Genomic DNA, 71,752 nt, shown 5'->3' with positions numbered 1-71,752 from the left:
GACTAGCTGTGGGGAGGCACACCTGTGCTTGTATGAGGAAGTCGAGGTTAACGGGGGACGATTTCACAGGTTCCCGAGCAGCCTTTCACAAACGACGGCTCAAACTCTGCACCACCGGAGAGTGCGTAAAAAGCACAGCTTTGGTGTTCTTCAGACCCAAGCCTGGGTGCTCGCTGGCTGGGTGACATTGGGTAGGTGACGTGACTTCTCTGACTCTCAGACTGTTCATTCTGCTATCAGTATTGCCGTGAAGATTAAGTGAGAGGATGGGTGAGGAAACCCTCAGGTAATCCTGGCACACAGGAAGGGTTTGCAAAATGGCAGCCGTGGCCACTGCCAATGGTATGAATGTCGGTGCCATTGTGCAGAAACTTGGGACGTGGAAAACGCCCCTCCAGGCTTCATTGCAGGGATTAAGTCCTGTGATTTAATGCCCTCAGTGAACAGGATTGAACAGTAGAGTGTAGCAGAGGTAGCTTAAGCAACTGCCCTTCACCTTGAAGGATGGTTGGGCTTGTTCAAGTAGATTAATCAGAGGAAGTCGACTCTGAAATTCAGTTGTAAACAACACGGTCAATCCTATCAACCAATGTGTGGAAACAAATGGCACAATGCGTATTTAAGGACTTAATGAAGACATTTGGAAATACAAGATAACGACGACTTCCAAGCTTTGTGGTACATCAACAGCATGGCGGCTCTCAGGAGAAAAAAGATCAAGTATTTGCCCTTAAAGTTTACAAAACAACACTTTGGGAATGAAGAATTATCTACAGGTTAATATTGCTATAGGTAAGATGTGCCTTTTGGGCATATTAACATTTCATTGACGAATGTTGGATAGGAGAAGCTAATGATTCATAAATGTCTTTCTCTGATGTTGCCTTAAGACGTACACCCTCATTTGGAGGTGAGGCTGCCCCTCCTTTTCAACCACCACAGCTGTGTCTACCCTCCATCCCCATGGGAGCCAAGGCATCTGGCCACATTAAAATAATTTTAGGGGCACCTGGGTGGCTCAGTTGGTCAGGCGTCCAACTCTTGGTTTTGGCTCAGGTCATGATCTTGTGGTTTCGTGAGTTTGAGCCCTGCGAGGGGCTCTGTGCTGGCACCAAGGAGCCTGCTTGGGATTCTCTGTCTTCCTCTCTCTCTGCCTCTCCCCTGCTGGCACTTTGTCTCTCTCAAAATAAATAAAATGAAATGAAATGAAATGAAATGAAATGAAATAAAATAAAATAAAATAAAATAAAATAAAATAAAATAACTTTAAATTCATGAATAAGCGAGCTCAAACTTTTGAAGACTAATTGGTGATTTACCAGAATTAATTGTTATTATTCAAACCAACTGGAAACTGCTACTGGAGAATTAAAAATATTTAAGCCAATTTTTAATAATACAAAATTTATTAGTAAAAAAAAATTAGAATTTGTTCATTACATAGAAAAGTAACACAGCTGAACATTCCCTACAAAAATGTTAACCGTAAGCACATAGAATAGGAGTGACACAGTGATCAGGTCTGAGGACTTCATATTAATGCCTCGTGAGCATCGGAAAATCGAAAATGGTGACATGCAAACTGGGCTTGTGACGTTTTGTCAATGGGTTGGATATTTCGAGTTGTCGTTTGGGGCGGCCAAAAAACAGATATAGGTATGCCATGTTCTGAATTACCGTAACTGCCATTAACTATAGCAGATGTCACAGTTTGTCCCCCTCTTATAGAAATCACTGGTGGCCGCTGCAGAGGGGGCAAAGTTCACGTAGTCTGAGCTGGGGTAGGAAAAGTACTCCGATGCCCTGATGGGGTCCAAGTGTTCTGCCTCACACGACGCACAGTAGCAGACGGAGGTGCCGGCCGAGGAGAAGCAGTCGTACTGGGCGTCCGGGGGCAGGTGGGCATAGGAGTAGTCTTCGGAGGGGAAGCCACAGTTCCTGGTGTCCAGAGAAGGGGGAGAACTGTAATTCTCTGGAGCATATGACGGTAGCTGAGCCGGCGAGTAACTGTAGTCTAAGGAACCGGAGAGAGTGGAGGAATCAGAAGGCGATCCCGGGGTCTAGAGAAAACCAAGGAACAAAGAGCTTGATACTTTAGACGGGATGAAAAGAGCTGCATGGAGTGGATTTATTAACTCAGAGTAAGAACACTGGGGGAAAGAAATACAACACAACACAACACCCAACCCAACCCAAGTGTGCAGAAGTAATTTAATTTGCAGACTGCATGAGTTCACGACACCTTATTCTGTATTTGCCTATTTCTTCCCCAACAATAAATTGCCTTGCTTCACTGGCCTCCTTTGTTGTGAACCATACTTTAGAGGATGCTTTGTTCTTAAACCACAAAATCCCATTGTGCGTCAAGTCACCTGCACGTCAAATCTTGCCATGTGCCCCAATATAAGCCGCAGGTGGCACCTGGGATGTTCCTCCACACCCTTGACTGTGGACAGACAAGTGAGCGTGCACAGGCAGAAGTGAGATCTTCAACAAGCCAGTGTCTGGGAGACTCCAAGACGTGACTCATAGTCACTACAGTCTTGTCCCCAGAGGAGAAAGATACCTTCTGCTTTCTCATAAGCAGATCTACAGTTATTACTGAGAAAGCCTTCTTTGGAAGCCAGAAGTGAACTGGATGACTGGGGCCCTGTGTGCATATTCCTTGGAGTTAATTTCCCAGACCCTGAAAATTTAGTCTGCTACATTTTGACAAACCAAAAGAAAAAAAGTATTTGCATTAAAAAAAAAAAAACAACCTTGCTTTTTATGGTTTTAAAAAACTATATAAGTATCTAAAAGACATCTCAAACAATTGGTACCTATTAATGGCAACCTTACTCCATTGTAAATGGTACCATATTTTCCAACATTTGAGGTTCATGAAGAATAGACTGTCCAAATTCTTGGAAGGATTAAGGCTTCTTTTTCACTAGCCATCTGAGACCTAAATGAGTTCTTGTGCTTACACCAGACCAAAACAGGCACTTAGGAGAGCCAATTCAGTACCAAAAATGAAACAAAAATCCGTTACTGGAATGAATGCCAGTTTCATACTGTGTAGACGCAGCCTTAATTCCATTTTCAAGAACTCAAAATCAAAAATCCAAGGACTGCTGTTTAAATCAATGATTTCCAATTAATAGATGTCTTAACTACAGTTTTTAAACATTAAATGAACACTGTCAGGAAACCTCTTTTTATTGCCACCCACCACTTACTTGGGCATGGCCAACTTGGGAAATCACGATTCAGCGTGTATCCAAAGCTTTGCCCCCTGCGATGTGTGGTTATTTTGACCCCCACTGAATTTTAACTGGTTCTCTGCTTGTTTCCTGGATGATTTCCTTGTTGATAGTGTGATTTCTCACGAGATGATGCAAACTCTCTTACAAAGCATTACCACCCCAGAGTAAGCAACAGTCAGGTTTTGTAAAGAACCGAGATAAATTACCAGGCTCTGGCTAACGCAGAAAGGGGCGGCTTGGAAGCTGTCAGGGAAATAGTGTGGAGCACTTTGCGCGGAAGTGAGCGAAGGGTCCAGGTGTGTCTCTGTCTGAAGGTAGGAATCAAAGATCTGGTTGAGGCAGCTTGTGTTTTCCTCACAAGAAACACAACTGGAAAATTCTCGGGGTTGAAAATAACTGGGTGTGGAAGGAACCGGTTCAGGCTCAAAACACAGCCCTAGAAGAGAAAGGAATACGCTTTTTGTTGTTGTTGTTGTTGTTGTTGTTTAAAAATTGCCCTTACAACTTTGAATAGAATTCTCTCCTATATTCTGAATATTTATCATGTCTGGGGGGAGGGGAGGGGGACTTAAGAAGTTCTAGAAAAGTAAAGAGGCAGGCAATTTGGATTTTTTTTTTTTTAGTTGCCTTAGTGAATTCAAATCCCAATGGAATAAATCTGGTTAATTATGTGGAAAGAGGCTGTAAATGTGGCCAGGGCACAAAATAAAACAATGACAATCCAACCTGAGTCCAACTGTCATAGTCAAATAATGGCTCAAGGCTCTACTTTCTTGGACTATAAGGCATCAACATCCCATTTGCAGTTCAAGTAAACCTCACCTCTCAGAAGTAACATACAGAATTGCATGAGGCCTTAAGAAAACTTCTGATGCCATGGGAAACAATTCTCTTGATTTTGTGTTGCTGCCTTTCTAAACTTTCACACTTATTCAGTAACTTAAATTTTGAGGAGTGATACAAATAGCCATGCAAATAATACAAATAGATACCAAGAATGTAAAGTGAATTAGTGGTATTTGTTACGAGTTACAAAAAGCAAAAATGTTTTCTTAGCAGCCATGTTAACGCGATAACAGAATTAAAATAAGTTGTCAGCTACCAAACAAGAATAATTCTGAGAACAGGACTCCTCTTCCGTGTTTTTTATTAATAGGCTCGATTTCTGATTGCTCAAGGAAGATAGGTTTAGACTGTGTTCACCAGAGGACAACAGAACCCTGGATTTTTGGAAGTCTCACGGTTCCTTCAGGCTAAGCTACAGTGGCACCTTCAGTAGGGTGCTAGCTGTTGGATGGCATAGGTAGTGCAGTTACTCGTATTGGGCTGAGAAAGCATATTCTGGAACCTGAGGGGGTCCTGCATTCAGCAGTACACTGAAAAGGATAACAGGTTCCTGAAAACAATGCTGATCTGTTAGTCAAGTTTAGTTCCTTGGAGATAGACTCTTGGGACAGAGCAGGAAGCAGAGAATAGACGTCTCCGAAATGAGGACGAAACCGTGCCCTTGTTCCCTTGCCGGGCTTGCATCTGGAGGCACGATGCGATTGGTCGGATTCCAATTAAATGGTGGTGCCTCTCTTAACCCCTGAATCAAGCACCTGAAAGGCTTCTGAGAGGGACTTTTGGGAGAGGTTTTGAGGGAACCGCAATGCTGGCTGTACTGACCTGCAGGAGATGGCAGGACTTGGTCTGAAAGGCGGACGCTGTTGCCTCCGGACGGCTGTCAAAGCAAGAACGTGACCACAGAGCAGAGTGAAGTCAAAGCGCTATGAGGGGAGAGCTAAGACATTGTCACATGAACTTTGTTGCCTTCTCCTCTAAGGTAAGCCAGATTCTTTCTTCTAGAAGACAGTGGCTGTCGTTACGTATGACCAATGTTACATTTTATTCAGACTCAGTTTTTGTTTGCTTTTTTTTTTAATATCAGATTCTCCCACTTAAATTTTAAAGGTTAATTTCAGTAAAAGTGAATGTAAATGATTTTCATATTACAGAGAAATGGAACAGTTTGAGACTGCTCGGCAAAGAGCTTTTCTATTAAACTATTTAATTTAAAATGAATAAGACCTAACCTTATTTAGCCCCAACTATCTATGACTTCATCCATCATCTTCCTCAAAATTTTCATATATTCTCTGACTGCTTAGCCTTAGGAGTTTTGTGTTTTTTTCCCCCAAAAGCACGCAATTCCTAACTTTTCTCATCCTGGGTTAGCTGAAAATATTCCCATGTGCTTACTAGCTATGAAATAGTAAAACAGAAAATATTTTTCTTAAATCTGTAGTCAGTGAGCTGAAGCCTATCTGCCCTCTAGGTCATGGTCAGTAAGTATTTAAACTCTTTGTATGTTCTGTACTCCTTTCTATAAGAATTGTTTTTTTCACGACTATATCTAAATGCTTGAAGTTTATGAGATTATTCCTTTTGAATGGATCATTGTGATGAGCAATGTAGGATTTTCTTTTCCTTTCTTTTTCTTCTTTCTTTCTTTCTCTCTCTCTCTCTCTTTCTTTCTTTGTTTCTTTTTTTTCTTTTTCTTTTTTTTTTTTTTTAAGGTTTCAGATGGTGGCTTTAAAGTTTAAAGGGACCAGCATTGCTCTGTGATTCTGCACTGGGAAGCCTCGCTCACCACACCTCTCTCTCAGATTACAGGGTATACTTACTCCCATGCACCATGTCACCCAGAGACTGCACACTCAGCCACCGCTGAAACAGGAGGTGGTGTTAATTTTGAAAACGATCCATGCTGTAATGTCACGAACCAGGAAGCTGGACTCCTTCACTAGCTCTTTATGCAAATATTTGACTGCAGCTTGAGCTGAAGGACTTGGAAGGAGTGGGTTTTAAAAAATCTGCTTCATTGTGGAGCTCTCCTTAACCCCTTTCCTCCCCGGGAATGGGAACGGTCTGTTTGTCCGCCTGCCCACATTATCTCCCTCAGGTATGTTTACAATCTCCTACTCGATGTTATCTTTCTGGTCATGGGTTCCCTTTCTACTTTGCTCCAGGAATACAAAGACAGACACCGTTCTCTTCAATTTCAAACAGCACAAAAAACCACAATCTACAATTTATGAAAACACATGGAGGCTGTTTAAAAAAATAGTTAATGGCTGAAAAAGGTAAAATATCTCTTTTGATAAATACTAACTCAAGTTTCCCTTTCTCCTAAGGGTAAAAGGTGTGTGTGTGTGTGTGTGTGTGTGTGTGTGTGTGTGTGTAGGGTTGTTTGTAAACTGACCTGGATGAAATAAGTTTTTTTTTTTAATCCAGTTTAGAAATCTGGCATAAACACACTTCTCCTGGCACCCTGTTTGTGACCTGACATCTGCCTCAATCTATAACTTCCATTCACGATTGCTTTCTTAAAATGTCAAACTGTGGCTACTATTCTGACTTTATAACAAATTAAGATAAATTTCTTCCTGCTTTGTATATTTGATAAAATTAACTCTATTCTTGGCTCGAAGCTTCCCAGAGGCGTCCTTTCACTGGACATCATCTCTGCTAAACTAAAGGGTCTACACCGGGAAGCAGGCATACACTGTCCCCTGAGTACACCCTCACAGCTTTCCTAGAATCCCAGATCCTCCCGCTGGCTCCCAGTGAGGGCTTTTACATCTGGCTCTCATAATGAAATCATCTGTGTGCTACTTCTCCGTGCCCGTGAGGGCATGGGTCGATATACTCTTCCAGGAAGTGAAGGAGAGCAGGCTTCGCTGTGCATGTTCCTGCAAGGCAGTGGTTCAGAAGTACGGCTTTATTATTTCTCAGGGGTGGTGGCGGTGACTCAGAAAAACTTAGACAAATCAAACAGCTCCAGGAAACAGATACTGGTCAGATACACAAGCGAAATGTTCTACCCTTGCTTTCATTCCCGCAACCAGCTAACAGGGGCACAGTAGCCAAACCGGCCTGTAAGAGGCCAGCCGCAATCAAAGCACCGTGCCGAAAGGGGGTTTCTCTGGGTGCATCGAAGCAGAATTCTGCCGTGCCCCCCACACTCCTTAATGAAAGATTATATTTTGTGGTGAACATCCTGATGAGTTTCTTGTTCTTTCGCAACCAGAAGCATTTCCCAGTTCCCGCGTTCCTGTTTTTGTTAATTTTATAACCATCTCTGAACTGAAGGAATCGAGAGCTGAGGCTACCGGATTCCTGCTCAGCGCAGCTGGACATGTGGAAGGGTGAATTTAGGGAGCCAATAGGTGGGAAGGTTTTTTGTTTTTTATATGGAGAGTAAGAAGACATTGGTCCTGTTTTTTTAGCTCTGCCTGTAGTAACTGTACGACTCTGAACATTAGCTGTAACAGAGGCATGCAGATCCTGATTTATTTACCCCACCTGGTTGTTACAAGAACTAAATGAAATAATGAGTGCGCAAAAGTGCTTTTTTTTAACCACTGTAACCACCCCCCCCACCACCCCCCCCCCCCCCCCCGCCGGCCGCAAATGGAAGGAAGCTTCATTGTGTTAGCTAAAATCCTCTACGTGCAGGTACTAACCTCTCCAGTAAATGTAAATTTTGCTGTGCAGGTTGTATCACGGCAGGCCCACACCTGAACTCTAAACTCTGAGCAAAGGGAGTGAATGGACATTACTGGATGGCCGGCTTTCAATTCTTGGCTATAATTTTATTTTAGTTGCTTTTTGCAAATAATAATGACAGCTAACATTTATCGAGCACTTGCTAAATGAACATACTCTTTCATTTCAAATAAAGTGCTTTATTGTATGCTTTATAACTCATTCAGCCCTCATAAAATTCTATTATCTCCGGCTTAAAGATCTGCTCAAGGATACGCTTGCACCACGGAGGAGCTGAGATCTGAACCCAGCCTACTGGTTCTAGAACCCATGCTCATCACTTCCATATCACTTGCCTCTTCCCACAAAGGGCCATTTCAGGAAGTCGTGCATTGCACACAAAGAGCACCAGGCTTAAAAAGCATCGTGGGGAGGATGCCAAAAAGCTGGGGACGGGACCAACCCTAACACTGACAATGTGGGCCCATCTGTCATATCCCACGTGCACACCCAAAGCAACCCACAAGCGACTGTATGACCAAGGGCTGTCAGCAATGAATGGCCCTATGGTGGAGGATAACCCCACCTAATTTATTTGGTTCTGCCGCTGCCCTGAGCACTCCTGGCAATACTATCTGCTTTGGAAAGTATATAAAGTGGCTGGGTACCCTTACGCCTGCCTCATATCACCTCATGATAACCTGGAACTGCTTAAGGATTTACTACATATTAAGGAGGAGGTTCTATACCCCAAGCTGTCTCTTCTGCAGATACATGGCCCGTTTGTGCTGGGAACTTTCTGTGCCTGGTGATTTACAGATAAGTGACCTTAGAAGCTGGGTTTCGTAAGACTGGGAAGCAGGGGGCATGTTCACAGAGATTCTCTCCTTGAAGGGCTCCCTAAATGAAATGAGTTTCTGGGAGAGATTTTCTCTCCATGTGTGAGGGCACATACAACTGTCTTCCTACCCGAATAACCACCTACTTACCTGCTGGCTGCTACTGTCCCTGCACCAGGTCAACAAGCCCTTTGTATTCAACTGTGGTCAGTGAGGGATGGGCTCCCCTGAAATCCTGAGCCCCACGACATGCCCCAGCTGTGTGTTGTGGCTTCCTGTGCTGAGCTGGGAAGAAGCTGGGCACAGAAGTTATAAAGGCAGCTTTGGAAGGCCAGGTCTGGGGTTGGTGGCCGAGCTTAGGGTGGCCTCCCACACCTTTCCAGACACAGGGTTAAGTGAGGCCGAGCACTAGGTGGGGAGTAGGTGAGGGGTGATGCTTACGGTTCCCCCGGAGGCTGCCTGGTGCGCCCTTCTCTGCTGCAGCAACTCCTTCACCGTTATCTTCACCCGGACACCTTGATACACCTTCGGTTTTTCTGGGGAAAGGCGACTGAGTCAGTGGTCAAATGTGAGGTTTGGGTGTAGACAGGGGTCGGGGGCAGGGGGTCCTCTTAAAGACTATGACACCGGAGGCCAGGTTTCTAGGTTCCAAGAATGCAAAGAGAATGCTATAAGACAGGTGGGAAGGGACCCCAAAAGTCTCCGACCTGAGAGGATGAGGAGGAGCTGGGCAGGTTTCGGGGTCCCCAGTGGAAACAGAATCTATGGGAATCTGTGGGGCCACCCACGCCAGGCTGGGCCCTATCCCTAGGCCAGTAGCACACAGGTGTTTCTGCTCAGGAATGCGGACAGCAGTCTAGGGAAGCTCACCACCTTGGCTAAAATAGGGGGACCTCGGGCTCTGGGCCCAGCCTGCCGCCTGGGAGAGAGTATTGCGGGCCTGGGAGGGGCCCGATGGCCAGGGCAGGGACGGCTGCTCTGATCTGGAGCCGGGGACCCAGCCCACTCCACTGTGATGCTGTGCGGAAGCTCTGAGTTCCTATCTTCTCCAGCAGGCCAAACGCGGCTTCTGGGGAGGCCCCGACCCCTCGTGCCCTTGGTCTGGAACCCAGCCCCGGGGCGAGCGGCGGGAAGGGGGCGGGCGGGGGGGGGTGGGGTGGTGGAGAGAGCTGTCCTCGGGCTGCTGAGGGACCTGCTCCACCGACCTCAGTAAAGGGCCCAGGCCCGGAGCACTAACCCCCTCCCGTCTTTTCCTCCGGCCTGGTCTCCCTCGCCCCCTTTCTCCGCCTTTCCCGCTCGCCGTCCTCTCCCCCTCCCTCCTTCGGCCCCCGCTCCGGCTCTCCCTTCCTCCCGTCGCTCCCCACCCCCTCCCTTTCGGGTGCAGGCGTTTCCCGGCGGCGCACGGGGCCTCCGGCCTCGCCGAGCGAGGCTCCCGGGGGTGGCGCGGCCCGCCGGGAGTCAGCCCCGCGGAAGGGGCCGCGCTCGGGGCCGGCGGGGCCCGGCCGGACTGCGCGGCCGGCGGGGAGGCCGCGCGGCGGCGGAGCGCCGGCGGGGAGGGAGCCCGGGCGCCGCAGGTCGGCCCCGCGGAGCCGCAGTGAGTAGGTGGGACCGCGCGGGGCCGGGCCGGGCCGGCGGGCTCTGGCGGTCGGGGGCGGCCGCGGGAGCGCCCGCGCCTCCGGCCCTGACCCGGACCCGGGAGGGAGCGCCGGGGCAGTCGCGCGGGGGAGGGGCCGGGCCCCCGGGCTCGCGGCGGCCGCTCGAGCTGCCCGGGCGTCTGGCGACAGTGCCGCCAGCGCCGCGCCTGGTCACTGCGGAGACCGCAGCCGGACAGCCGGGAGCCCCCGCGCCACGTCCCGGGAGCCGGGGGTCTCCCCGGAAAGGCGGGCTGCGCCGCTCGCCGCGCAGACCCAGGGCATCCCGCGCCTGGCCCGCGAGGCCCGGGCGCCGCGCCCTCTGCGCGGCCCGGTCTCCCGCACCCGCCGTCCCCGCGCGGCTCGCAGCCCGGTGGGCAGCGGCTGCAGCTCGGGGGCCGCAGAGGGGGCCGCCTCCGCCCGGCGCCGTGCGGCCGGCCCGCGCGCCCTTGCTCGCGTCCCGGGCTCACCGCGAGCCTCTAGCTCCCCCCGCCGCCGCTTCTGGGCACGCAGAGTCCGCGCCGCGCGAAGTCCCAGGGTCACAGCCGTGCCAAAGTGGAAGGGCGGGTCGGGGGTCGGGGGTCGGGGGTACGCGGACGTCCACAGCGGCCAGCCGGGCCTCTGGGCCTCAGCCCTCGGGAGCAGGCGCCGAGTGGGAGCAGCCACAGCGTGGCCCGCGCCCTCTCGGGATCCCGGGCTCACACTTGCACGCCCTGACTTTGTGCCTCTCTGTTCTGTGCAGGAGAAGCTGTGGAAATACACCCGGATCGAAACGCCCCTGGCTCGCGCGACCCTACCCCGGGAGAGGCAGCCGAGTTACCCGACATCGTGGTCAGCAGAGGCTGGGTCGGTGCCTGGGTGCTGCAGCTGCAGGAACTCGGTGCCTAGGAGGGCTCCTGTGCAAGGAGAGAAGCAGAGATGCCACATTTTTAAAGTTTCACAAAGCATCCAGCTGCACCCAGGTTCCTGGAGCAGGAGACAAACAGAATTAATGTTTTATACCTTCGGGTATAGGTTTGAGTTTTTTCCCCCTCATGCCAAGTATTTAAAACCTCTAGAAACCCATGATTTGACAATCAATGATTGCGCGATACTTTCAATTTGAATATTCAAAGGCTTAACAAAATGGACTGTCTTCTGCAGAAATCCTGCACACAGGCACCCCACAGACGGTCCAGAGAAACAGGGAGTGAGACCCCTGTGGGTCCCGGGCCTTGCTTTCATTGTATTTTAAGCATTTTGCCCACCTTTCCACAGACAGAGCGGGAGTCCTCAAAGATGCTCTGTATTTCTGCCTCAAAGGCAGCTCCAGGAGCCCTGAGTGACTTAGGCTGACCTTCATGACCCCCTGAGCCAGGCCGGCTGGCCAGACCGATTCCCACGTCCCTAGTCTCCATTTTAAGGGAAAATCTCAGGTTTTGGGGAGCGAACACGGCGGGCAGTAGGTTCAGCTTGGGAAGGAGCCTCGCAGGCCCCAGGTTGCAGGCCGGAGGCCTGGCAGAACGCTCAGCTGTCTGCGCGGCATCTCCTCCTGGCCACTTGCTGCCGGCCCTGCCTTGGGCCCTGCTCTCTGTGTGCGCCCCAGACCCTGGGGTCTCCAGACAGAATGCCAACCCATTTGCTTCTCCACAAGGAGCTGGGGATGCCTGTGCGGCCTCACTCTGAGTTTTTTTCTGAGGCTGGCGTTTCTTCCTGATGAAGGTCCCTCTTCTCTCGTCTTTCTCTGTCTTGAGCCACCCCTGCCCTGTTTGCTGCAGGAGTTTGTATCGAGAGACGATGTGGACAAGCTTGGGTCCCGCTCATTTGAGCTGAGGGGACGTGGATTTTGTGTTCAGGCATTCACACTTTGGGTGAGAGGCGGGAGAGGCTTGCGCTCGGGATGCGGGGCCCGTGGGTCCAGGCCTAGGCCCCTCAAAAATGACGGAACTGTGCTGGGTTATGTTCTCCGAGCGCTTGCTGTGACTCTTCCGTGTGATGTGGAAACTGGAGAAGACGGGAGTGGTCCAGAGAGGGAGTGAGGGCCAGGCCAGACCCTCTTCCCGCTCCTGAGGGAAGGGGGCAGCACCAGATGACAGAGAAGCAGGATGGGGTTCCTTTTGCAAATGAGCCAAGACATTCCCATGAGGCCCGGCCAGGCGATGGCGACGGGCCTCTGTTCCCTGAGTTCTGTGAAATGCAAAAGCCCCATAGGCCACCAGGAAAATAATCCGAGTTCCCTTGAACGTGTCCAGTGCAGGGTAGAACGTACATGCCGATGGGAGAATGGAGGCCCCTTGGGGCGACAAGACGCTGGAGTCTGTGATGGGTAGGAGCTGCTTGGCAGAGGATCGGGGCTGGGAACACCTGAGATGTTAGCTGGCGGTGGAAGGCAGCGTGGGGTGTGTCCGCTCACAGCCCAGCTGGAATCTCTCAGCTTCCGGAGCCTCTTTCGACAGAGGCCTCGGAGTCTGTGTCCTGGGTCTCCCTGATGGGCGTCAAGCTGGAGGACGAGACTGGTCAGGAGGGGAAGGACACTGGCAGTTCAGAGAGCCCATTGGCTCTCCCCCAGCCCTGCCCGGTCTGGGCACCGCTCCTTCCAACGGAATTGAGAACAGAACTGTGGACTTAGGGACGGGGGTCTCTTGCCCTCAGAGTTTCGAGTGTCTTCCTCCTTTTCTTGTTTTCCACTTAGTTTTTTGTTTGCTTTTTAAAATCTTCCTCTGTCTTTTGGACTTTCTATTTACTTTTTTTCCCCAAGTGTCTCTTTCTTTGTCTCGCTTCCTGTCACTGCTTTCCTCTGTTTCTTGACTGCATTGCTGTTTTTCTCCCTGGGCCCTTGAGTGTGTCGGTTTCCCTCTGTTCTGGGGTGCTTTCTCGTTTTTTTCAGGCTTACTCTCCTTGCTGACCTCTCCTTTTGCGTGGAGATGGACAGAGGTTGTCGGAGGTCACTGAGTTCCCTTGGCAACATCACTGAAGCTGATGCTGACGATCGGTACGTGATGTTTGCAGAGGGCAGGTGGGGGGTCAGGGACGGCGAGAGATGAGGCCCTTGGAAGTCACAGGGTCTTTGGGACAGCGAGGAGCTCGGTCCCTTCCTTGAGAAGTCTCTGCCTGAACCATGGCAGCCGTTCTGGGGGCTTCTGTGTTGGCCCTGCTGCAGGGATGGATGTCCCAGGGCTGTCGCTGGTGAGCGACTTCAAGAAAATTGGGTTTCCTCAGGCCTCAGCCCTGTTTGGAGAAATATGTCTCCCAGTTTTTACCCCAGTATGAATGGAATTTTGTTTCCTGCTCTTTCTGTAATTGCAAAACCCCAGCCCAGATATTTCATGTCCAGATATCATGCTTGTGGATGCAACGGGGTGTTCTTTCTAATGAGTCCTGTGAATCTTTCCCACGGATCTGCATGTGTCATGAAGTCTGGAGTAACCAGGTCTACCCTGAGACCCCATTGAGTTGGATGGTCCTCACAGGAGACTTGTTTCAAGAAGTTGTCATTTACTGAGTGTTTATTGGATATCAGGCACCGCATTGTACAGCCTCCCCCTTTCACAGATGAGGCTCAGAGAGGGGTAAGCAACATGCCCAAGGTTATTGAGCACGTAAATGGCAGGAATGGGTCTCAAACCTTGACAAGTCTGATACTAAAGGTCTTGCCCTTAACTGTCGTTGTTTTCCTGATCTTTTATCACAGAGGCTTTCAAAGCTTTTTGACTTCAACCCATAATAAGAAATTCATTTTACATGTTCACATGCTATACGGCCACATCTACATGTTTATTAAACTCCTCACGAAACAACGTACGCCCGTGGATAAGAGGCATTCTGACATTTGCTATCCCATCTTGTCCATTTCATTCTATTCATGAAACGTTTTTTTTTTTTTTTTAATTTTTTTTCAACGTTTATTTATTTTTGGGACAGAGAGAGACAGAGCATGAACGGGGGAGGGGCAGAGAGAGAGGGAGACACAGAATCGGAAACAGGCTCCAGGCTCTGAGCCATCAGCCCAGAGCCCGACGCGGGGCTCGAACTCACGGACCGCGAGATCGTGACCTGAGCCGAAGTCGGACGCTCAACCGACTGCGCCACCCAGGCGCCCCATATTCATGAAACGTTTATGTCGGTTGGGAGTCGCTGAGATAATTTGCTGGCCCACTAATGAGCTGTGACCAGCACTGGAGAGATGCTACGTGCAAGACAAACACACTTGTCAGTGGTGTGCGTGTGAAAGTATTCGGGACTGTTTTACTGTCGGGGTGTGTGAAGGGACACACAGGGCAGCATGCAGACTGGAAAGCATTCTGTAAGGACTGGGGACACAGAACTCTGAAGGAGACTGGCCGGTGGAGAGGGTGAGGTGTTCACTAAGCTAATTATAGTTTGTGCTTCTCAGACTAGCAACTCTTCCCTCTTGCGGGGGGCGTTGTCACCTCCAGGGTATCTGCCCTGAAATCCTGATTATCATTCTGGGGTTTTAATAAAAGGCTGAAAAAAAATGTTGTGAGCTTTCAACAGCCTTTAACAGGCTCACCTGCTTAAAAATCTAACACAGGGTCCTGAATTTTGGATGTTGAAAGGGACCCTTGAGGTGCCAAGAGAGACTTGGAGCCTTTCTCCAACATTCCTGCTGGTGATCATCCAACCTCTGGCTCCCTCCGCTGCCTGGCTGAGCCCCTGGCCCCTGATGGACGTGGGTTAAGGCAATGGGAACCGACTTTGTAAGGGAGCATGTTCCACCATTAGCCTGCTTTAAACACAATGATCATTGACTGAGCCAAAATCCAATTATGTGTTAGTTGAGCACCAACTGTGCTCTCACTTCCGCTCTCTCATTGTTTGGTTCGTTCACTGAGTCATGCTTCCAACAGCATATACTGATTATGAGTATACACGACACTGAGATCATGACCTGAGCCGAAGTTGGACACTTAACCGACTGAGCCACCCAGGCGCCCCTGCCCCAAGCCATTTCTTTTTGAGGCTTATTATCTGTAGTTTCTCTAGTTTTTCGTATATTCTGGTTTTTCAGATCTCTGAGCCACTGAGCCTGAGAAACCCTTTAGTGTATCAGAGACCTTCTTAGAGTCACTGAGCATCCAGGGTAATGGGAATAGAATACATTTATTTTAAAGGTTTTAAATGGAATATTGAACTGAATTTCTTTGGCAGGCTTTCGTATGCAAATGACACTGGTGAGCATTATATTTTACCCCCAAAGTAGGAGATTTCATGAATAGGAAAAGACTTTCAGTATAAGGGAGGAGGAGTTTATTCCCTCCAAATTTGACTACAGCTCTAAAATTCTCTTTATTAATGCAAAGTTCTTTTGTCATTTTGACTTTGGGACACTGTTACCAAACCTTGGGGGAAATATCAAGTTCCAAAAACATGGCGGACACGAGTACTTGCTGGGTCCGGAGTGAGTGTTTGGTCCGTATGAAAACGACCAGGAAGACTTACAGATGGAGGTTGTTTAATGATTTGTGATAACTCAGTCTCCTGCCGTAAAACATATCCAGACTTTTAACTTTTCCTGAAGAAGCTTCTGTAGGGAACAAGCATTTGCTAATTTATCATTTAAATAAGGAAAATATTATCAGACACTGCTTGAAAAGTTCACCTTTTACTTAAAACATTTTTATTATGCCATATAAAAACATAGAAAGATGACTGTGATAAAAACCAATGAATATATTACCAAGGTTAAGAAATAAAACAGTTGAGTGATCTTTCATTTATGACTAAATTAATTTACTAAGCATTAAACTTTTGGATTATTCCACTCAAGGTATTTCATCAGGAAGAACGCCAGTAGGGACATTTGTCAGTTTTCCTAAATGCAAAGGAGCTAATGCTTAGATATTTTTTTTCTCTACATTTTCTTCCTTTTGGAACTTGTAAAGATCTTATACTGTCCTCCTCTCTCAGCTTATAAATGCACTGACAATGATATTGCATACTGCAAATCCACACATCTTATTTACTGGAGTGAAAGAGTAGAGGACACTTCTGTATCGGAGATCAAAGATAACACGGTGTTATCATTTACAGATAATTATAGAAGATTTTATTATTTATTTAACCTGATCTTTAGGGATTCTAGTTCCTTATCGATTTATCATATTTGTTTTAATCACAGCAGAGAAAACACCCAATATTGAATAACTTTGATTTATAAGATTTCTCAGCAGCATATTGTGCTATGTATACTATGTAGATACTAAATGAATATGTGGACATTTTCTGTGTGCTACATCAGAGTTCAGTAGTATTCTTTCTTAGAGATATTTAAAAATACGAAGTCAATCATCTTAAATGTATTACCATTAACACCCAGTATCTACTACTGCCATCAACATTTGCACAGAGTTTGGCTAATGTTAGGTAAGAAACATGGTAGTGTTTTCTCATACATCAGTCTCAGAGAACTGTCGCCCGTAGTGTCAGGATGCAAACGGTTACTCATTTTTGTGGTGTTATTTTAGTTCAGTTTAACAAAGATATTACTGAGCACCTACAACATGCTGGGCACTAAGCCAGACACATTGCTGAGCCACTTGTGAGTGCTCTGCTTGATGAGTCTAGTCAGAGAATCACTCTTTACCCAGAATGAATGATTTTGCATTTAAACACTCTACAGTCGGGGCGCCTGGGTGGCGCAGTCGGTTAAGCGTCCGACTTCAGCCAGGTCACGATCTCGCGGTTCGCGAGTTCGAGCCCCGCGTCGGGCTCTGGGCTGATGGCTCAGAGTCTGGAGCCTGTTTCCGATTCTGTGTCTCCCTCTCTCTCTGCCCCTCCCCCGTTCATGCTCTGTCTCTCTCTGTCTCAGAAGTGAATAAACGTTGAAAAAAAAATTAAAAAAATAAATAAATAAATAAAATGTTTAATAAAATCCAAGTTAGGGGCGCCTGGGTGGCGCAGACGGTTAAGCGTCCGACTTCAGCCAGGTCACGATCTCGCGGTCTGTGAGTTCGAGCCCCGCGTCAGGCTCTGGGCTGATGGCTCGGAGCCTGGAGCCTGTTTCCGATTCTGTGTCTCCCTCTCTCTCTGCCCCTCCCCCGTTCATGCTCTGTCTCTCTCTGTCCCAAAAATAAATAAACGTTGAAAAAAAAATTTTTAAACACTCTACAGTCAGTCGTTACTGAATACAATCTGTAAAGGCACAGACTGATGTTTTTTTTTTTTAAATTTTTTTTTTAACGTTTTTATTTATTTTTGAGACAGAGAGAGAGACAGAGCATGAGCAGGGGAGAAGCAGAGAGGGAGGGAGACACAGAATCGGAAGCAGGCTCCAGGCTCCGAGCTGTCAGCACAGAGTCGGATGCGGGGCTCGAACTCACGGAGTGTGAGATCATGACCTGAGCCGAAGCCAGACGTTCAACAGACTGAGCCACCCAGGCGCCCCCAGACTGATGTTTTAAATAGAAAGGATACTTGAGACAGAACATAACGACGAAACCTAAAGGGAGTATGATTTTGGTGTGTGGTTGGTAGAATCACTACAGTGTAATGTGACTTAAACCTTGGATCAGTCTATACTTACTTCAGTTTTTTAAGTGTAACTGATGTCTTCTTTCTTATGACTGTACTGTTTAGATTTACGTATTAAAAAATGGATCAAGGGTGCCTGGGTGGCTCAGCTGGTTAAGCTTCTGACTCTTGATTTCGGCTCAAGTCATGATCTCATGGTTCGTGGGATCCAGCCCCGTGTCGGGTTTGGTGCTAACAGTGCAGAACCTGCTTGAGATTCTCTCTCTTTCTGCCCCTCCCCTGCTTATGCATGTTCTCTCTCAAAAATAATTTATTTTAAAAAGAAAAAAAATGGATCACAAAGATACTAGTAACACATATGTGTGTGTGTATATATATATATATGCATATTTATACATATATGTACAAACGCACACACATATATACACATATGTATATATGTATATATGTGTACATATGTGTGGGTACATATGTATGCATGTAAATGTGTATTTTATTGTTGGGATTAGGAATTCTTTTCCCTTTGTGGAATTTCTTGTAAAGAATTCAATATTTAAGAGAACTGGAGTATTTCTTTTTTTTTTTTTTTTTTAATTTTTTTTTTCCAACGTTTATTTATTTTTAAGACAGAGAGAGACAGAGCATGAACGGGGGAGGGGCAGAGAGAGAGGGAGACACAGAATCGGAAACAGGCTCCAGGCTCCGAGCCATCAGCCCAGAGCCTGACGCGGGGCTCGAACTCACGGACCGCGAGATCGTGACCTGGCTGAAGTCGGACGCTTAACCGACTGCGCCACCCAGGCGCCCCAGAACTGGAGTATTTCTTCCCCCACCACAATAATACCAACATATTCTATTAAGTGAGCTGTCACAAGTCATAATGCTCATTTAAAAGCATTTATTAAATAAACCAGGTAGGGGCGCCTGGGTGGCTCAGTGAGTTAAGCTTCTGACTTTGGCTCAGGTCCTGATCTCGTGGTTTGTGGGTTTGAGCCCCGTGTTGGGCTCTGTGCTGACAGCTCGGAGCCTGGAGCCTGCTTCAGATTCTGTGTCTCCTTCTCTCTCTCTGTCCCTTTCCCGCTCATGTTCTGTCTGTCTATCTCTCTCTCTCTCTCTCTCTCAAAAATAAATAAATATGTTAAAAAATGAAATAAGCTAGGTAAGGATGTGGTTTCCCTTCATTCTCTGGGGTTTGTATAACATTGTGGGAGGAACACCAACACTCAGCTACATACCGTAATGTCTGTGTCCAGCGATTTGGGAGGACTGTGGATACTGCGGTTTCTGCAGGGGCAGATTTGCTTTCTCCTTCTTCTTGACATTATCATCTAGCCAGCTGTCTTGGGTAACTTGAACGTGCCATCCCCATCTCTGCCTACTTTAAGCCTCACGCACCTAAAAGAGATAGTGTTTTGAATCCGAGTTCTCTAATTTTCCCCCCTTTCCCAAGAAAGTTATGAGTCTGAGGAAAGCAGGTTTAAGGAAGGAGAGGGAGAGGATGATGAGCATTTCTTTCGGACGCCGGCCTTGTGCATTCTTACGAGAAGGTGCAGTAAGTCCCTGGCGTGCAGCAGGAAATAGAGAGTAGTTGGGAATAGGGAAATAGGATTAATTTCTGTGTCATAATTTTGTAGCGTGGTTTCGCTTTTTAACAAAGTATCTCAACTTCCCAGAATAAACCAGAACCAACTTGAAATACATGTAATAAGATAGAAACACTTTGTCAAGGAAACAGAATTCCTAAAAACCATCTACCACTTGGAATTACTAACCCCACTCCCCACACCCCAGTCCCCCTTAGACGGGGCAGCCAAAATGGATACTTAGGCGCCGCGTGGGCCTGTGCAGGTCTCCTTGCTTGTAAATTAATTTTGTTAAATGCTACAATGCTTCAAGGAGAGTATAGAGTGCACCGAGCTCGCTGCACTTACCCCGGTCTGAGGTCTGGTTGTGGAGCTGTACTTACCTGAGAGTCAGTGCATCTTCAGGTTGTGAGGAGACGATCCTAACACGTGAGAAGAGCAGAGCAAACCACGGGGAATGAGCACGTCTAACATTCAGCGTTAACAATCAGACAAAAGTTAAAGCGATGTGGACACATATTTTTGGTTTACACAACTACTATTGTGTTGTGTGCTTCTTAGTAACAATGGTAAGCAGCAGTGGACATAACCAATATAGAAAAATGGCTTTTGAGACCCTTGTGGAGACCCTCGATCCATAGAGAGGCCAAATCTCTTCTTTCTGGTGCAGGGGCCTGGATGAAGGAGGGCTCTGCTAACGATTCCGGGACCAGGACTGAGATGTCAAGTCTCACCAGACTTAAAGAGCAGCTCTCTGGGTGCCTGGGTGGCTCAGTCGACTGAGCGTCTGACTCTTGATTTCGGCTCAGGTCATGATCTCACAGTTCATGGGATCAAGCCACACGTCAGGCTCTGCACTGTCGCAGAGCCTGCTTCAGATTCTCTCTCTACCTCTCTTTCTGCCCCTCTCCTGCTCTCTGGCTTGCACACGCTGTCTCTCTCTCTCTCTCTCTTCTCTCTGCCCCTCCCCCTGCTTGCAAGTACACACACTCTCTCTCAAACTAAAGACATAAACATTAAAAAAAAGAAGAAGAAAGAGCAGCTCTCTTATGCACCCAAGTTGCCCCACTGCACTCAAGAGCTAATGTTGAGGGAAGTGAAAATAAGGCTGTGACAAGAGGTGGTGAGAGGGAAGAGCTGGGGCAGGGGACCCAGGAGAGGGCAGCCCAGTGGCTGGGAACCCACCAGTGCTCCTTCCTGATCTGCTTCTGCAGGGCTGCTCTCCCAGGAGGGTGCTGAGGGGTGTGATGCAAAGGAAGGCTCCCTATCCAAGCATTTCTGCGGGCACCCCATAAACAGGGAGTGTACTTGCTTAGTAAGAAAATAGCATTGAAGGCACAGAGGAGGAGTATCAATTAGTCACTTCTAGGTGTGAATTAATGCCCTTATTTGGTTTTTCTGGACTCCTACCTAGATGGGGTAAAGCACAGGACACCATAACAGAGGATGTGATCAAAACTATATTAAGTGGCTTTAGGCAACCAGGTGGAAAAGGAGAGCAATGGCCCCCAGGAGGTGGAGGAAAAAGGCATTGGGTCAAGAGGGACCAGAGGGGTGAGGAAAATGTGATAAGGGAATAAGGAAAAGAAGGTGGCAGGAGAGTAATAGAAAGAGTGTGGGTGTGACCTGTGGGCCTTGACTCATGCTTTGCAAAGTCAAAGGGCATGCAAGGCTTTTGTGATGGGCTTTGTGAACTCCACTGGCAAAGGAATCTACAGCAGTCAAACTTATACATGAGACAGACAGAGGCTTCAGATGTCAGTTTCTTCATTTATACACAATAGGAGCTATACATTTCTGAGCAATGAGCCACCAACAAGGTCTTCCTTCAAATGGGGGATGTTGTGTGTAATGCTATTGATGCACACGTGACAATCTGTCCTGTGAAGCCTCTTTGCTTCTTGGTATTCTGTGGTCTGTTGTTTCTTGTCGACAGACTAGTCCTGTCCTCAGCATTTCCTTTATTCTTACTTGATTACAGAACACCCATTTCACTAATCCACTCTAATAAGTATATATATTTTTTTCCATCTGAGAAACAATGTAGCTTAATTAAGGCTATCATGGATCAAAGAAACTTTGGGGCCTATTTTTTTGCTGGGGGGGGGAATGGTGATTAGACTTGTTTTTTGACATTCTAGGCTTTAGGGCAGAGTCAGAGCTGTGTATTTATGAAGCCATAGTCTCCTGACCTCATCCAATTTTAACCACAATAAAGCATATATATGTGGTACCATATCTGTTACTGGTCCTTTTTAAGTCACTAAGGAGAGACACATGGATAACACTTTACTCTTCAGAAATCCCATGGTACAAAATGAGTTTGGTTTTACGTGCCCTAATCTACACTGTATCCTATGCTTTCTCTCTTACTGTAGGACACACATAGCTCATCACCAAGAAAAACTGCACAGGAGAATCAGTGTATTTCACCATCTGCATAAACTTTTTAATGTAATTTAAGAAAACTACGAGCGCTAAACATCATAGTTCAAAGATAACAGAAATTCAGAATGTAAGGTGTTACTAAAGTTCCAAAAAGGCATCGCTCTCAGGTGTCTCACTAGAATACGGTCTGATGTCCCGAATTAACGTACGTTGTATTTCATGGGGCTATGGTAGGGAGGATTACAAATGAATCCCGTGGTCTGTTGACAAAGGGCAGCCTGATGGCCTGTTCTGAGAATCTGGTTCTGAATGAATAAGCTACCACACTGCAAATGGTCCGTGAAATACAGAACCCCACTCAGAGAAGAGCCCAGCGGAAGTCCTTCAGCGCTCCCTTCAGTAAGCTCTACGGCACTCATATGACCCCCACGCCATGCTCCCGTCTTCTTTGGTCCACGAAGAAGGGTCCTGAAGGGAAGGGGCGTCTACCCCCTCCTCTGGGGCGAGGGGCACCACCTTGTGCGGTAGATCATTGGACATGGTCATGAAAGGGGTGAAGGGATACGGGGGTGGGGTGGGGTACCCCGGCACATGATACAGATCCTCTAGTGCATGCAGGGAGTAGGACTGAGCCCCAGCTAGGGGGGCCCCCCAGCTGGAGCTCCTGTGCTGAGTGCTGGTCCCAGACTCCAGCTGGGAGAGACATCCTGTGCTGGGCGGCAAGGTCTGCGGGGTATCGGCGGGCACGGGGTCTGCCTGGCTGAGACCATCGGGCACCGTTTGCTCCCATGAGTCCCTCTGAGGAGAACGGAAAGGTCACTGGGGTTAGTCATTAGATGATACTCCGACGTGGACAGATTTCCTCACCAACACTGGCTGTGGTCAGACCATGGCTTCCAGAGGGGACTTGGTGTCCCCTCTCTGCTGGTCCAGCTTCCTTACCAGGCACCTGTTCCCTCTGGTGTCTAATACCAGCGGTGAGAGTTTTCGTTCCTTTCTTACTCTAGAATTAGATTCTCTATATTTATTACAATTCCTTTCCCCAGAAAACACCACTAAAGGAGTGAAAGGAGGGAATAAAACAAACATTTATACAGCATTTTGCCCATTACGATGTATTATGTCTTGCATTCTTTTTAAGCTTCACCCTACCCGGGGTCCTAGAATGCCGTTTCCACAGTGGGGACGCCAGCGCTGGCCGCTCCTGGGAGGAGTACGTCTCTAAACTACACGGTGGGCTTTTGCCCTCAGAGAGCCAAGAGGTAGAACTTCCATAGGCTTAGAGCTGGAAAGACTTGGGTTCACTTCATGGCTGTGCCACTTACTAACTTTCTCACTCTGAGTACCTCACTTTGTTCATCTGTAAAATGGGGCTTTAAGAATTGTATCCTGAGTCGTTGCAAGTATTAAAGGAACAAAGGCACACAGGAGTTCCTGGCTGGAGGAGGTAACTCCATAAGGTTAATTCACCCCCTTTTGCCTAAAATCCCATCTTTAGAGATTCATTCCTTTGTAGTTGAAGGCTTTACAGTATTCTGTAAGTCGGGTGTTGGTATTCTTCAGATCTTTAGGAACTCACCACTTTGTTAGGATTGAGGAAGAACGAGATTCTATAGGGTAGAAATATTGTGGGAGAGGGCGCAGGAGGACTGGGAGGTTAGGAGACACCTTGGTGGCCTGCCCTGGCAGATTACAGCCTAGTCTCGTGGGAGATGTCACTTCAGTGAGCTTTCCTTGTGTGCTGCGGGAACGATGGGGGAGCGTCTGGCAAAATGAGTTGAGTCCTAACAAAATGGATACAAACTTGCCTTAGAGTTGTCCCCTCCCAAGACCCTAGACAGACAGACCTTGCGGGGGTCGTGGTCTGCGTGGATTTGGAGGAAGGGCCCCTCTCGGAGTGTATCCTGGGAGAACAGCCTCAGAGGTGTGCCGGGCAAGCCGGACCTGACTTCCACCTGGTTACCAAGCGCAATGACCGGCCAGACCTCACCTTACTCCCTAAATGGGAGACCCCTGCATACTCACAAGCACGAAGTGCGTGGGGTCCCCAGGGAAGGGTGGAGGCAGGAGCGGCGGCAGGGGCGAGGCGCTGAACAGAGAGCCGGTGCTGGGGGTCAGGCCCGGCGGGGGCCGGTGGTCTGCGTAGGGCTCCGGGAAGTAGGAATCCAGGAGGGCCGGGTGGCTCTGCCCTGCGGGGGACTCACAGGGAAAGGGCTTCGCCGGTGAGGTGCAGACGTCGTTTGCAAACTGTTTGGTGTTGTGGAAATCCGAGTCAGAGAGGAAAGATCTTCTGACACCATAGTAACCTGACGTCACCGGTGAACCTGTTGCCAAAGGAAAAACAAACTGGCAACAATCTCTCCATGGGAAGTCCAGGCAAATCTGTTGCAGCTGAGACCCTCCACGTGGGAAACGGTCTTTTTTTTTTTTTTAATTCAAATTTTCATTTAAATTCTAGGTAGTTAACATACCAGTGCAAAATTGGTGTCGGTAGTAGAATTCAGTGATTCATCACTTACATACAACACCCAGTGCTCATCATAAGTGCCTTCCATTTTTTTTTTTTTTTTAAGCTTATTTGTTTTAAGAAAGGGAGTGCCAGCTGGGAAGGGACCGAGAGAGGGGGAGAGAGAGAATCCCAGGCAGGCTCTTTGCTGTCAGGACAGAGCCCATTGTGGGGCTCAATCTCACAAACCTTGAGATCATGACCTGAGCCGAAATCAAGAGTCAGACACTTCATCAGCTAGGCCACCAGGGTGCCCCAGAAGTACCCTCCGTAATGCCCATCACCCATCTAGCCCATCTCCCGCCCACCTCCCTCCATCAACCCTCGGTTTGTTCTCTAACGTTACGAGTCTCTCATGGTTTGTGTTCCTTTCTTTCCTTCCCCCCTCCAAGATGTTCATCTCTCTTGGGGAAACCATCTTTCTAACATGGGCTGAACACCAAGGCAAACATTTAAATAGAGAAATGTCTTGAAAAGCATTAAATATTGCTGCATTGCCCCTTTTAACTGGTCCAGCCCAAATAACTAATATGTTTAAAATTCATTCTGCCTTTGGAGAGGAGCTCATTGGAGACGGTGCCGTAACTTCTCATTCGCTCACTGCAAGTGCATTTACTGTGCACTTTCTGTGTTCCAGTCACTGTGCTGGGAAAAGTTTGGGTTTAAGGAGACAAGGAAAGGAATCCCTTGACGTTTACATTATATGAAATGAAGCGTCTTTTTTTTTTTTTTTTTTTTTTTTTTTTTTACAGCTTCTGAGCTCTGTCCCCATAGACTCAAGCTGCTAACAACAGGCTGCTTCTGGGTGTGTTATCCGAGATGCAGTATCTCTAGATAAGGCGATAGGATAACCCCACCCCCAAATCAGAGGTAGGCTGTATGCTGCTTCCACCTCTTTGTATACTGACCTTTTATCAGATGTCTCATACCTAGCAGGCATCAAGAAATGGCTTGCTTGCTTTGGGATGCCAGAGCTTCTCTGCAACCAAGTCAGAAAGAGGACTGCCAAAAAATGTGTTTGCTGGCTTTGACGAGTCTGGTGTTATTTGCTGCCCTCTTGTGTCCATGCCGAGTCCCTGACTCAGCTCACCTGGGCCCTGGGCGAGTTTGGGAAGGGAATACCTCCCACAGAAAGCTTCCCTTGGTGAAACCAGGGGAACCAGATGAACCTGAGAAGAGTCTCATTTACGGCAGGGCCAGTGAAATGGTTCCATAGGGGAAACGAGGTGTTCGCTAAAGACTTTCAGACCCAGTGGCTCCGCTGTAGCAGGAAACACATTAGCATTTAGAACATGTTCCGGGAGGTAGACGCAAGCTCTGTACAAGTGATGGTTTAATTATTCCAGCTGGTGGTGGATGTGGTCTAATTAGCTAAGATCTGCGCCCTGAGGTCACAAAAGGGCTGAGCTTGTCTTTCTTCCCTTCCCTCAGCCAGAGTGGGAGCTCTGTCCCACCCACTCTCTACTTATCCTCCCCAGAGATCATACCCCTTTGTTATCGTGACACCGTCATCCATTACTCCACCGACACAGGACTTTGGCCCTTGACACGAGGTGTGGAACTTTATAGTATGCTCACTACTCCCTCAGCTGAGTTGCAGCCCTCTTTCTAATCTACCTGCCAGCTCCATGGGGGTCAGGGCTTATGTCTTATATTTTGCTGTAAATCCAGCAGCATAACACCGTGTTCAACAATTATATGTAAATTTATTCATTCATTCGGAGGATTTCAAAATTCCCCGTAGAAACTTACAGCAAATTCTACTCCCTCTACTGTCATCTGAAATTCTATAGCCCCAGACTTCTAATCTGCTCATGAATTTGAAAGCTGCAGTCAGGGGTTTCATCATAAGCATACTTCCACAGGGGGGAAAAAATATGTGCAAGTGAAAATTAATATCAATAAAGAAAATTCTGTTTCATGCCATGAATTTGTATCCACGGGAGTGACTGAAGCTGAGGGGAGAATGAAGAGTATGTAAACAAGTCTTCTAGGATCTCATGTCTATATTCCCAATTTCCAAATAAAAACAACCACGAAGAAAAGAAAGAAAGGAAAAAAAACCACAAACCCTTGTCCTTTCTTAAGTGTATATTTTTCTCCTTAAAAAGAGGAAGAATAGTTCTGGAAAGTACGGGAAGGTGCAAAAATTTCCTTCTATAGGAGGGAGCTGATGTAGCCAGATTCCAGGGATGATAAACATGTTTGGGAAACACAACATACAGACATTCAGATATGTGGGGTCTCCTTTTGGCCCTTATTCCTTTTCTTATCCAGCTGCGAAGCTTCCTAAAATCATTTGAGAAAGCCTGTGCCATCTCCGAGTTTGGGCTCTGAAAGGAGTGTGTGTTAGTGTGCACATGCGTGTGCACGTGTGCATAGGCATCCCCAACACTTTTGCTAAGAATCAGAATGCCCCTTTCCCACCTCTGCAGGAGCACTGAAGGACACACATGTATTGAAATGAATACCAAACGCTAAGGTGCCTGATGTACAGAGAGCCCTCCATAAATGGTAGTTTCTTCACCTGCCTTTCTGTTTCAAAGCAGGCGCATAATCTATCGGATCGTGGTCTCAGAATTGTGCACATTTTAAAACCGTATCGAGGGCCTGTTACTGCTTTCGCTCACTAAGCTTCTGCGAGGCCAGGGATGGAAAGGCCGCCTTCAAGACAGAATGAATTCCAAACTCAGGAATGATTGAATTAGGTCTGTCTTCACTGATTTTCTATTTTAAAAATAACTTGTTTGAAAAAGTAAAATTTCGGAGGTGCTATAAGGCAGTTATAAAAGAATGGAAACCCCAATGCCGGACTGAAACTCAAAAGGGAATTAAGTAACTGCTCGTTGAGCTTCAGCACTCACCTGGCATCTGGGCAAACGGAGACGGGGAGTTGCTGACTCCGCTCTGGAAGGCAAAGAGAGTGTTAGTGTTTTCTTTAGTTCCGAGTTCAAATTAAAAAAAAAGAAAAGATTAGGGATACATTTGATAAGGTTTATATCCTGATACTAAGAAACATTATTTGGGGGCTGAACTGGGAGGGCAACCTAGGTTAAGAATTCAAGTATCAGCGGGGTGCCTGGGTGGCTCAGTCGGTTAAGCGTCCCTCCGACTTCAGCTCAGGTCACCGTCTCATGGTTCGTGGGTTAGACCCCTGCATCAGGCTCTGTGCTGACAGCTCAGAGCCTGGAGTCTGCTTCAGATTCTGCATCTCCTCCCTCTGTCTCTGCCCCTCCCCTGGTCATGCTCTGTCTCTCTCTCTCTCTCTCTCTCAAAAATGAATAAACATTAAAAAAATAAAAACTTCAAGTGTCAGAGTACAAAGTTTCATGAGGAACAGAGTTAGAAACCAAAGTTCGATTCTAGTAAACATGCCAAAAAGCTCAGGCTGGATGAAATGGAATAATTTGTACTTCATTTTTTTTACTGTTTGTGGTAATATCAAATATATACCATGTGCTTTAAATACACACATACATATGTTTGGCATTTGGCTTCAGCACTGAGTGGTCACTGTTTTACGGTCTGCCTTTATGCAGAATCAAGGCTCCAGCCAGAGTAGGGACCTTGACTGTGGCTTGTGCTCAGTGCCCAGAACAGAATGTGGTTCGTAGTAGACACAACAAAACTGTGTGGAATAAAGACACAGTCCTCAAAGAGCCCACGGTCTAGTGATCATGGGAGGTTGGGGGATGTTGTCTGTTTGGTTATGTCCCCTCGGAAGATGTATGGGAGTCCTAACCCCAGTACCTGTGAATGTGACCTGATTTGGAAATAGGGCCTTTGAAGACACAACTCGTTAAAGTAAGGGGAGGTCATACTGAAGGAGGGCGGGCCCTAAATCCAGCGTGACCGGTGTCCGTATAAAAAGAGGAGAGAGAAACACAGAGACACAGACACAGAGGGGAGAAGGACACGTGAAGACAGAAGTAGAAGTTTGAGTGATACAACGTCAAGCTGAGGACCACCGAGGACTGTGGGCCGGCAACAACCAGCAGCTGGAAGAGGCAGGGAGGTGTGCTTCCCTAGATCCTTCAGAGGGCGTCTGGCCCTGCTGATACCTTGATTTTGGACTTCTAGTCTCAGAACTGTGAGACAGTACATTTCTGGTATTTGAAGCCACTCCGTTTGTAGTTAATCTGTTACTGCAGTCTTGGGAAGCTAACGCAGAGAGTGACAAAGAAACAGACAACTCAGTGGAGTGTGTGAGAAGTGCATGGTCGGGGAAAGGTGGAGTGAGGGGGGCACCAAAGCTCGTATTGGGGATGGGGTGAGGAGCACATCCTGGGGCAGGTGATACCTAAGCTGACCTCTGAAGGAAGCGTATCCGGGGATGCAGAGTCTTAAAATATACAACTGCAAATTCTGGCTCCACGATGCCCCCCCAACAAAGTTGTGTAGGGAAAAAAATAGCTGTTGCAAAAGTTGAGAGTCCTCAGCATCTAGTTCTTTGGATCTGAGCTCTTAGCCTGGCGCTCAAGGTGCTGCAGACCCTCGCAAGTTGGAAGAGACTTTATGGAGAGCCTCGTGCAAGCACCCACTCAATGCCAAGGTCCTGTCCATGTTATTAACGCTGAGTGCATTGAGCTCCGAGGGATGGAGAGCCCAACACCCTCTGTGAAAGCCCATTTCTTCTCTGGGCACTTTTGACTGTCTCAAAGCAGGCAGAAGAGAATCATTTTCTTATTTCTCATCTTTTTGGTCCATATACAATAAGTTTGACCCTTCTTCCATATGGCTCTCCAAATACTCAGAGACAATCCATCATTTCCCCAAGGTCTGAATCAGTTCGGGCTTCTCTACCAGCAAATACCATGGACTGGGGTGGCTTAAACAGGAAACATTTCTCCCAGCTTGGAGGCTGGAAGGGTGCCCACGTGATCAGGTTCTTGGTGGGGAGACCTCTCTTCCTGAGTGGTTTGAGCATGGCCCTCTTCTCACTGTGTCTTCATGTGGCAGAAAGAGAGATCATCTCTCTCGTGTGTCTCTTCCATGAGGGCACTGATCCCAATCACAAGGGCTCCACGTTCATAACCCAATCAGCTCCCAAAGGCCCCATTTCCGAACACAATCACACGGCGGGGTCAGGGCTTTAACATATGAATTCTGAGGAGTCGACGAACATTCAGTTCATAGCACCAAACTGGAATTCAACGTCGTCCAAGCCAAAGTGTTCTCCACCCATTCAGAAGTAGCGCAAGTTAATTTGAGCGAAGACGACTCTGGACCCAGAGTGTATGTGTTTGAATCCCGGCTCTGCCTCTTATTAGCTGTGTGATCTTGGGTACGTGAACATCAAGTTGTATCACACCTGCACGTAGGTATGCACATATCATGCAAGCACATAGAATAGTTCCTGGCATCGAGTGAGCAGGAAATGAGTGCTAGTTACATAGTGCTTATCACTCACATGCGTTCTTATGCCCCTTCAAATCTATGGCAAGTTCCTCTAAACATGCTCTGATTTATGTGTCTTCCTGTTCAATAAGTTAACACTTTTAAGTGGCAGAAGGGAACCACGGGCAGGCAGGGCCAGGGGTGCCTACATCTCTATGGGAAGCAAAGGAAGAAACAGTGATTAAGCACAGAAGCACTTGTGTTTGGGCACAATTTCCCATGTTGCGGGGCCCATCTTATCCTGGGGTTCCTCCGAGTCCCAGCTCTGTCTGGCTGGGTGTTTTCTCGAAGGCGGGCACCAAGGCCTACACCCTCTGGCTTCTGCGTCCGCCTCCTTCCGGGTGTCCGTGGGCTGTGTCCTGAATGCTGGCCAGAGGAGATGTCCTGCTCCCCTTCTCCCACCTTTTCTCCCTGCCTGCTACCCTTAAGCCACTCTGGCCAAGGCTGGGCCAGGCCGAAGGCTTCTGTGAGACGCGGACACAGGCCCAACCTGATGGACGGAAGTGTCAGCACCCTATTCTGCTCTCACACGGCTCTTCGTCCAAGCCTCTTCCCCAAGGCGTGGATAAGGCCCAGTCTACGCCCTACACATCTCTGCTGTGAAAGCTTTCCTGTCCTTCACCTGTGCCACGAGCCAGTCCCGGGGATCTCCTCACACCCCTTCTCCTTCTGCCCAGGCCCCCTCATTCCTGTGGAACTGGAGCGCTGTACCCTCCCCCAACCCAGATTCAATACCCAAAGACCCTACAGCAGTTTCCCAGTTACGGGTCTCATTGATTTTACTTATGATTTGATGAAAAGAAGCCTCTCGTGTTCATTTCTCCTACACAGTTTTGCTTTCTACCTCCTGTGGAAATTACCAGTGTGTTTTCATTGTTTATGGTTACCCACAAAATTTTACCTTGTGTATTTAACAAACACTACGATCGATACCTGAAAACTCCCACTGACAAAGTCCTCGGAACATTAGCTCTCACTAGGCCTCTCCCTAATTTATGTGACTGTGCTATTTTCTGGCATTTTAGGTTGTTTCTTTATATTGCATCTTTCCAATTAGACATCATAATTATCATCATTTTTTAAAAAGTTTACTTATTTATTTTGAGAGAGAGAGACAGAGAGAGTGAGCAGGGGAGGGACAGAGCTAGAGGGAGAGAGAGAATCCCACGCAGGCTCCGAGATATCAGTGCAGAGCCCGACTTGGGGCTCGATTCCCTGACTGTGAGGTCATGACCTGAGCTGAAATCAAGAGTCAGACGCTTCACCGACTGAGCCACCCAGGCTCCCCATTGTCATTTTATTAAGTAAATCTGTATTAGATTTACTTATGTATTCACTATTTTCTTTGCTTACTCTTCCTCCAGACTATTTTTTTTTTTAGGATTCATTTTCCTCCTTCTGGAGTAATCCTTCAGGGGCACCTGGGTAAAGCCTGTTTGAGATGCTCTCTCCCTTCCTCTCTGCCCCTCACCCCCTCTCTCTAAAAAGTAATCCTTCAGAAAATTCCTTTCCTGTAGGTGATGTTGGTGGTAAAATGCTTCAGTTTTTATTTACCCTGAAAATATCATTTCTTTCTCTCTTGTACTTAAAAGGGAACATTGCCAGGTTCACAAATGTAACTTTATGGTTCTTCCTGTCTCACCACTTCAAAGATGTCACCCCACTGTCTCAGCTTTCAGGATTGCTCTTGACCTTATAGTTATTCTTTAGACAATTTTTCTTTCCTTTATGCTTTTTAAAAAGAAATTATTGTGGAAGTATAGTTGAATACAACGTTACATTGGTTTCAGGTGTACACATGTAGGGGTTTGTCAATTCTACACATTACTCAGCGCTTACCCACGGTAAGTGGAGGTGCCCTCTGTCACCATACAATGTTACTCTAATATTATTGACTATGTTTCTTGGGCTGTACTTTTTTTCATCCCTATGACATTCATTTTATAACTGGAAGTTTGGACCTCTTATTCCCTTCACCTATTTCACCCATCCCCTCCCCCATATATATATATGTTGAAAGACTTGGACTGCTTCCAAGACACTTGGACTGCTTCCATAAGTTGGCTATTGTAAATAATGTTGCAAGAAACGTAAGGGTGCATATATCTTTTTGAATTAGTGTTTTTGTTTTCTTTGGGTAAATACCCAGTCATGGAATTACTGGATCATATGGTATTTCTATTTTTAACTTTTTGAGGAACCCCCATACTGTCTTTCACAGTGGCTGTACCACCTTGCATTCCCACCGACGGTACACGAGGGTTCCCTTTTTCTCCACATCCCCCCAACAATTGTTTCTTGTGTTTTTGATTGTAGCCATTCTGACAGGTGTGAGGTGATATCTCATTGTGGTTTTGATTTGCATTTCCCTGATGATGAGTGATGTTAAGCATCTTTTCAGGTGTCTATTGGCCATCTGGATGTCTTCTCTGGAAAAAAAATCTCTTTAGGTATTCTGCCAATTTTTAAAGTCTCTGCTTTTTAATATACTCCTTTGTCTTCAAATTTCTTCAAAGTGACCTCATTTTAACTCTGGAAAAGTTTCAACTGTCCTCTCTTTAAATATTGTCTTGTCTGTATCGTCCTCATTCTCCCCTTCTGGGGCTCTGTGAAGACGTTTGTTAAACCTTTTACCTTCACCCTCTATACCGAAAACCTCCCATTATACTCTCTATATCCATGATTTTCTGTTCTATATTTTGGTATAAATTGCTATCGACTTCTTCAGAAATACATCCAGTTCACTAATTCTTTCTTCAGCTAATTTGTTTTATTTATTTATTTATTTATTTATTTATAACTTTATTTATTTTGAGAGATACAGAGACAGTGTGAGTGGGGGAGGGGCACGGAGAGGGAGGGAGAGAATCCCAAGCAGGCTCCACACTGCCAGCACACAGCCCAATGTGGGGCTCAAACTCACGAATCTGCGAGATCATGACCTGAGCTGAAACCAAGAGTTGGACGCTCAACCAACTGAGCCACCCAGGTTCCCCCTCATACATTGCGTTTTAAACATTGTCAATGAATACATATTTTTCATTTATATAAATTCCACATGATTTTTTTAAAAAAATCCACCACCTAGTGATTTCTGTTAGTCTCTAGTTGAATGTTTGCTACTTATTAAGTGACTGTGTATTTTGTATTTGGTAGTTCTAATACCTAAAAGCTTTAGGCATTTGAATGTATTGTTTATTGTTTATGCTGACTCTCATCCTGGTTTGCTTCCTTATGCATTTGGCAATCTTTGATTGAAACTCATATCTGGTTAACCTTCATCTGTGAAAATCTGGGGTTCTAATTTGAGATTGCTTTCCTCCAGAAGATTTATGTTTGTATTTCTGGGGAGCCAGCTCCCTTCCCGGTTCCCCGGTTAATCTTGGAGTCCCAAGTTCAGCTCCAACCTTGGCAACTGTTTAAGGACTGTCATGCATAAAGCTAACTTAGACACCTGTTCTCTGGGGAACTTGCCTTTTTGGTGTGATCACCTTCTCATCATTCAATGTCTTAATTTCTCATCAAACAGTTTCCCCAGCCTCCCCTACCAGCACTCCTTGCCCTTCTTCCCCCAGCCTTGGAGACTTCCCTTACTTCCTGCCAAGTCAACAAACTCTTACTAAAATGTGTTTTATGCAGGACCCAGTTTTGTTGTGGGTGAGATCTCCCCACCCCCAGACCATCTAGTCTGACCCAAACAATTGAGTACCTAAATATTGAGTACCTAAATTAGACATAGATACCTTTCTGTTTTTTACACAGCACAAAACATTTTATTTTCTCCTAATTTCCAAATTCTCTCACAGAGATTTAAATTACAATAGAAGTAATTCATAAACCCATACTTGCCATTTCATAGACAAACTGTTAAGCATGTGCCCAGATGTGTTATATGTATTATCTCATTTAATTATCACCACAGTCCCTAAAGAGAGGGAATATGATTCTCATTTCAATGATGAGGGAACTGAAGAGTAGAGAAATAACCCAAGTTCCCAAATGGGTGGAGGTGATGGTGATCGTGGTGGATGGACTCAAATAAGGACCTTTGGAATTTCAGATCCTATTCATTAACTAATATGCCATGCTGTCCTCCAAGCATTTTAATATCTCAAAAATAAAAATAGAAAAATTTCCTATGTAGTTAATTTTTTTTAAGTATATAGGAGACTTGGGGACATCCAGAGAGAGCATGTAATTATACCAAAGCTCACAAAGAAGATTGCCACTTTCCTGTCTGACACCTACATATATATATATATATATATATATATATATATATCTCCTTAGTCCTCCAATGGATATACTATTTTGGGGGGTCAACTTTACTGAGGTGCAATTTACATATAATAAAATTCCCAAATTTTAAACATACAATTTGATGAATTTTGACAAATTTTGACAGACTCCTGTGACCCACCACTATAATCATGACCTAAAACATTTCCATCAGATTAGTTGTTTTATAGCGATACTGAGCACTGCCCTCTCTGTGGTGGCCTGGGAAATATTTAGGGGGGTGGATATAAAAGGCAATGATCACGCACCCTGTCAGCTGGCCTCACAGAACATAGAACTGAGTTCCAACGGCCCTGTGTAGGGACTGGAAAGGATCTCCCTGGACAGAGTTCAGGGCTGGCACTTACTCCCCATCTCCTTCTCAGACCTCATAGGTTGAGGAGGAACAGGCTACCACGTGAGTCTTTAGCAGGCGCCCTCGCTGTCATCGCACGTGTGAAGGGAAAGCTCACGTCCCCTTCTTCCTGTTTCAAGATACTATGTTCATACAGTTGCCTCTGATCATATGAATTCTCCAGAAATAATACTGAAATTAATACTGAAGAGCCCATAACTTTTGACCAAGCAAGATGGTATATAATTTTTATTTTGCATATAGCAAACAACAGGATCTCACAATGCCAGGTAGCCAAATTCAGAGGTTTATATTTGAATGAAATTTGCCAGTCTGCAACTTCCTGTAGCTAACACAGCAGCCTCACAGCTGCCCCAAAAGCCCCTCCATGAAAATGAGTTAATTTGAACTAATGGGTCATCCAGGTAGTGAAGTGATAAGATTAGGAGTTTCACCTTGAGTACATTTATTGTCATTTTTATGACCCAATAATATTTTCAGTTGCCAATCTGGTTGAAGAAATATACTGAAATGTATGAGGAAAAGATCTCCGACTAGTATAAGATTTTTCACACTGTTATATAATTTATTTCTAAATTCTAATGACATACTTTAGAATGTGGCTCTTTAATCTTAAAGATAATTGCTACTAATTAGTAATTATTACTAATTACTAATAATAATCATAGCCACTCGGGGATAGCTGGGCTTCCTTTTCAATTTCTATTTGTTTTTGAGAGAGAGAGAGAGAGAGAGAGAGAGACAGTGTGAGAGGGGGAGGGGCAGAGAAAGAGGGAGTTACAGAAGCAGGCTCCAGGCTCCCAGCTGTCAGCACAGAGCCCCATGAGGGGCTTGAACTCATGAACTGTGAGATCATGACCTGAGCCAAAGTCAGGTGCTTAACTGACTGAGCCACCCAGGTGCTACCCAGGCACACAGGCACCCAGCTGGGCTCCCCTTTAAAGGAATTCATAGCCGTCTATATATTTAATACCTCATTGTCATCACACCTATGGTTGAGAGAGGGGTTGAGGATACTATACTGTACATTCTAAAACCTTGTTTTAATATCTGAATTTAGGGGCACCTGGGTGGCTCAGTCGGTTAAGCGTCCAACTCTTGGTTTTGGTTCAGGTCATGATCTCACGATTTCGTGACTTCGAGCCCCATGTCAGGCTCCAAGCTGACAGCGTGGAGTCTGCTTGGGATTCTCTGTCTCCCTCTCTCTGCCCCTCCCCCACTTTCACTATCTCTATCTCTCTCAAAATAAATAAATAAACTTAAAAAAAATAATATCTGAATTTAGACCCATCGTAAGTCATACGATTTTCCTCCAGCTTTGAAATTAATGTAAAGTTAATGCTGGATGTAACACAATTAGTCTTTCAGTGGATCTCCATGTTAGGTTGGAATATCTTCTTCTTCCAGAAGAGAATGGGCATAGAGAATCAGATGCCTTACTTAATGTTAAACCATGTAGTAGAACCAGGGGCATTCTGATTGGTGTGAAATCTTATACTGTGAATAAACTATACTAACCTTGCTCTAATGAACTTTATTAGTTTTGCAAAGTTTGAAACAGGTTTTGATTTGTGGGCCACTTATCTGAGTTCCATGGTAATTAGCCGTAGGTAAGAAAAATATTCCACAGTGAATAGGAACTATAGTTAGAAGCATCTACCATGTGCCAGGTGCTTTCTATAAGGCTATCTTATTATAAACTAAATACTATCACCTCAGTTTTACAAACAAGGAAACCGAGCATCAGAGAAGATAAGTAATATGCCCAAGATCCCATGTCTAGTAAATTATGGAACTAGCTGTAAACCCAGAGTCTCTGCCTCCCATAGTTCTGCTCTGTCAAGCTCTCAGTGACCTAACAAGCAAGTTCTCTGCACGTGCCCCTTCCGTCAAACCAGATATTTCCCGGGCACCTCTGATGTGCACGTCACAGTGCTGTGTAGACAAAACACCACTCAGAGGCTTGGATTGGGATCCACTTAGGGAGACAAGCCAGTTCGTGGTAGATTAAATATGGCCACAGTTTCTTTGCAGCCACCCCCCCCCCATTAAGAAGTGGAGTCTGTCCCGCTACCCCTCAGGTCTAGGATGGTTTTGTAACTTTCTCTGACTAACAGCATGTAGCAGAGGTGATGATGTGTGCCCTTCAAACTCTAGGCATCAAGAGCACTTGCAGTTTCACCTGTGCTTGAAATCCTGCCTTACCATCTCCTCCTCAACAAGTCAGTCTCAGCTCCTGGAGTGTGACTGACTGTGGGAGTGAATTCCATCACTCCTGCCGAGGGCCAGAACTGACTGCCAGATATGGGAAGGAGGCCGTCTTGGACTTCCAACATGGTGGAACCTCTGGCTAAGTGCAACCGCGTGACTGAGCCCCGAGGAACATCCGGCCGACTCACAGGATTGTGAGAAAGAATATGTAAGTCTCATCACCTCCTAAGGTTAGGGTAGGTTCTCATGCAGCAATAAGTAGCTGATGCAGATGTACCCAGGAAAAAGTAACTCACGGATGCCAATCCAGGCTAGATTATACAATGTGGAGGCAGAGTGGAGGGGAGTTACTGCCTTGGGGAAAGGTGACTGAGTCCGTTATATTGTGGGAGATACTGGAGTCCTAGTTTCCAAGTGCATGGTACATACTCTACATATTTAATTGATTTAGTAAAAATGTATCACGTGCCTAGTATGCATCAGGATTGTGTAATTTCCAGAAATAAAAAGGATAGGGCATGGGTTCTGTTCTTAGGGAGCAAACAGTTTCATAGGGAAGACAGTTGCACAACTGTACAAATGGGGTTGGGAGGACTAGCATTTCATGAATATTTACTTCATGCCAGATTCTGTACCAAGCACTTGACGTATATGGGCGTGTGTTTCATCGTTTTTATTAATGGCTCCTATTTTTGTGCTTTGTGTCTTCTGCTCTGCACTAAATGATTTGTGCAACATTATCATTAAATCCTCACTAATGAAATAGATGGTTGTAAGTTATTATCTCTAGACTACAGACTGCAAAACTAATAGACGGTATAATGGACTTGTCCAAGGTTGCAAAGCCAGGAAGGGATGTAGCTTGATTTAGTGCAGATGGGGGGTGGGGGTGGGGGTGAGCATGAGGGCTGGGGGTGGAGGTGAGTTGCTGTCTTGGGGGAAGGTGACTGAAGACACTATATCGTGGGAGGTATCTGAGTCCAGTTTTGAAGGATGAAAGGAGATCAGTAAGCAGACAGGGTAAGGGGCATTGTACTTGAGGAGAAAAGCAAAGGCTTGAATGTGAGGCTAGCATGTCACAGACACGGAAATGTGTGCAGGAAGTGTGCAGAGAGAAAGCTGAAGAGAAGCTGGTGGAGGGTGTGGGAACCAGCTTATAAAGGGTCCGGTAGCAGGCAATGGTCGTGGAGAAGTTCCTTAACTATGCAGACATAGTGGTAGTGGCATTGTAGGAAATTTAAACTGGTGCTGAAAATGATGGGTCAGAAATGGACGATGGGTGAGGGCAAGGGCTCTTGTAACCGAACAGAGATCCAGCGGTGAGGGTCTGATGGTTCTCCTTAGGGGAGGAGTGTCAGGAGGCCAGCAGGTGACTTTTTTTTTTTTTTTTTTTTTCCAAACTCTCTTTGGCTTTGTGTTAGAGCCTGCCAAGGGTTGATCCTCACCGTGGGAGTGTTGAGGGCTGCTGGCCACCTGTCCCAGTTGTACCAGTTCCCAGGGCTCTTTCTCTCTTTTCTTCTTTATCACCACCTTCCCCACTGATGCTTGGGTATAAAGAGGGGGCTGGCCCTTCTCCCTCATGCTGTACTTTCACAAAGCAAAAACCCCGACGTTCTTAAATGATTTGATAATATGTTGTATAGGTCCAGTCCCGAAGCCAATAAAAATTTGTGAGGAAGGAATATTGACAGATGTATCCTTAAAAACATTTGCCACATGTCTACAAAGCCTAGATTACAGAGGAGGATTTATCTCGCAAAGAAACAGCTCATCTGGGTTTGCGCAGTTTGTTTTCATTATCACCAGCCTCTGGCAAAGTAGGTATTATGTAATCGATATAAAACGGAGAACATAAAAGGGTTAAATGATTTGCTTAAGGCCTTCAAATGTATAGAGTTAAAAGGAACACTAAAAGTCTTGTTGAGGTTCTTTCTTGGGGGAGGGGATTTACCAGGAGAACATTAATTTATGCATTTTTATAATAGTGCTTGTAAATACTGAACACAGATTTTGATGTTCATTGACCTGTTGGTATAGCAACTTAATTTCTTTCTAATAAAGTGTCATAGAAAAATTCTGGAAGACTGTACATGAAACTCAGTATGGGAAATAGAACAAGGGGGATGGGTAAGCAGGAAAGGTCATGGACTTCTATTATTTACTTTATACCCTCTATTGTTTGAAAATTTCCCATGCATCCTTTTGTAATTAAAACACCTAGTTAATAAAAGTTTAAAAATAGAATTCAGGTCCTTTCTTTATTGCAAATCTCAAAATTAAAAAAACAACAACTGTGATTCCAAGTATCTTACATTCCTGGTGTATGGACTATTTTACGATCTTGGGAGAGCTAACACAGTTATACAATTCCAACCTTCTGACAATTTCTTGAAATTCTACTGTTAAAACTCTCCTGCTTGGCACAAAACTATGTCCAGGCTGTCTCTGTGGGAAAGTGATTTCTGTTGCCTAAGTTACAAAAGGAAACACTTTTTTTTTTTTTTTTTTTACACCCCTGGTGTGCCTTTGGAATGCTATTTGTATTTATGTAGCTAAGTAATAACAACGGCAGCCACTGGGATGCTGGGATGCTCGTTGATAAATGGTCCTGCACACCATGGCCAGAACAGAATTTGCAGAACTTTAGCCCTTCCAGACGGACTTGCCGTGGCGGTTTCACTGCAAACCTGATTATTTTTGCAAGCTGCGTGAAAGAATTCACCACCAGGAAATATTTTAGATTTCGTGATAGTTAAACAACAACAACAACAACAACAACCTCAGAACTAATAGAGCAGCTGAAAAAATAAGTTGCTTGCAAAAGGCCTGCCTTTATTATTATTATTTTTTAAGAAATTCTGCAATTGTGAAGGAGCAGGTGGTTGGGGGGAGAACATCCAGGGCCTTGGAAATGTGGTTCAGTTCTATAAACAAGTCAGGATAGTGGGCTAATTAAAGTCAGACAATGGGCTATTTTGAAAGGCATAGATCAAGCATTCATTCAAATGAGTGCCAAGGACATAATATGTACCTCTTGTATTCAAACACTGGCATTTTGAGTTTAGAAGGCATTGCCTGCTCAGAAAAATTTTTTTTTTCTTTTTTAATTCTTTCTGGGCTCATGAAGGGGGTTGGTTGGCAACGTTAACAAGCAATATGCAAAGCGCTGAGCTGTAAGAGGGAGCAAAAGGTTAGGGGCAAGGCACTCCCAGGGTGGACCCTGATCACCTCGAAAACATTACAAATAAATGGAACATTACAAATAAATGGATCCGTCTGCTGGCAATTCAGAAAAAAAGTAGCAAGGGCAAGTGAAATGTACTTATTAAAGAAAAATTATAGTTTTCCTAAGAGATTTAGTAATCACCACAAAGAGAGCAAGTACTTCTAAAAAATAAGAAAAATAAAACACTAGCAAAGCAGAAAGACACACACTGGGTCATCCGATGGCCATCTGCTGTGCGCAGGCAACTGGGGAAATCTTACTGAAGTAAAGTCACATTGTAGGATGAGAGGTGACATAATTAGGAGACTTTATTTTGAGAGAGAGAGAGCATGGGAGGGACAGGGGGGGGAGAGAGAGAGAGAGAGAGAGAGAGAGAGAGAGAGAATGAATATCCCAGGCAGGCTCTGCATTAGTACAGAGCCTAACATGGGGCTTGAACTATCAAACTGTGAGATCATGACCTGAGCTGAAGCTGGATGCTTAACTGACTGAGCCACCCAGGTGCTCCAAAAATAATTTGTATAGTAAGTTTTAAGAAAGCAGGGAAGAGAGTATGGGTATTTCTTGCACTTTGTATGTCTTCAGAGCTTGGGACCTCTGTCCAAATCGTACCCTTCTTCTAACCATGGATTCAATTTAACATATACATGCTCTGTTCTTAGATTTGACAAGACAGTGCTGCAATGGCTGTGATTTCTTCCTTGAAGAAGGAGGGTGTGGCCAACTCCCTAAATTTAAAGCATGGATAATCAGTTCGTAGTCTTATTTACAGCTGCTTCTTTCTTCTTTTGGCGTCTTCATTGTTGTAGCACCACCATTAGAATACCATAGTGAAGTAGCCCAAGATATAAATTGTCCAAGTTCTAGTAGGTTTGGGGAGGTATTTCTGGATTAAAATCAGATTTTGATATCAGTCAAGGCTTCTGTCTGTCTTTAGCATGGAATACTAAAAATTGGCTTAGTGTCTAGGAAATGAGACCATTGGTGGTCCCCTCTCTTCATCTTTTCCCATACTTTCATAAGAAGTTGACAGCATAAGGAAATTACTCTCCCCTTTCCTTAGTGGCTATTATATTTGTTAGGAATATGCATAGGAGCCTTTAGTGTGTAAAACTATGGGAGACGGCATGGAAACTGGGAGAGCATCTAAACGGTGGATCACCAGGGACAGCAGGCCAACTCAACTGGTAAGCTCTACTTTTCCCTAGGTTCATGGATCTCTTTCAGCCCTCAAGAGAGAGCCAACAGGGTCTCTGCCTTCTCACGTGGTGGAGTGGCATTCTACATCCATTCCCAGGACCAAGCCAGGGGATACCAACTTCTCAGGCAGCTAGATAATACTAAAGAAACCGCACTTCATTGAAAGTCATAGCAGGAGAGTAAGCGATAGGGAAGAAGAAAGGTCAGGGAGAAATGGGTTGGGTGAGGAAGGACCTAGGGATCTCCAGGAGGGCAGCAAAGGGTGCTGCAAGGTCAGATGGCATGCTGTGACTCCGGTTCAGGAAATGTTTTCCTCTTTTTATAGAGAGGGCCAGGTGCCATGGTGAGCCCAAGAGACCAGAGGTGCAGGAGTGGTGGGGAATGACAGGGAATATTCTGGAAGCAAGTTCTAGGACAGAGCTAGAGATAGGTTCTAGAAGGAAATTAAGAACTTTTTGTGTCTAGTTCTTTCTAGGATGTCTGGGTGTCACGGGAAAGGAGAGTGCTGCTTCTGGTTCAGGCTGGGTGTGGCATCATCTAAACAACCTGCAGGGATGGGTGGGTTGAGAGGGAGCAAAGGTCATGACCAAGACCCAACACCATGTATGGAATCTGAAGCAGAAGCCCTGAGGCAAAGTGGTTATTCCAAAGCTAGTCCTTCCTTGGACCAGAAATGTAAATTAAAAAGGCAACAGGAAGCAATCCAACAAACCTGGGTCACATCTAAGCTCCATCACTTTCTACCTGACATTTACTCTTCTCATCTGCAAAACAGATGTGAGTGCCATCCTCTCAAGGCCACTGGGCTTCTTGTTGATAAATGACATATATTTTATTATCAATGACATATATTTTATTTTTTAAAAAAATTTTAAGGTTTATTCGCTTTTGAAAGAGAGAGACAGAGCACAAGTAGGGGAGAGAGAGAAGGAGACACAGAATCTGAAGCAGGCTCCAGGCTCTAAGTTGTCAGCACAGAGTCCAACACGGGACTCGATCTCACGGACCAGGATCATGACCTGAGCCAAAGTTGGACGCTTAACCGACTGAGCCACCCAGGCGCCCCAATGACATATATTTTTAAAGTATATAAGTGAAAATATTTATAAGTCTATCAGTAAATGATAATGATTATTATTAAAAATTCTCATCTGCCCCAGAGAGAAGGAGATCTGGGCTTTGAAGTCACCTCAACTGTCTCACCCATACTGATCTTTGACTAGATATTAAAGTTAGTGTCAGAACATTTGCACTGTGCATAATTGGTCTTGGGCTTTCTGTGATTTTTCTGTTCCCTATTCCCTTGAAAACTCAACTTGCAAAGCTCTACCTGAACCAGAGGAAAGGAGATATATCTTTCTCAGAACAAAGAGGGGTTCAGCTTGGCTTTGGAAGTTGGGGAGAGGGTGTCAGTGGGTGGGACATGTTCTGAGGTCAGGAAAAGCTATCAAGTCAAATTGAATACTGAAATGGGAAGAATCTAACACTCCCCTTCTACTCACAAGGACACTGAGGCCCAGAGAGAAGGAAGGAATCGCCCAGGACCACTGAGAGCCAGAAGGAGGGGTTGAAACAGACTGAGGAAGGAACTTTTCTGTTTTGATGTAGAAGAGATGTCTTGGATGTGTTTTCCAAAGCTTCAGAGAAACCAAAGAGATCTTGAGATGCTATAATAAACAGTTGCCAATTCCATATATATATATTTTTTAACACTTCACAAGAAATCCAAATGCAACTCACAGATATGGACATCCCAGTGTTTATACTCGGTGGTAACTGAAGTGTGCATGTGATTGATACTGCAAAACAGCAGCTGGATATATAACTAAACAAAACTCTAACTAGCAGTCTTGATCAGAAGGCAGACAGTTATGATGGATGGAGCTAGGCAACACACATCTGGCTCACAGAGGTTCGCCATCTCTCCATAAAGATCAAACACTTCCAATTACCCTATGCCATAAATGCACTATCTGGCACCCACTTACCTGCTGTTACTCCAAATTTGTCATCGATATGTACTATTGTCAGGCTTCTTCCTGTGTTTACAATGTTTTCCTTCCAGAAATAATTAGGACATATTGTGAACCAAGACACCCAGCTGACAATATGGCCTTATCCTATGTGTTCGGGGCATGGACATTTTATCAGCTCATTTAAATGTAAGGATTTAGGAAAATACACAAAACAAAAGCAATTGTAAGCAGTTGTGATGTGGAAAGCAAACATTCGAGGTTGATGTGAAAGAATCATGACAAGTGGAAACAGTTAACTTTTGGTTTGTATATGTATAATACATAGAATTCAAAATATAATCCAAATCCATTTCCCACTTGGGATTTATCTCCTTAACATTTTCTTTAGTTCAGGCCTTCCAAAACACCTCAGAAGTCTTCGTGAATTTTCCCTCACACTTATGTAGAATATTAATTTAAAATAACTTTCATATCTATTTCCTTGTTGGTCCTCACTATAGCATATTTTGAGGAGTGAGCAAGAGAGTGATTAGGATGTCCATAAACCAATAAAATAGACTGAACAGCAGACCCTGATCCCAGGCTGTTCATAATCTCTTCCAAACTGCCTTGTAAGTCCCCATTCTGCGGCACAATTTTTACTGCAAATTGATCTCTGCTTCCTACTTAGTAAGTTGAAATTTTCCCCCTCATGCCAGCTGTTATGTACTCAAGGCTTTTAAATGAATCTTTATGATAGCTTAAGAAAAACTTGATTAGAAAGCTCAATAGCCTGCAAATTGTTCATTGGATTTCAAAGCAAAATGAAAAATTGTGGCTATGAGCCTCACTGCATCTTCTTGTTAAATCCTTTTTTTCCTGTACTATAAATAACTGAGAGTTAACTAAATTTTGTGATGTTATTAAAATTTTTCAATGATTTGCTTTTATGAAACTCAAGTGAAGTAGTGTAATTGAAAAAACATGCAAGAAAAAGCTACATCAAAAGTCTCATTATTTATATTTTTTGGTACTAGATGTGGGTGAATGGCTCACAGTTTAAATATTCTGCTAGAAAATGTAGGAGTGTGGTAAAGGATGACCCAGAAAGATTTGAGAAAGAAAGAGAAAAACCATTATTTAAAAACAGATGTCCACAGTAATAGTGTGAAACCACAGGATCATGGCTAAGATGTATAGAAATGGTTTTAGGTCCAGTCTTTGGTGAAAATCTCTTTGGTGAAAGGGATTTCTTTCTCTTTGATTCCTACTGCAAAGATGTGAAAAACATTAAAACATTTCACGGTATCAAAAACAGATGTTCTGGAAGGAAATTGCGGTAACGATGGACTAACACAGCCTGTGTAAACTTATCAAAGTGTTGTCGCAAAGAAAAGAACACCAATTTGGGCATCAGATGGATACTTGCTAAAGGATACTTATCCAGAGGGAAGTAGCTTTCATCATATATGTGCATTAGCTTCCTAGGTCTGCGGTAACAAATGACCATAACCTGGGTGGCTTAAAGAGTCAGAAATGTCTATCAGTTCTGGAGGTCAGAAGCCCAAATCAACGTGTTGCTAGGTCTGTGCTCCCTGTAGGACCCTAGGGGAGAATCCATTCTTTGCCTCTTCCAGCTTTTGGTGGCCACCCACATTCCTTGGCTTATGGCTGCATGACTCCAGCCTCTGCCTCCTGACCCCACTGCCTCTTGCTCTTTTGTGTGTCTTCTCCTCTGTGCGTGTGTCTCTCTCAAACCCTCTCTTAGAAGGATGCATGGGATTGCATTCAGAGTGATGCAAGACAAAATCTACTTGGATAATCTGAGTAAGTGCCTCCTCTTAAGATCCTTAACTTAATCACATGTTTTGCCACATAAGGTAACATTCATAGGTTCCAGCGTTTTGATGTGGGATCATTGGGAGGGTCCACTTTTTGGCCAGCACACTCTATGGTAAAACCGCATGGTAGGGTCTCCAACCTCCTCAAGTTAGCCTCTGATTGGTTATTACCCATGCTGTCAGTAGCCAAGTTTGAACATGGTCTTGTTAGGATGGCTTCCCTAACCAAACATATTCAAGATATTCAACCCACAGCTGCCTAGTATATTGGCGTGAAAAAGAGAAGGTAGGCTCAGGATCATCCGTCCAGTTAGAACCCCAAGTTCCCACCAGCAATGTGATTCTCCATGATTCCTGCTGAACAGGTTAGCATTTGCAATGAGGACAGTAACAGGACCTCTAAGGAATACGGTGTCTTTCTTGAGATACGCAGATATTCTAGAATAGTGGTTGACAGATGAACAGTAAAATCAATTCATGGAGGTAACTTAAGCCCAAATAACCATATTTTGGGAATATAGACATTTAATTACCCCAATTTAAGAGGTCATTGGAGTGGAGGATACGAGTAATACACTAGTGTTGAGACCCAGGTAAAAATATATGCAAACCTGTAGACAAGGCTAAGTTCATGCAGCCTATGCACTTGGTGCCTGAGAGTAACTACCAGAGTTAGGGCGGGTTTGCACCTTTCTTGTCCTAGAAATTCTTTCTCGATGATATATTTTCCTATATTTTGATTTTCCTTGTCTGAATATGCTATGGTCTGAATGTTTGTGTCCTTCCAAAATCCATATGTTGAAATCCTAATGCCCAGTGTGATGGTATTAACAAGTGGGAGGTGAGTAGGTCATGAGTGTGGAGCCCTCACGAAGGGGATCAGAGCCCTTATAAAAGAGCCCCCAGAGAGTTCCTTAGACCCTTCCTTTACATGAGGGCATAATCAGAAGTCAGCAGTCTGCAACCCCGAAGAGGGTCCTACCATAATCTAGCCATGATGGCACTAAAAACTTGGGACTCCCAGCCTCCAGAAGTCTGAGAGATAAAATCTAGCTGTTGATAAGCCACCCAGGCTGTGGTGTTTGTTACAATAGCCCAACTGGACTAAGACAACATGAATCGGACTGTTCTACCTCAGATCCCAGTGATCTGTCCCTTTTAAATGTTGAATCGGGAGCCAGAAGACCTGCCATTTGCTAATGCCATTTGAAGCCTGAGAACAATCACTTCCCATCTCTTCTTCTCTTCACTGTTTCCGTCTGTTCAATGGGAAACCATGTGAATATCAATCGCACAGAGTTCGTGTGTCTGTCCGATGAGACGACATATGAAGAGGTGCCCTGTAAACCGGATTGTAGTCTTCCTAGCATGTGGCTATGCTCCTGGTCTTTCGTCTTTAGTCTGATGCTTGGTTATAGGGTCTTATATATGTATATATATATTAAATAAATTGTATTTATTTTGAGAGAGAGCACACCTGAGTGGGGGTGGGGCGAAGGGCAGAGAAAGAGGAGAGAGAGAATCCCAAGTAGGCTCCATGTTGTCAGCACAGAGCACGACGGGGCTGGAACTCACGAACTGAGACATCATGACCTGAGCTGAAATCAAGAGTCAGACGCTTAACAGACTGAGCCACCCAGGTGCCCCTAGTCTTATATTTTTTAAATGGATACACAGATTTTCTTCTCTACCAGGGTTTTTGGTGTTTAATGACATAGACCATGTATTATGTGTTTCTTGTATCCACTTTCACTATAACACTTTCAGTGTCACAGGGCCAACAGCAATAGCTCAACAAATTGTAATCTGGGTGGAGATAAGAACCTTGGCTGTGTGAGCGAACCCCTGCTCTGTACTCTATGGTAAAGTTCTCAACCTCTGGCGAGCAAAGGAATCGGCCAAGGGGCAGGTTGAAAAATGACCATTCCTTGGCTCCTGTCCAATATCTCTTCATTTGTACACATGGGACGGGACAAGGAATCTGCAGTTTAAAATGAAATCAAACAATATGGTTATTATGAATTATGTTTATATTGTTATAGCACTGAGAGAGTAAAAACATCAAAAATTAAAGAAAACATACTGTTTGATAGTCACAGATCTTGAGCAAAAATTGTTAGGTAGTTTTAAAAAGAAGAATATATTTATATATACCATTTGGAAATACTATGATTTCTTGGTTTTTTTTTTCTTCTTCTGTAATTCTGTCTGGGATAGTGCCTTATCTTTGTATGTATATCTTGATGATGATGATGACGCCAAGGAGTGAGTTATAGCCTCACACACACTGGGCAGATACAGTATCTGTTCCTTGACTGTGTTTTAACATCACTGTGATTCCTGTCTTCCCAATGCCTAGAACGCCATTTAGGTTTCACAATTCTGACTGTAGCTGTGGCCAAGCCATCCACATTACTTCCACAAAGCTGTGGTTCATTAGAAGAGACTCTGAATTCTCTCTCTCTCTCTCTTCCTTTCTTGATATGAAATTGGCATGGATATTTGTAACACACACCCCAGATGACTCTAAGCAGCCACTAAGAAACACTGTACTAGGAATAGACAAGGAGCCGATGATTTTGATTTTCTTTTCGTCAGCTAAGCTCCATTTGTTGCACCAGAAGAGAGGATGTGGTTTAAAATAAAAGAAGACAGAAGATGTGCAGTGAAAGCTCTTGGATGGGAGGAAATAGGATCTGGAGTTGGTTCATTTGAAACATGTCCCAGAAATTTGATCCCCGAGCAGCGCTGGATGCAGTGCCCATATCCTGAGCAGCCACAATGGAAGAACCGGTACCCATTGTGTACCAGCCCCTGTGCTGGGCGCTGTACGTCGTTACCACATTTGCTCTCATGTCCTGCATCCAGCAACGCACGACAGATGCCTGACATTCATGTTGTTACATTTTGCCAATAGACTAAGTGATTATAAACCCATCTTGTTAACTAATTGCTATTTCCACTCTAGGAGCATTTTTGGAGATCTGGGTGCAACTACTTAAACATTTTAAGTGCAGGGTAGAGCTATTTATGAAGACACGGATGGCAGATAGAGAGGTTTCAGACTTAAGACATCTCCAACTCGGATATTTCCATCTGATTTTGCTATACGGAGGGTTTTTCTAAGTTGTCTCCATCAGATTTAGAATAACGTGTCGATGAAGATTAGCATTGTCCCCACCAGCTAAGCCTTCATTAATTCACGATTGGGAGAAATGAAAAAGTCAGGACATATCATCCATTCTTTGCCATGAGCTGAGACAGCCAGCCAGTAAGTTCACAGAGCTCTCCAGGTTTTTGCCCATGGGTTGACATTTGTACCCCAATATATATTTTTTAACGTTTATTTATTTTTGAGGGACAGAGAAAGACAGAGCAGGAGCAGGAGAGGGGCAGAGAGAGAGGGAGCCATAGAATCTGAAGCAGGCCCCAGGCGCTGAGCTGCCAGCACAGAACCCAACGTGGGGATTGAACCCACGAACCGTGAGATCATGACCCGAGCTGAAGTTAGATGCTTAACCGAATGAGGTACCAAATAATGTTAATAATGGTAATTATATAGTGTGTGCTAAGTAAATGAGGGCTTTGCCATTGAGAATATGAGACTCAAGAGGAAAGAGCGGAGATAACTAGCTTTCAAAGAGGACTGAGGCCCCCAAAGACTTCAGAATGAATTAAATCGAGACTTACATTAAATCTTGAGTTACTTGTCTGCCTGGATCGTTTTTCCGCCAGTAAGTCTTTGACCGTGTGCTTCACTCTCACGCCTTGATACACGCGTTTGCTGTAGTCTCCTGTGACTTAAGCAAATGGAATAGTAACAATCAAATGTGGACGGAGTAATAGGTTAACCTCCCCAGGGACGCATTCAAGGCCTGACAATTGTGACACTGTTTGCTCACTGCAATGATAGACTTCTTGAATTTGCAGTGGCTCCAAAAGAGGACGTTTAGTCTTCCTTCCTTGATAGAAACTCATCCAAGTTCTGTGTAGGCAGAAAAAGCTCCCCCCTATTCCATCTTCTACGCAACAGCTCCTCAAAGCGTCCTCTTTTTTGTACTCTGACTTGTCAAGATTTATTCCGGGAAGGCTTATAATTTATGCTTTAATCGCAAGACAGGAATCAGATGCAACTTATTACCTGATGCAAAAGTTAGATTTGCATGCTTCAGTTTATGGAGTGACAGTATTCTTGCCGTATTGTATTTCTACCTGATGTGGGTGAGCAGGTCACCTGGACTGTTTTCAGATTGGGTTCCTGAGAAGAAAATCATGTGTTCCTGTTTACTGCACTAAATTAAGCAGTTTTTATTTTTGAAAATACAGTCTTTCGACACGGGGAGTTGCTGCTTTGAAACTAGGTCAAGGATAAGGGAAGAGTCGTTCATTCATTCAACAGATATTTATTAAGAACTTACTACAAGCACCCACTGAACATATTACAGTGCTCAGTAATTTACCTGCATTATTTCACTTGAGCCATTTTAAAAAGGAAAGACCTGAAGTCTGGGGCTCAGTTATCTGCCAAGGTCTCATAGCTGCTAATAAGCCATAAGAGCTGGGATCCAGACGTGGGTCAGATTCTAACCCTAACAACAGGAAAAATTAGCTGTTTTTTACCATGAAGAAATTACAGAGAGATAACAGACTATAGAGAAAAATGTATCCCCAAGGTTCTGAAATTGACAACTCTGTTTCTGGGGATAGTGAGTTCCTTGTTAGCGAGGACGGTCAAGCAACGGTAGAAGAACCTTTTGTTTAGTCAATTGGAGAAAGCATTCAAGCAATACATCGTAGTTAAACTGCAGGAATTATAAGATATTTTGTAAGTCTGAAATCACTGTTCTATTGTAGGTTGGATAGTTTCAATTCATTTTAATCGAGCTGTTGCTGGTGTATTAGCAATGCCACCTGGATTCGGTATCAGTGCACTAGGCAGGATGTACCCACGTGTACGCACATGCATACACATATCACCAAAAATATTCTCTCATCTGCTTAAACTGGTAGATAGTCTAGGATATATTTGACTTATGAGTCAAATACCATCACAAGGAGAATAAAAGGAAGGAAGAAAGGAAAAAATAACACAATCCAAACCAAAAGCAGAGTGACCCATGGGATGGAAGAGGTTGCTGGCCCAAAAAAGCAGTGCCTACGTGATCACACGTTACTCTAGTCACTGCACCGGGACAATCGTAACCTCTCAGGCCCATTTTCTTTGTCTGTAAAATCTCTCTGCAGTGTTTTATAAGACAGGCATATGAAAATATGCCAAACTATTAAGTGTTATACAAAATGCCTATACAAAACTAAGAGGAAAAAAAAATCTAGGTTCCAAGGCAATGTATCATTTAGTTTAAATGAAGCCACCACACAAATGATTTCAGCAAAATAAAGTTATTTGAATGGTCCTTTCGGTATAATTTTAACAGGGTCTAATTTTGGCCTATATGTCTTTTACTTAAAGAGGCTTGAAGTACTTTCAAATCAGCCTCCAATTTAAAACTTGATGACTTTACGTTTGTTCCGAAGGAAACTAAGCTCTGATTCTAGAGTGTATGCTTCGCTTTTGGAAAAGCCTAAGGCTACATTTACTCATCAATGATGCATTGAAGTATTTCCTGTGTATCAGGCATCCCGTCAGAGCTGGGGATGCAAAAGAATTTGCTATCTAGTGGGAGGAGAGAGGAGCTTAAAAAATAATTGTAATGCAAATGTGCTAAGGGCCACAGCACAGTCACGCCTAGGATATTCAGAAAAACACAGATGTGTCAATTCCTTATGAGGGCGGGGAGGGGCTGGGAGGGCAGGGGACAGCACAGGCTGGAGGGATGCTGCGTAGTGATAGGAAGGTGGGCAAGAATATTCCAGACGTTGAGGACCACAGGGGCAAAATCCTGGAGGCAGGAACAGAGCAAGGTGTGTGAGGGAGGGAGGGAGGGAGGGAGGCCAGAAGAGAAAAGAAACAGCCTCAGTCATGAAGCTTCTGGTGGGCAAAGGAGTTTGGACTTCATCCTGTCGGCAAAGAATCAATGGAGGCTTTTAAGCGAGGGGCCAATACGGTCAGATTTGCATTTTAGATAGGCTTTTCGGGCAGCTGTGTGGAGGGCAGATTTAAGAATCACAAAGCCACAGGGAGATCAGTCACGAGGTTCTAGAAGAATTCAGGCAAGAGATAATGGGGTCTGAGTAGTAGATAGGAGGGCAAGGAGCAGACACTTGAAAATTATTTCGGTGTGGGAGAGAAAGAAGAGGGAAGATTCGAGGGTGATTCTCGAGTTTTCCCCATGGGATTGATCTGGATACAAAAGTTCTGGAGCCATCATGACGCTGGTGGTAAAGAAATCAGGAAAGAGGATGGAATTGCTGGTGGGAGGGGGGAGTGCTTGAAAGGTAGAGTCACATGACGGCACACAAAGAAACGATACCGTCCCTCGCACCAGCATAATAAGCAGACCAGGCCGCTCCCATGGCCTGAGAGGATCAATATCTTGGAAACTCCTATCATCCTCATTCCTGACATACTGGTTGGGGAGCTCTGGACTAAATGGTTCCAGACAGAAGCCTGGGATCATCCACATGTGAAGTGTGGTCAGAGGAGGAAGAGAGACATGAAGAAGAATATAATTGAGGACATAGTTGGAGAGGAACCAGGAAAAGCCAGGGGAAGGAGGCATCACAGAATTCAGGGGAAGAGACTTCAGGAAAGAAGGAAAGAGTAGGAAGGGTGGCAGAACGGTCCAGAAAGATAAGGAAAGCAGGGCACTCACTGCTTTCAATTCAGTCAACCTTAGAAGAGAAACTCTGGAAGCCTAGCTAGAAGCCAGATAATAATGTCAAGGGCCAAGACAGGGATGGAGATTTCTTCTTGAAGCTTGAATGAGAAAGGGAAGGAGGAGCTGGATGATAATTGCAGAGAAGTACAGGGTCAGGGAGAGGTTTGCATATATATAAATATACAATATATACATGTATATATATGTATACATATACACTATATATGTATATATATACAAGCAGAAGAGGGGCAGAGAGAGAGAGAGAGGGAGACCCAGAATCTGAAGCGGACTCCAGGCTCTGAGCTGTCAACATGGAGCCCAACGTGAGGCTTGAACTCACAAACCGTGAGATCGTGACCTGAGCTGAAGTCGGATGCGTAACCGACTGAGCCACCCGGGCACCCTGCTTACATTTTTATGTCTATATATTTATGGGTGGCAGAGATTTGAGGATATTTGAGTAGGTCAGAGGGAGGGACTAAAGATTTAGGAAAAAGGGGGAAAATGAGGGAATGGGGTTGAAGAGGAAGCAAGAAATTGGGGGCAAGGGCATGAGTTGGCTCTCAACCCCCGAGACTAGGGTAAGGAAAGGCCAGAGAGGGGTGGCGGCCATGTGTGTGGTCGGTGGCTGAGACAGCTCTAGCGTGCAGGGGAGCAGCCTGGAGCAGGAGAGTGACTAGGGCACGAACAGTCAGAACAAGGCAGGGGGCAAAGCCAGACAGACAGGTCAAAGTGAGAATGCACCCCAGTGATCCTCAAAGTGCGACCCCCGGACCAGCAGCACCAGCATCGCTAGGAACTTGCTAGACGTGCAGATTCTCACGCCCTTACTCCAGATGTACTGAGTCAGAAACTTGAGGGCTGGGGCTCAGCAATTCATGTTTTAATAAGCCCCCCAGGGGATTTTGATGTTTTCTGAAGTTTGAGAATCACAGGTATACATAACAGTAAGGACTTTATAGTGCTCCTGTTCGGGTGGGGGCCAACTGTAGGTATTTGTGTATTCCTGGCGGGGCCGAAAGAGGAACGTCTGGTGATTCCCAGTGGGAGTGGACACAGGTCTGAGAGAGAGGAGGGGGTGGGGCTGAAGGGGTCCAGCCTGGACCCCCTGTGGGTCTGCAGACAGAATTGGCTTCACTCTTCCCTGAAGGGCCTTTTAATTGGTGATTTCAATCTGACTCACCAATTTGTGCTTTACGTGTATGCCAAAAAGCCTAGAAGGAATACACCTATTTTAAATAAGCTTAACAAATAACCACACGGTAATTAATAGAGGGAGAAAGTTCGTGAGATGGCAAATAAACACATGAGAACTTCTGAAGGTTTGTCGTAAGCAGTCAGTCTTACACACCAGTTGGCACGGACTTAGTGCAAAGCAGGGGCGGAATGCCACAGGGGATGCAAAAGAAGTTTAGAACATGCAGCAGATGTCCTCAAAGAGATCTCAGTTTGGTGAGAGAGGTGAGGTGTTCACATGTGAAAGAGTAGGGGAGGGGCAGAACACACATTGGGTGGTCGGTGACAGTTTTGGGGGAAGGGACGTGATTCAGGTGGACGTGATTGCACGTGGATGAGTTAGGGGCAGGGAGATGGGTCTCGCGGGAGTCAGGCGCGGCATGAAGGAACACAGAGGTGGGCAGGAACAAGGCAGGTGCGGAAAGGGTAGGGAACTGGAGTAATGGGGGTTAATGCCATCTCCACATAGATGAATTTCAAATGGACATCTTCCTTTAGCCCAGACCCATCCGGCCCGGACTTTAGACTTGGATGTCCACGTTCACACAGCTGTCTGCCGGACATCGGGAACCCCACGCATCCAAACCTGAACTCCATCCCCCACCCCTCCGCATTTGCTTTGTCTGGAGACCTCCTTTGTCTCAGCTGAGGGTTACTCCCTCCACGCCGCTGGTTACTCACTCCCAAAGCTATCGGGATCCTCCTGGACTCGCTCCCTCTTGTACTTCACAGGCTGTCCTCGAGGAACTCATGATGGTGCCGACTGTTCCCCGCCTGCACCGCTATTATCTTGCCATCTGTCGCGTAGATTACTGCAGGAGCCTTCAGCATCCCTCACCCCCAGTGTCCCAGTCTATTCTCAGCCCGGTAGCCAGAGGGATCCGTGAAAAAACAAAGCACAACGGTGTCACTTCTCTTCTCAATACCATACTGAAATGGCTCCCCGTTTCAATCAAAGCCAAAGTCCTTAGCATGGCCCCAGGTAACCTTGCTGCACGATACCTCTGATCTCACCTCCCAACACTCTCCCCTTGTTCACCGTACTCCCATCAGCCTCTGAAATGCACCAAGCACACCACTTCTGCCTTAGAACCTTGGCACTGGCTGTCCGCTCTCTCTGGATTATTCTTCCCCCCGTTATCCGCGTGGCTACACCCCTGTGTCCCCTTCACGTCTTGGCTCCAATGTCATCTTTTCAACGAGAACACGTTTAGAGTTGCATCTTTCCCACGAAACACTCCTAACCTGCCCCACCCCACTTTACTTTTTCTTTCTATGGACCACTTGTCATTTTACGATGGCCTATATAATTTCCTTATGCATTAGGTTTATTGCCTACTGCTGTCTGCTGTTTGCTAGAATGTAAGCTCCACGAAGTTGGGGATATTTGCTTGTTTTCTCACTCACTGAAACATCTCAGGTGCCAATGCCTGAATGGTGTCTGGCACATTGTAATTATTTTTAATTATTTCTTAATTATTTGTTGAAAGCATCCTGTTTTTTGGAGTCGGGGAGGGGTGGTGGTGACATTAACGAACATGTTGAAGGTCTTGAAAAACAGACTGTGAAAAATTATACTTTATGTTGTAGGTGATGGAAACCACTAAGCCATCTGAACAGGAGAATCTTGTGATTTTATCATTTGGGGAGAAGATTTAGAATACCATTTTGGAAGATTAATCTGAAGATAGAGCCTAGGATGGGTTTGAGGGCGAGGGACCACAGAGGATGGGAAAAGGTAAAATAGAGGCCAACCAGAGACAGTGGAAATGACAAGGAAAAGACAGATTTAAGAAAACTTTCAAAAGAAAACACACACATGCACATACATACACACATGCATATGCACAATAAAAAAAGACCACCAGGATTAAGAAGAACAATCAGGAAGGCAGGGAAGAGAGTCAGTTTTAATGGGGAAATAAGAGTTCAGTTTTGAACATGGTGACTTTGAGGTTGTGCCGGCATAATCAAACTCAAATACCCTATAGATAGGATGATGGCTTTGACCAGCACTTCTAAGAAACACCTTTAAAACTATGGTAACCAAAACTACAAAAATAAAGGGCTCAAAGGAAGACTTTGTGGCAATAGGAGACTAGGTATCCAAGCACTGAGCCTCAGTGGCAGCTACAGTTCTGATGTCCAGGGGACCGCAGGGGACAGGGAAGGTGGAAGCAGGGAGGAGAGGTCAGAAATGAAGGCATATATTGGGGTGCCTGGGTGGCTCAGTCAGTTGAGCGTCCAACTTTAGCTCAGGTCATGATCTCACTGTTGGTGAGTTCGAGCCCTGCATCAGGGTCTGTGCTGACAGCTCAGAGCCTGGAGCCTGCTTCGGGTTCTGTGTCTCCCTCTCTCTCTCTCTGCCCCTCCCTTGCTCACGCTCTGTCTCTCCCTCTCTCTCAAAAAAGAAATAAACATAAAAAAAAAATTAAGGTATGTAATGTACCAGATAGTTAGCATCAAGGAAGTGAAAAAAAGGTGGACTATAGAGAAAGGAATAACCAATGGTGTCCAGAATCTGGCACCTAGTACATGATCAATAAACACTTGTAGAGTAAATAAAATACCTTAGAGGAAAATGAAGGCACAGAAAGGCTATAAGATTTGGAAAGATAAATAGTCTCAGAATGTGGGAGACAACATTTTCATGAGAGGGGGGATGAAACCCTGTCACTGGGGCTTCTGAGCCATCAGCACAGAGCCTGATGCGGGGCTCCAACTCATGTACTGTGAGATCATGAACTGAGCCAAAGTCAGACACTCAACTGACTGAACCACCCAGGGGCCTCTCATATAAGTTTTAATTAAGCAGTGAAACCTGGTACAATTTCTTTAAACCGTCACCTGGACTATTCTTGGTGTTTTGAGGATTCTGGAAAGTTCTCTAACCTTTCCTGCCCTCCCCTCTTTACAGAGGAGTCAAAAATTCTATCAGTGTTCCTTTTCCCAAACATTTTCCCCCATGTGCATTGTCTATTTAAAGAATCCACACCTGCATAAACCAGGAGATGCTTGAGAGTTTTTATTCAAATACCCCTAGATACAAACTTGCATTCAGATCAGTTGTCGAGAGAACAAAGACCCGTGTTTCCGGAGAGAAAGCACAAGCAAATTTATTATGAAGAATCAACTTATCCTTTAGAATTTGGAAAAAAAGTTTTTTGTATTGCCATATTGTCATTATGTACATGCAGCAAATTGTCTGAGTCACGTCCTCTCCTTATTGCTGTCTATTCTGATAAAGAATTTGGCCCATAGTACACTTAATGGTACTGTTGCTTTAAAATTGTTTTTGAAAATTAAACATTTTCTCCATTAAAACAAAATAATATAAATTTTAAAATGTAAAATATAAATTAAAAAATATATATAAATATATATAATATATAATATATATAAAGTTATATATATAAATATATAAAATATAAAATAAAATACATATTAAATTTATATTATAAAAAACACATTTATAGTGTTTATTTGAAGTAAACACCGTATTATTTTACTATTTTACTATTTTTGATAACACCTGTCTGGAATACACTTCTTTGCTGTCTCTAAGCAGGTGCTTGTTATCTAAGGTAAGGGAACAGAGATCGTTTGAAACAAACAAACAAACAGAGAATAAAATAGAAAACCATCCCATAACTTCAGGAAAGAGCAATTCATATTTTGAGTTCTATCATTTGGTGACAGAAAAATTCAGATAATAGGAGATGGGCTCGCACATGCTCACTCAAGACAGATTAGAATAAAAATCCTGAATGATGGGTAATTGATGGACAACACTCATGCTTGTTCCATTTCTTGGCCTGCCAGCGAAGTACCAAGAATGAGGTCCGGGACAGTCCGGTGTCCCTACGGTGTGCGGCTCGGGGGCCCCTGACCACCACCCTAGCCCAGCTCAGCCTGCCTCACTGAGGATCAGAGCCCCCTTGCCGAAGGGAGGCAGACACCCACGTAGGAATAAAATGTGCTAGCTCTACACTCTCTAGGGGCTTGGTGTTTGTGATTCCACTCCAGATCTGTGGGGCTCCTGTCATGTCAGGGTTATTATGGGAAACCCCCAGAAGGATACAAGGAAAGGCAAGTTCAGCAATTAATAATGAAGTGCTCAAATATCAACTGCTAGGCAGAAAATAAAAAATACTATTCATGAAAGCTTCAACTGGAAAGAAAGACTAAAATTTTTTTTTAATTTTTTTTCAACGTTTTTATTTATTTTTTTGGACAGAGAGAGACAGAGCATGAACGGGGGAGGGACAGAAAGAGAGGGAGACACAGAATCGGAAACAGGCTCCAGGCTCTGAGCCATCAGCCCAGAGCCCGACGCGGGGCTCGAACTCACGGACCGCGAGATCGTGACCTGGCTGAAGTCGGACGCTTAACCGACTGCGCCACCCAGGCGCCCCAAGACTAAAATTTTTAAGTGAGGCCAAATTAGTTAGCATGTTAGGATTTTGCACAAGTTCGGTTCGCTCACAGACCCCTCCCCATGACGACCCTTCTCCCACCCAAAGCCTCACGGCTGCATCCAAAACTTAACACTTGTGTCAATAACCCATTCCGTGTTGCAGCACACGGATGCACTTGTGTGATGGCTCTATCCACTTATTTTTTGAGATCAGACTTTGAAGAGCTGAGGCATTTACAAAAAATACCAATTTTTCCTTCAAGGTACCTCACAAGGCATTTTTTGAAATACTCTGTCATTATTTGTTAACACTTAAAATTCTAATTTTTTCATCTCAAATTTATTCCTGGATGGGTGGGTTTTACTCCATGTTGCCACTCACATTTGTGTCCTCAAGAGTGAACAAACTGGGAAAGATCTATATTCAGGTTGAACGCATGAGACAACAGCTCGGGCTGTTCTCTATCACACGCATGTGGACAGCCCTCCATTCTTAGGCTAAGAACCTAAATCAAGATGCATGAGTAAAAGACCTTTCGAGTTCTCTATAAATCTGGATTCCTCTCCTGCACCTCCCTTAACTTTGAGAGCTTACTGAGAGTTGTTCCATTTAACACAACGTTTCGCTCGCCTGGAAAAGAGTGCTGTAATACCTAAGTCTTTGTTGTATAAAACTGATGTTCAGTAGAGCTGGTCTCCAAAACAGATAGCTACCTAAGCTCTAGGCAGCAAAAGTAAACCTAACAATTAGTAACCAAATGTGAAAGAATTATGAAATTGTTACCAAGAGTTCTAAATTGTTGGTCTCTAGTCGCGTTTTTATACTTTTATATGTTCTAGCCAGAATTTAGGGCTATTTCTTCTTGCCCTTTGCTCTGCATTATGACTTTGTGATGCCAAAAATAAACATTAGGATTATTAAAGTTTTTTTTTAATTTTAATAATTGAGAGTGACTCACCATTTTCCATTCTGGATGGTTCTGGTGAATCTCCTTCTTAACGGCAATGTAGGATATCTGGTGAATGTGTTCTCCTTGATAAGGGATCCTGGTCTCTGGAAAGGTCAGCCTGGTCCTGATGGGAAAGGCTTCTGTACCTGTCAGTGATGCTTCTGAAATGACTTGCTTTAGATTTGATTAAATGCAAATCCTTTGGTGTCTGTTTCTCTACAATTTGCATCCCCAATGTGGATTATATATAAGGTATTTTTTTCTTCCTCAAGATTTTTATTTAGTAACAATGAATTTCCACTAGGAACAAACTCTCTTAAAAGTTTATTGTAGAAGCAAAGAATCCACGATTTGTTTTCTGAACAACAGCAGCTTTTTCTATTTCTTTAATTTAATTTGGAGTTAAATTTCAAAAAATAGTGCTTATGGAAAAGCTCATGTGTCCCAATTAGAAATATAGGTTCTATGCCTGTATATACTTAGGGGTATATATCACGAGTATACAGTTTTTAGGCATCTTTCAGATATAGATAGAATTCTAGGAAGACACAAAATCAAAATGAATACAAAATAAATACATTTTAATACAATTGGATAGCCTTATTATACACAAAACATAAATATATGATCTAAGGTACAGGTTCTTAAACCTGGTAGTACTTCAGAATTAGCACCAGAGCTGGTAACAGGTAGCACCTGTGCCCATGTCCCATCCAATTCTAATTCAGAATCTTTGAAATAGGGCCCAGATAGCTACATTTTAATTAATTAATTAATTAATCTATTTGTTAAAGTTTATTTATTTTGAGAGAGAGAGAGAGAGAGAGAGACAGAGCACAAGTGAGGGGAGGGGCAGAGCCAGAGGAAGAGAGAGAATCCCAAGCAGGCTCTATGCTGTCAGCACAGAGCCCGACAGGGTGCTCGATCCCAGGAACTATGAGATCATGATGAGCTGAAATCCAGAGTCGGAGGTTTAACCGACTGAGCTAGCCAGGTGCCCCCAGATAGCTCTCTTTTAAAACAAACTTGCTATTTTTTTTTTAAAAAAAAGAGTCTTTTTGATGTATACTCAGTGTTATAAACTCCTCTAGAGAAAAAAAAAAAAAGATTTTAGGTACTTTCTGACATTTCCCTTATTCATCTTCAAGAACCCAGAATTGCTTCTTAACGTAATTTTGGTTCTGTCTCCCAGTCCCGAATAGAGTTAGTTCCTGAACACCTTCAGAGTCAGCCAGGATTGGCATAAGACCAACCCTGGAATTTTGGGACTTGACACAGGTATGATCTACTGGTCCTCTAACCCGGCTGTATCTCTCACATGCCCTTACCCCATTTCGGATCAGTGGGATCTGGAGAACAGCATCTGGCAATGTGCCGGATAATCTGCGTTTGAAACGTGCTCCTGACCCCACGAAATTCTTAATAAATACTGAAGGTTGCCCCCACCCCCTGCGCTTGCTGTAGCTGATACCTCGGGGGTTTTCAGATAAGTCATCGACTTTCACATCTCTTTACCTTTGTTTACAGTATTCTCTCACATTGAAGCATGCTGCCCTCACTTCGGGGGATTAAAGGTCTACAAATCTTTCAAGACTCAGCACCAATGCTATCTTCACGGAGATGAATTTAATGGCCCATTTCATGGTGCTTCTCGCTTGAATCTCTCCAAGGGCACTGATTTCATGCTGCTTTCCATGCAGGTCAGTGGTTTGCATATCCGTCCCTCATCCCCGACCAGACTATCTTTCTCTTCTTCTCGATATTCCCATAGCACTTCACTGTGTCGGCGTTGGTGGTGCTGTGCACGTAGTAGGTCCCCAGGGAGGGCCGGCCATGCTGAGGGAGCCCTGCCATAGAATCCACCAGAAACAACAGTTTCTGGGTACAAGCAGCAATATCAGGGGGATTTCGTTCTTTTGCACCATAAAGAAATGTTACCATGAGTATCACCTTTGTCTTTCCATGATCTGAACACACCACTGAAGAGTTTGTAACCATTTCCATATAGGCTGGTCCTGTATCCAAAACTCAAAGACATGATGATTTTCTAGAGGCAGGTTAATAGAGAAAAGTCCAGAATCCTGCAGAAGTTTTCCAGATATTAGATGTCATTGGAAAAGCTGGAATGCATTGACCTGCAACAGATGCTTGCTTGTACTTTAAAATACCCTTTAGGGGAGCCTGGGTGGGACAGTCTTAAGTTAAGCATGTGACTCTCGGTTCCAGCTCAGGTCATGATCTCATGGTTTCATGAGTTCAAGCCCTGCATCGGGCTCCATGATGATGGTGCAGAGCCTGCTTGGGATTCTCTGTCTCCCTCTCTCTCTGCCTCTCCCCCACTCGCATTGTCTCTGTCTCTCTCAAAATAAATAAACTTAAAAAAAAAATCCTTTCTTGTGCTGTATTTGCATACTACTCCAGAATTGTTTCCATAGAATTAAATACAAGCTAAATAAAAATTAAATGAAAAGATCCCAGAAAGGTTGCTTTCTTATCCCAAGGAAACAAATCTTTGCAGCTTGGAGTGGATGGCTGTTGCTGGCAGGGTGTGGGTTGGCAACAAGTTTTGTCTGTGTTTACTCCAGTTGCTGGTGGGTTCAGAAACATGGCACAGACACAGTCAGGCAGGACGCTGGGTTGAAGTCAGATCTAGTGATGGTCTGGGGCAGCCCGTTAAGGAGGAGGGTAAAACAAGGGTATGTTTTGGTAGAATAAACACAGATCCACATAGCTCAGGCACGATTAGTATTTGTCTCCTTTATCTTGTATCGGGAACACCCCTCAGATATTCCGACCACAATGTTTCTGTATCAGCTTTTTTATTCATTCCAGGACTGGGCACCTGCTGCGTGGGTTGGGTAGCTCCTGACAACTTGGCAGGGGCTTCAGTGATACAGTTGCTCTAAGGTGGTTATGGGTGAGGATGTGGAGGGCAGGTGTGAGGGACCCCAGGGCAGGCCTGCCAAAGCAGGGACCAAGGCACCCTGTCTCCCCCACCCTGCCTTTGTTCCAGGGCTTCCCTATTTCTCAGGCCTGTCTTTAAGGGATGGTTACGGGGAGCAGGTAAGGCTGCTCAGTGGCTGTTCTCTACTGGTATAGCGCATAGGGGTCCAGGGACACCCTTATTATAGGCTGTGGGAACAGAAGGGAGAGGCTTCACATGCCTCTCAAATGGAGAAAAGAATGGGCATTGTGACATAATAAGAAATATATATTTGGTCTCTGCCCTTGGTTCCTGACACAGCGCTCCTAAAACCTTTGTAATTTCCTGAATGACAGGGACGCTAGGAGCATTTTGTTTTTTTCTAATATTTGGTCTTTGACTCTGGTTCCTGGCTTAGAGCTCCTAAATCCCTTGGAATTTTCTGGATGGCAGGAGCATCTTTTGCTCTAACGAGGTGACTCTTGGTGGGCTCCTAGGTAGCCTCAGGATAGGAGCTGGTCACCAGAAAGACAAGGCCATGATCAGAGGAATTTTCAGCCTCATGCTCTATCCTCTGGAAAGGGGAGAGGGGCTGGAGACTGAGTAAATAACCACTCTTGCCTGTATGATTAAGTCTCCATGAAAATCCCTGAACTACATGGTCCAGAAAGCTGAGGGGTTGGCGAATATGTCCAGGCACTGGAAGGTGGCACCCTCAGAGAGGGCATGGATGGAAGTTTCACGCTCCTCGGCTTAGGTATCTGCTTCATTCAACTGCATCCTTTATAATAAACCAGGAATAGTGAGTAAACCATTTCCCTGGGTTCTATGAACCATTATGGCAAATTTATTGAATCCAAGGAAGGGCTCATGGGACTTCCTGTCAGTCTGGCTTCAGTCAAGGGCACAGGTGACCACCTGTGACTTGGAATTGGCATCTGAAATGGGAGGGGGGCGGTGTTATGGGACTAATCCCTTAGCCTGTGGGGTCTGCACTCACTCTGGGTAGTTAGTGTCAACATTGAGTTAAATTGTAGGATCCCCGTCGGCATCTGCTGAGAACTGGAGAATTGCTTCGTGTGTGAAAACCCACACATTTGGTGTTACAGGTGTTGAGAGCAGAGGAAGGAGACACATGTCTTTCCTTTAGGCACATGCCCAGTGGGTTCTCACACGCAGACAGAAGTTTCTTTTCTCCCTATACTTGGATAGGTGTGGAGACTGGTGGGGCTCTGGCGGCTATATGTCTGCTTCTATGGCACGGAGGCAGGTTGCTGGGTTCTGCTTCATTGAAGATGGGGTCATTGTAATCCTGATGGAGACTGAGCAGAGGAGGGGCTTGGCCATCATAGTTTGCCAAGTAAAGGGGAGGACAGCTTGAAGCGGACTTGAGGTACAGAGAGGGGCAGGCTAGGTACCAGATACGGTCACTCTAAGCCAGCTGAACTGTCATTTAGAGACACCTGCCTGGGATTTGTAATTGTGTGTGTGTGTGTGTGGGGGGGGTACTTGGCCACTTATCATTCAGTCCTTCTACATGTGGCCAGGTTCATGGCCATAGCTTTCCCTTGAATCTGAAAATAACGATTTTGCAAATACTCTGGCATTTGGGCATATGGAAGCTTGGTTGGTAGATTTTCTCCACTGGGTGGGGGGGGGGCACTCAACAGGCAGCTTGTATTCCTCAATTTGCATGGGAGGAAATGCAGCCCTGGACCTGCTAGGTCAGAGGAAAATCATTAAATTGATCCTGGTGTTTTGCCGGAGGCACAATGGAGTTACAGCCATAACTGGTAGGGTCTGGAGGCCCCTCCCCAGGGGGGCTTCTTTGGCAGCAGGACATGCTTCTGGGGGAGGCTGACCCATAGCCATAGGAGAGGGTGAATGAGATGGCCTAAGAAGCCTTCGGGAGGCAGTAATTTTATTTCGCAGGCTACACTATTCTGTGACACCCTCGGGACTCTCCAAGAAGCATGAAAGCACTCAAAGGATCTCTTCGGCACAGGGGAAGGGGGATGGATTTATCTGCTGAAAAGTACACAGGGCCAGAAGAGAGCTCTTGGACTCTGAGCCTTACACTTGAAGAAACCAGTCCTTTCCCTGAGCCTATTCCCAGAATCCCTCAGAGAGGGGACCTTAGGGATTGGGGAAAAAGCTGAGGGAGCTGGTATGTTTGTGCTGAAGGTGAATGCCTACCCATTCCCATCCCTGGGAAGGTAGGTGAGCCCACTTGAGGGATTCTGGCTTCCTGGCAGGAGCTTTGCCTGAAGCTTGGCCCGAGCATACTTCCAGGAGGAGCTTGGAGGACATGATGAGCCGCCATGACAAACAGATTCTCGTCAGGTGCAGCCTGGTCTGCAGTGATGAGAAGGTCTTTGCCTTTATTTGGATATTGTCTCTCCCTGAAGCTAAGGCACCATTGATTGTAAGACAACCATGATTTTGTGTGTCTCTGCCACTGTGCATTCAACTGGTTGCTAAATCTTGTCAGTCCTGCCTCCATTGTGGGCTCCCATTGAAGGCTCCTTCTCTGGACCTTTAACTTGTTCCAGTCTGTGTTTTCTCCTCTCTGGCTATTGTGCTGGTTTTCTATGAGTTTCTGTATCCCCAACCGCCCCCTTCACTCCCCCTATCCCAACCAACCTCAGAGCTATGATCATTCATTCCCCAACTTGAAATCCTAGAAGATACCCTAGAGCTCACCAAGTGCAGGAACAGGTTCTCATCTGGTCTTCCACAACGGGGCCCTCGCCACCCCCTCAGAATCTTGTTTCGCTTGTACCTTAAACCCTTATGCTCACTGCTTCCTAGGTTTTCCCCACATTTCATTATCTTCAAGCTTTGTCTCACACTGTTCTCTCCACTAGGAACATTTTGTTCTCTTCTTTGTTTCCTGAAAATGTTCGTATCCTGAGCTCAGCTTAGAACAAAGGTGAAGAAGCCACACTTCACTCGAGGATGGAACCAACATTGAGAAATGAAAATAGAGGTGAGCCAAAATACACAAGAGAGAACCTAGTCAGCAGAGCCTGGAGGTTTAGGAACTTGAGCAGAGAGACTAACAGGAAGGTGAAAGGTAGACTGTGATGCCAGTCCAGATATGGTGAAGGGCAAGAACTCTTGAGGCTCAAATAGGGGAAGTACTGTCCTCTGCCTTGGTCTGAGTACCGGGGGTGGGGCTTGCTGGGGCTGGGGTGCCTGTAGAGTAGACATAATCAAGTCTAGGGGCTGAAAAGAACAGTTGGAGGCTCATTCTGAGAATATGTTCCAGAACCTTGGTTCCTGCAGAGTCAGGGGGCTATTACACTGAGCACAATGCTAACCTCAACTGACTTGGGACCAATCTCTGTAGATGGACCACCACTGAACCTGGCACTGATTGACGCTACATTTGGCTGCTTCCTGGATCTACTTTGGTCTGTGCAGACCTCTCCTGTCTGATCCTTTGATTGCTTGGACTTTCTCCATTCCCCTTAGGTTTCTAGAGGTAGAGAGGAGGGAGCCCAGTCAGCAGCCTGGTTTCCTGGGGCTGGACCCTACCATTCTGAATTGACTTTACCAGTTAACAGCCTTGTCTGTATCAGACGCCAAAGCACGAGCACGGCTCTGCATTCTAGAAGCTGTATTTACATCCTGTTCTCTCAGACTGTATCTCCTAGCTGCCTCTCTTTCCTGTAACTCTCCAATGTGACATGCCTGATCTACAATAGACTTCTTCTGGAGGTGCTGACCTGGCCTGCGAACTTCTCTCCTGCAGAAGTGCACGGGCAGCCTTGGTCTTGCTTGGTCTGTAGGACCTTGGTCTGGCCTCCTTGGGCTGCTCATTAACATGTGCTAAGTAAGACACAGGAATGGACACCCACTAACAATGCCTGAAAGAGCAAGGAAGGAGGGTTACACCCTGAAACAGTGCATTCTATTGCCCTTCTGTTACTCCAAGGTTTTTGCATAAGCTCAGTGGAAACTGTTCTTTGAAAAGAAAGAGGCTTCTCTTTCCCATTTTCCCTTTCTTTCCCTGCTTCTTCACTGTCACTAACTTCTCTACTGAGTCTCCCCCAGATGCTGAATAAGGCCCAAAGATCTCCAGGGTGGTTTACAGTCCTGGGGAGAGATCTTAGGAGACACAGTTTTTCAGTCTATTGGGGAGTATGGGGTTGAGGTCTCCTGGGGTTTGGGGTTCAGGTCTCCTGGATTCTAGTTCTTGCTTTTTTCCTGATAAGCTGGGTAAACCCTTAAACAGTCTAGCAAAAGAAATACATCTTTTAATGATGTGTGGCTATAGGCTACAGGGAAATATAGAAAGGCTTTGAGTGTGGGTAGGTTTTCTTCTCAGTTCCCTTTTCCAGCCTTGGACAGATCACGGTTCCCTCCTTGCCTTGGATTCTCCAGGGATATCCTTAAGGGGTATTTTCAGTTTAAACCACTAGGTGGTGCATCAACCCTATCAGTGGCTCATCAAATGGCTGGCTCTGACAGCTGGGTTTTAGGACAAGGATTTTTTGGGAGGCCAGGACTGCAATGTATTAGAAGGAATGTTACTCTTTTCTTCCTGAAAATCCTGGAAGTCAACCTAAACATTCTTTCTATGGCTGCCTGAGAAGAAGGAGGCCATTTCCCCTGACTCGTTCCACCTGCCCTTTGCTGCTAATTGGAGTAGGAAATAGGACATACAGGAGGACCGTTCTTTGGGTGGTCCTGGGGTGGGACCTCTTCTCTTGTTCATGAGAGACAGCAAACCCAACTGCTTAAGCACAGGCTCTAGATTTATTGGATCAGATTTAAACCTGCCTCCACTTATAAATTTGTAAACAATGGTGAGTCACATAACTTCTTGCCTCAGTTTCCTCACAGATAAAATGGGGATAAAGAAAGTGACCTGCCTCAGGATTGTTACACTGTGGTAGTGTAGCTTTTATTTATTAATGCTGTCCAGGTTAGATATTAGATCAAACCAAGCAAGCTTTAGTTTTTGGTAGGTTCGGTCTGCCATCTTGCTGGCCCTGGTGAGAGAATATCTTTTCTAGTCTTTTCTCCCAGAGGGAACTTCGGTATGCCTCCTGCCTCCAGGACTGGGGGAGCCCTACCTATGACCACAGAGCTGGTAGAAGATAGTCAGCCTGTTCCTCTGGGCTTCAGCTTCTTCTAGTTGTCCATGCCCTTGGAGGCAGAGCCTCCAGACCATACGCCAGGGCCCCAACTCAGAGACCAGACGCCAGGGCCCCGTACCCCTGTCAGCCTGCTCTGGACACTTCCTCCCTCTGTGACCATCATGCATTTCACTTGGTATTTTTTTCTTTACATTTCTGGGTCTTCTGTTAGATACAAGACTCTTGGCGTCAGTTTGGTTTAAAACATTTATTCGGTGGCTCTTTTGGTCAGACGCTGGATAGTATATTCTATTCCTGCAAGGGCACTGTTCCTGGAGCATGTATCTTCCAGTAGCCCGGGAGCGGGACCCAGCCCTCTGCTCCTGGTGAACAGTAAGGACTGCAAAGTCCTCGTCAGTCCATTGGGTGACCGCGGGGAGAGAACGGCCCTCTCTTCTTGACATCGGGCTGTCCCATATCCGGAGAAGTCTCTGAAAATCACAGAGGGAATATCCTGTCCTCGACTGATAACAACTCTCCTTCCTTAGATTTATCCGAAGTGTCTGCATTTTATGTTCTTCAGATTTGTCTTCCAGTTAGTGGCTTGTTGATGGAATTTTGGGGTCACGTGGGGACTGGAGGACAAAGGGAGACTGAGCATGAACTCCCTGAGGTACCAGAGGAGGCACGGGGGGATCTGTTCTCTGTCACCAAGCAGCTGCTTGCCTTCTTCAGCTGGACAAACAGTCCTTCCCTCCTGACTGCCTCACAAGAGAGACGACCTTTTGGACAGGAGAGGATTTCTGTACCTACACGAGAAAGACGTGTCGTCCTGCTCATCGCTGACAGACAGATTTGTGCCTCAGGTTTTGTGATAAAAATATTGTGTCTTTTTTTTTTTTAGAACATTTTAATGTTTATTTATTTATTGAGAGAGAAAGCACGAGCAGGGAAGGGGTGGAGAGAGAGGGAGACAGAGTCCAGAGCAGGCTCCAGGCTCTGAGCTGTCAGCACAGAGCCCGACGCGGGGCTCAATCTCATGGACTGCGAGATCATGACCTGAGCTGAAGTTGGACGTTCAACCAACTGAGCCACCCAGACTTGCCCTGCCAACTTTTTTTTTTTTGAAGCCACTTTTTTTCTGTAGAAGCCTGCTGAAGGCTGTTGAGTGACCTTTCTGCTGAAACCCCGCAAGTGGGAGCTGGGCCCACCGCTGAAAACAACAGGCAGGAACTAACTGCCATTAAGGACAGAGTCACCAACTCGTGGAGGGCCCCGGAAGCCACCTCCTCTCTGCTTATTAGGAAGTGATGAACAGTCCCTCTACACCACCATCTGCCCCCACCCACCTCCCGCACCCCCACATCTATGTAAGAAAACAAAGGAGTGAAGGAGGAGGCGGAGAGAAAACAAGCCATAGCCGTGTGGTATTTGTGCTGAGAAGTTATTTCCTCTCTGTGCCCTGGGTGATGGAGGAATGGATTGTACACCACTCCTCTCCTCAAGCCCAGCGACAGGGAGCCTCCAAGGAAATTACCTGTAGAAGGTGGAGAAGGGGAGGTGGGCATCCTGGTCTCCAAGTGGGTGACTTGTTGATGTGCCCTGGCAGGTCCTGTCTGATCTCATCAACGGGGGGAAGAAGACTGGAAGACGGCGGGGCCCAGAGGTATGGCCATGGCAAAGCACGTGTGTCTCCCATGGGACTGGAAAAAACTCTGGAAGGTAGCTGGGCTTGCATGACTTAAGAGAGCTGTCCTGAGAGGGGTGCATTGACCCTGTGGGGCTGTCTTCGGCCCTCCTCTGCAGGTGCAAGCTGTGGGCGGTGGGGGTGGGGGAGAGCAGGCAAGGGGCGGAAAAGGTGGAGCCCGGCTTAGGTCTCCAGAGTCAGAGAAGCAAGAGCTCCCACAAGGGCTCTTTGAAGAGCCAGTGTTTGAACGCCAACCCCATGGGGGGTTGTCTATAGCTAGTTAATGTCACCCTGAGAAGCAGAGCCGCCTTTGGGGAGAGGAGCCACAGAGGCCAGTTAAACAAGAGACGCCCTCTCTCTGCCTACTTCCCCCCAGCATCCTAGAGACCAGACCCTGAAGGGGAGGGGAAGGCATCCCATGCCCTGGTCCTCTCTCAACTCCTGGGGTCTCAGGTTGTGATATGCAAATCAAGTTGGGGATTAGAGTTTCAGTTGGACTGAGTTTTAATAATAGAAAAATAATCAGAAAAGGTTTGAAACCTGCCTGGCATGTCACTAAGGAATGCAAAGGGCCGATCTGATCACGGTTGCTTGAAGGCAGTAATTAGAGAAAAATAAAACTATATCATGTTCCTATACCACTGAGTTGAGACAGAGCAATATACTAATTACAAGCCTTTTAAAAATGATTTGTACTAAAAGAGACATACGCATCTCCAAAAGAAATATTCATAGTATTAATTAGAGATGTCTTTATTAGCAAGAAGTTACAAACGTTTCTGTTATAAGACACAAATGTTTCCTAACACGAATATCTTAATCAAAAGCGAATTATAAAAGGCCACTTGGTGTTAGGTCTTAATAGATTTTCACACACTTTGAGATAAGAGTTGAGGGTAAGATAAGGATTATTGAGTATGTGTCAACTATATTGCAATTAAAAAAAAAAAAAGGATTATTGGCCTAAACTTGTCTTGCTAGCCTTTTTAGAGTAGGCTCAAAGTCTACCAAGGATTCAAAAACTCATGTCGATTCAACATTCCTCAGCGCAGGCTTACATTATCAGAACATCTCTGGAGCTATTCTAGAATACATCCGTTTGGACTGATTCGTTCCAAATACTCAGTCTCCGGGAGCTTCAGTTCATTCTCTCAGGACAAATGGATGGCTTTAGTAACCGGTCCCCACCCTCCACCACCAAGTCAGAAAAATGTACCCACCTGGTGGGGTCACCGTGTTTGTGCAGACACTAGGCATGCCTTCTCTCAGCCTATAATTATTATTATTATTATTATTATTTTGCTGGCCATTGGCTGTCAATTGTGACCTTACTTCTTTCTGACTAAGATTCCTCTTCTCATTGTCCCTGACCATGACTTCAACTTAGTCTAACTTGTTAAATTCTCTTCTTTTCCAAGACCTTTGCTCTGCCTATTAAGGTCTGCTGTCTGTCTGCTTAAACACTTTAAAACTGTGTCACTTTTTGTTTTAAAGCCATTTTGGTATTAAAGAACATGACACGGGGGTGAATAAGGATAGCAGTTTTTGCAAAGAGGAAAGTCCTTGTGGCAGGGCTAGATCTCATTAAATCGGTGTTTTCTGACATATGTTCAGTATATCTTTCTCCCTCTACTCTCTCGCTGCTGCCCTGGGGGTTGTTTGCTCCTCCCCAGCCCACACAGAAGCAGAAACAAAGACTTAAAGGAGCCGCTGGCCGAACTCAGGAAGAGGAGACTGGGATGTAGGCCCATATTTAGCTGGGGTTTCTGCCACCAAGGCAAGGTAAGTCTGAAGGCAGGGGAAAGAGAAGAGCAAGTGGCAGTGGAGGGGCAGACCGTAGTATTTGAAGCGGGGAAGGGAAGAAACCCAGGCTTGGTGAGCATTAGGGATGCCAGGGAAGGTGAGGAATTTGGGCCCCCTGGTGAGAGAAGCAGCAGTAAATGGGGAGACTTCATCCAATGGATCTCCCTTTGGCCTGAGGAAACCATGGGCGTGGCCTCCTTGTTCCCCACTTTAGGCCAGGCTGAGCTGGTCTGCTAGCTTGTGGGCGAAAATGATGCATTTCACCTGACTTTTAAGTTCTGTGTCTGCTCACTCTAGGGGAGGCTGATCTCTCAATTAAATATGTTAGTTTTGCAGATTCGAATGAATTACAGGGTACAAAATAATATTTTACCTGGGTATTACCATAGTTTTTTGGATGTTCCGTTTGCTCTGAATACAACATTCCATTGATCTTCAGGGTTTACTGCCTGATCTGGATCTTTCTGTTATGAGGGTCGTCCTAAGCAATGCCAGCTTTTTAAGTGACTAACCAGTGGTTTAGCTGGAAACTCAGAAGTCCAAGCCTGGCTTCAAATTATATGTTCCAGTGACAGATTCTTGCTTGATTGCTTTTGTAGAATTAAGTATACACAGATATATCATCAACACTCAGCTTCCAGTATCTATTGAGTCAATTTTGGGATAGCAAGTGCATTTGTTTACGCGTGAATGTGTACGCACATGTATATATGTTACAAAGTAGTAGAAATTGTGATTATAGGAAGGGAAGGGTTTGTTGTTCCTGCAACAAAACAGGGTTAAACGCGAGAGAAAATTTGGTATAACTTCTGACTTCCCCCAAATGTAACCACTAATCACCTACTGTTGACCAGAAGCCTTGCCAATAATATAAAGAGTTGATTAGCACATATTTTGTTATATGTATTATATATGGTATTCTTTTTTTTTTTATTAAATTTTTTTTTCAACGTTTATTTATTTTTGGGACAGAGAGAGACAGAGCATGAACGGGGGAGGGGCAGAGAGAGAGGGAGACACAGAATCGGAAACAGGCTCCAGGCTCTGAGCCATCAGCCCAGAGCCCGATGCAGGGCTCGAACTCACGGACCGCGAGATCGTGACCTGGCTGAAGTCGGACGCTCAACCGACTGCGCCACCCAGGCGCCCCCTATGGTATTCTTACAGTAAGTGAAGCTATAGAAAAGAAAATGTTCAGAAAATCCAAAAGAAGAAAAAATAGATTTACAATGCCAGACAGTAAAAAATCTGCAAATGAGTGGATACATGCAGTTCAAACCCGGATTGTTCAAGGGTCAACTATAATCTGGCTAAAGTAACATATATAGGTAGTAGCTTTATATTTAGAAATATCTTATGGATAAATATTTCTTGGCCCCTGAATACGTGTTTATACAGAATTATAGCAGGACATGAACATAGAGGTGTGAACTAAGGCATTAAGATACAAAATATGCTGTCTACCAAAATGAGATGTGAGAAATAAATGTATAATTAGAATCATGCAGTAGGTAGCCTTTTCAGACTGGCTTCTTTCATTTAATGATATGCATTTAAGATTCATCCATGTCTTCTCGTGTCTTGATAGCTTGTTTCTTTTCATCATGGAATGATATTCCATTGTATGGATGTTGCAAAGTTTATTTATCCATTTACCTACTGAAGGACATCTCGGCCGCTTCCAGTTTTTGACAATTATGAATAAAGTTGCTATAAACATTTGTGTGCAGATCGTTGTGTAGACATGAATTTCTCAAATCACTTGGGTAAATACCTAAGAGTATATGAAAAAACTGTATTTAGCTAAGAAACTGCCAAACTGTCCTCCCATGTGGCTGTACAGTTTTGCATTCTTATCCACAATGACTGAATGTTGTTATTGTTCTGCATCCTTGCCAGCAATTGGTATTGTCAGTTTTTTTGGATTTTAGCCATTTTAATGGATGTATGGTTATATCTCATCATTTTAATTTGCAGGCTCCTAATGGCAATGGGTGTTGAGCATCTATTCATATGCTTATTTGCTATCCATATATCTTCTTTGGTGAGGTATCTGCTCAGATACTTTGCCCATTTTTTACTTGGATTCTTTGTTTTCTTATTGTTGAGTTTTAAGAATTTTTTTTCTATTTTGAACACAAGTTCTTTATTGGATAGTGTTTTGCAGAGATTCCTCCCTCTCTAGTCT

General features: G+C 45.2%; 1 protein-coding gene and 1 long non-coding RNA gene across 2 annotated transcripts; both read right to left on the bottom strand.

Annotated features, from left to right (window-relative positions):
- Window positions 1–22,085: 22,085 nt before the first annotated feature.
- POU2AF2 (POU class 2 homeobox associating factor 2) lies at window positions 22,086–58,083 on the bottom strand. Its single transcript, XM_047070704.1, has 5 exons — window positions 58,074–58,083; window positions 48,370–48,479; window positions 27,060–27,102; window positions 23,715–24,013; window positions 22,086–22,487 (listed from the first exon to the last, which is right to left on the bottom strand). The coding sequence occupies exons 1-5, from the start codon at window positions 58,081–58,083 to the stop codon at window positions 22,086–22,088; spliced, it is 864 nt and encodes a 287-aa protein (XP_046926660.1).
- An 8,244-nt stretch (window positions 58,084–66,327) lies between these two features.
- LOC124506136 (uncharacterized) lies at window positions 66,328–67,683 on the bottom strand. Its single transcript, XR_006960720.1, has 2 exons — window positions 67,612–67,683; window positions 66,328–66,709 (listed from the first exon to the last, which is right to left on the bottom strand). It is a non-coding gene; the product is annotated as an uncharacterized LOC124506136 (long non-coding RNA).
- Window positions 67,684–71,752: the final 4,069 nt, after the last annotated feature.

The sequence above is a fragment of the Lynx rufus genome, unplaced genomic scaffold (assembly GCF_022079265.1).
Source record: "Lynx rufus isolate CCGP_SWC_20201006 ecotype Redwood Valley unplaced genomic scaffold, mLynRuf1.p SCAF_9, whole genome shotgun sequence".
NCBI classification, from domain to species: domain Eukaryota; kingdom Metazoa; phylum Chordata; class Mammalia; order Carnivora; family Felidae; genus Lynx; species Lynx rufus.
Note: the sequence above shows the minus strand (reverse complement) of the source record. Positions and strands in the feature narration are given on the sequence as shown.

What these genes read in the sequence shown, in the direction of transcription:
- POU2AF2 (XM_047070704.1), bottom strand. An exon ending in CAAGTAACTCAAGATTTAAT is followed by an intron (nt 27,103 to 48,369) that starts GTAAGTCTCGAT and finishes TTTGCCTTCCAG; the next exon opens with AGCGGAGTCAGCAACTCCCC. An exon ending in TCCGTTTGCCCAGATGCCAG is followed by an intron (nt 24,014 to 27,059) that starts GTGAGTGCTGAA and finishes CTTTGGCAACAG; the next exon opens with GTTCACCGGTGACGTCAGGT.